Below are 72,089 nucleotides of genomic sequence, written 5' to 3' on the forward strand. Positions count from 1 at the left end.
AGGTGAGAGTAGGCTCAGCTGAGCAGCATAGGCTGACCTCTGAGTGCCTCTGTCTGTTAATAGTCTAGGAAAGTCAATGATTTGACATTTTTGAAGGATATGAGCCAAAATTTTAAGTTTCTCGCAGGTTATGTAAATGCAGTCTCCCCTTTTGGAGTGATAGCACTCAGGGTGACAGAGGCACAGAAGGCATTTGATGGGATGCAGGATGGAGCTGCTGGCATGCAGACTGTGGATTTCCCTTTCTGGAGGTACACATGTGACAAGAAATGGGAATTTATTAGGAAACTCCTCCTGCTTCTTGTGCAATAGATAGATGACATATAGTGAGGCAGGATGACAGGTTAATGAAAAACAAGACCTGGGAGATTTTAGCTGCTATGGTAAAGTAGGGAAGCCAGGCTGCAGTGTCTGTTTGTAGTATGAGCCTTCTATGGTTCTGAAATACTGTAGAGAGCAAAATCCAACTCTGTGCAAGTAGAAGCAATGTTATTTCACATTTCTATGGGCAATGCATTTGTTTAGTTGATGCTTCTACTCTGTTCCCTGAAATGTGCAGCAACCCCTAAGCTGTCCCATTCCCATGGTGGTAGGAATTGCTCAGGAGGTGCTTTACCCATTGCTAAATAAAAAAAAAAAAAATCCATTTAGATTGAACATCTGAACATTTTGTATTATTGAGTTGCTGCCTCTGCAGAACTGGGGTGTAGTGCAAGAAACAGCTCCCTCCAAAGACTATTTAATGTCCCAGCTCACAGCTGGGGGGATATCATCCCTGCTCCTTTCCCATCACAAGAAAACTTTTCAGTAACTGCTCTTTTTAGCCTCTGAATCAGCTGCCTAAACATTTAGATTGGGATGTTTGGATTTGTAACCAATCAGGAAAAATCTGGGTTTATATGTGGTAATTCTTCAGGAAAGGGTGATTTGTTGCCTGAGCTGAGACATGAGGTAGAAAAGAGGGCTCCAGCCTCCCTCTCTGAACCAGTCACATCACATAAGGTCCTTCCTCCTTCACAAACTCATCTAGGAAAATGCAAGCTGGTGAATATGGGTGGGACATATAGACTCATAGAATCATTTGGGTAAGAACAGACCTCTAAGATCACTGAGTCCAAACACTAAACCATCTTCCTAAGTGCCACACCTACACATCTTTTAAATGGTGATTTGGGCAGCCCGTTCCAGTGCTTGGCAGTCCTTTGTGACGATGTTTCCAAATATCCAATCTTAACCTCCCCTGAAACAGCTGAAACCATTTTGCATTGACCTATCACTTGTTACCTGGGAGAAGAAACCAAACCCCACCTGTCTGCAACCTTCTTTCAGGGAGTTGTAGAGGGTGATAAGGTCACACCTGAACCTCCTTTCTCCAGACTAAGCACCCACAGCTCTCTCAGCCACTCCTCCTCAGACTTGTGCTCCATATCCTTCACCACCTCCATAGCTCTTCTTTGGAAAGCAAGCATGTGGGATTTGCAATATTTAGTAGCAGCAAGGGATGGCTTTTTGCTCTCTTGATAGACATATTGACAGTACAGCTCTCCTCTGTGTCCTCCTGTGGCACAGGGGCCATCCTGTAGCCTACTGGCTTGTCACTGCTGACACCTGCAGCACCCCTGGGCTTTGGGAGGGTTTGCTGCTCTGCCTCCTGACCTCTGTGTGTGTGTGTGATCTGAGATGATCACAGCCTGCAGAAATACAGCCACAGGCAGAGACAGAGGATATCAGCAGCTCTGGCTGTTCTGAACTGAAGATGGGCAGATGATGAATCGATTCAGGCAGAGAGGCCCTGTGGGTGCAGCAGAACACTGAGTGCAGCAAGGGGCTGGGCTCTGTCTTGGCGTCTGATTTATGTCAGCAGCCTACAGCTGGGGTCAAAGTGCTGTTCACATGGATGGGAAAACAAGGATTATCAAAAGACATATCCAAAAGATACATTCTGGGAAAAAAAAAAAGCTGAAGGATAAGGAGCTTGCCTAGAGGTGGCCTGCAGCTTCTGACCTACCCTCCTCTCTGGGCCCCTGTCTGAACAGGGGAAGGGGAGAGGAGAAAAAGATCAGCTCCATCTCAGGGCCACAGCTCAGCTTGACCTCATGCTCTTAAGTTCACTGTAAATCCTTGTACCAGCTCTGCTGCTGACTCTCTGTGCCAAAACAGACAGGAGTAAATTTCACCAATAACCTGTTCCAGGCCAGAAGTCAAGGAAATTACATGCAGGCTGTCAGCAGAGCTGAGAAGCCACTGCTCATAGAGTCCAAACTTAGCACTGACCCACGCACCCAGGCTAGCAGAGAGTTAGAGAAGAGAGTGCTATGTGGACCTTTAAGGATCACCCTAAAGTAATTTAAAAAAAAAGGGTCATAATAGTCACCAGAATTTTGACCTGAAATGGGTGATGGCTATAGGGGTACAGGTGTTTTTCTCTCTTTTCATCAGACTTCAGGACATAATAAACTTTGAGGTTTTTTAATTTCCACATATCTGTTTTAGTTTTCCTACCAGCACAGTGTCTGGAACAGTAAGGAAAATAAATATATATTCTTTCATATAGTTAACAATTCATAAGAAAAATACTTCTTCCATCAAACACTGCCTCTTTTTTTCCCATGTTTTGAAATGATAAGAAAATAATCAAATTTGTTCATTTTAGGTACAAGAATTTTTTGTGTGTCCTGTTACCTAAAGCTGTGTCTGACACTAAAAGAGGGTTTAGGTGGGTGAACACCCTAAACTCTGCTGCTGCTATAACTGGGTGTTTTAATTTCTCCAGACAGCAAGGCACTATTACCACATGAACATTTTTGAGCACAGTTTTATCTGTCAGCCCAAGTTCATCTTTCCTTGAACCTCAAAGATAAGGTAAAAGAGCCAGGATTAGCCCAGGACCATTTAAAAGGCAAAAGTAAATGAGTCACTGCTGTTTCCTGCTTGGCTGTAGATGAAGTAGGCAGAGAACTGCTACTATGGGGAAGAAGAGGTAGGTATTTAGTGTGACTGGAGCTGATCCCAGCACAAATGGGAAAAGCTGGGGGAGGAGGAGGAAGAAGAGGAGGAGGAGAAAGACGAAGAAGAGCATTCAGTGCTCAACTCTGGGTATTACCAGGGAGATGCAAATGCTGGACTGAGAATTCATGCCAGAACAGATGATCATGTGAGAGGGCTGAAACAAGAAAACACACAGCTTGGAGCTCTGCAGTATTTTCAGATGTGAGTAGTTAATTATTGAATCTGGCCTTCTGTTCCCTCATGTGCTCAATATCAGGAGAATTTCCTCTGTTAGTGGGGAAAAGGGAGCATTTGATTCCACTTCCTGTGGGAGTGTTGTGTGGGAGCTTGGAGTTCTTGCAAACTTTGGGTTAACAGGTTATGATTTAAACACTCCAGCATAAAAGGCAGATGAGATTTTAGTTGCCAGATCACAGAAATAGTTCTGTATATGCACTACCATGTTCCAGGGTATGGTGAGTGCTGGGCACTTCCCAGATGCCTGGAAATCTCCCACTGCAGTTCTCCTATTGTGGTCCAGAAATGGAGTGCTGTTGTGTAGCCACCTGAGCAAATATGCTCTTTTTGTTGCCAAGAGACATCTCATTGCCTTGGTTAAAGGAACTCTTCACCCTCCATTTGAAGTTTCTTCAGAAATATGATATTACAGTAAATAGAGCTGATCCCATTTTGCCCATCACCTTACATATAGCAGTGTGAATTCTGGCAGGGGTTTGTTGGGTAATAACCAACCAGTTGAAAGCTTCAGTCTCTCCCAGTGCCTAACAACACTTCCTGCCAGGAAGTTTTTCCTAGTGCCTAGTGAACATTACTCTAACTTACCTCTCTGCATCAGCCTCTTAGGTGTATTTGAAGAATTAAATGCTTTCCTCAGTCTTCCCTACTGATCCCAGTTATTCCAGCCTTTCCTATATTTTAGATCTCTGATAAGCCCCCTTTTGTTTTCGTAGAGTTTCTCCAATTTTCCCTATTTTTTAAACTGTGGTGTTCAAAATTAGATATATTCCAGTTGTATTTTAACAACTACAGTGAAATGATACATACCTGTATCTCCACAGCTGAGCATGCTTCATGCATATTGATATTCATAGTTTAGATAAATCAAGTTTCTTTTCTGCAGAAGGATGCAAGTGTTCCTCATTTTGCAGCTTTTGCAGTTCATTATTCCTGTGCACGTCTCCCTCAATTTATTTTCCAAATCAGCTCATTTAAGATGACTTTCACATTCCTATTCTGATGCCCTGCTATACTCCCAGCTATAATTCCATCATTTAGGTTTTTAATTCAAGTGCAGATTTTAAAATAATAATTTGAAGGAAGAAGACATAGTGACATCTTGCAGGTGTTATGAGATTGTACTTTCCCTTCCAATGCCCCTTGTGCTGGGGGATAAAGTGATGTTTTTAAGATGTAATATCAAAAATCAGTTATCATAGATGAAAAGTGAGTCAAGCTTTTAGTGCTGAATAAGACTAGGTGGAGAGGAGCAGGTTGAGCCCTAACATGAGTGCATTTTGATGAGAGAAGGAACTGAAAAATACAGAGAAAAGATGTGATGGAAACAGCAACAGGCTACAGAAACATTCTGTAGCTGTGTTTTTTGGGAGCTTAAACTGGAGGAAATGACCTGTACAGGATGAGTGTGCACATGAAAGTGTAGCATGCTTACACTTGGATAGTTTATTTGCTGATTTTGGGTTTGAAATGGGATCACTGGGATGATTGAGTTGTGCTGATCCTGATGAGGTTCATGGCTGCACTGCTAAATTTAGGGAATTTTGTCACACTCAAAGAGTAGGATGTAATGTTAAGCAAGATTTGATGTGATGATCAAGGATAGAGTATTGATGACCATGTAAGACTAAAATCAGAAGTATGGAAGATGAGTAGTGCAGACTGAGAGGACAGATAATGTTCTCAGATCAAAACTTACCTCTTGCATTATCATGCCTTGAGTTTTAATTTTTTAAAGGGAATTAATATATCAGTCACACTCAAAACAGCTTTCTATGGTAAGCCAAATTGGCCTTTGCAAGCAAAGAAATCTTGATAATTCTGAGAAGTCTGACTGGAAAATATGTGGTCCACCTCCATCTGTGGGCATGTTCTCATCAGAGGAGGGGTTTGGTTCAACTTTTTTTACTAGCAGAATGTGTCTCACTTCAACTAATGGTTGCCTTTTTCTCTGTAAAGGGTGTGTGTGGGGTGGGATGCCTGGTAAATCATCCAGATTAATATCATAAACAGAATTATTCTGGTTTCACTGGGTTTACAAGGACTTTACACCATACTAGCCTCGTTTGTTGTCTCATGTGTTATTTTAGCATAAATAGGAAATGCACAAACAAGAGTAAATGACTGATGGATGTTGTAAGTTCCATCAGGATTGGACTTTGGAGTCAGCAAATTACAAACATCAGAGACTGCTTCTTGCATTTTATTTGCATCTGAGTATTGGACTGACACCAGTTCTTCCCAAACACTGCTTGGTTTTCCTCAGGGTGTTTTCCTTGCCTAAAACGTCCTGAAATACGGATTCTGAAGGGATAGTAAATGTGCAGATCTCCTCTTCCAGCACCTGTAAAAAGTTATGCTTAACTTTAGTACTTTTGTTTTCTCTCAGCTTCCCTTGAAAGAAGAACAACCTTTTCTGGTTTTTATACTGAATCCATTTTTTGAAATGATTGAAATGGATTTTTGAAATGGGTTCTCTGGGCAACCTGTGCCAGGGCCTCACCGCCCCCACAGGGAACTATTCCTTCCCAATATCCTATCTAACCCTTTTATGAAGCCATTCTTCCTTGCCTATCACTCCAGGCCCCTGTCCGAAGTCCCTCTCCAGCTCTCCTGGATCCCCTTCAGGTACTGAAAGGGGTTCCAAGGTCTTCCCAGAGCCTTTTGTTCTTCAGGCTGAACACCCCCATTGTGTGAAAACCATTACACTTCAGAACTTAAAAGGAAACTCAGCAAATCTGTGGTATTATGATAAGTATCTGGTCTGCTAAGGAGTTCTGCATATCATATCTCTTTTGGGTTCAGTTTCTTCCTTTGAAAACCAAAGGCATTTTGCTACTGATCTCTTTTATAAAGAGCTCAAGAACTGAAAATTATTAATACATAAAAATACCCCTATCTTTGGCTAAAAAAAAGGTATGAAGAGTTGAGCCTGTAGGTATTGTTCCAACTAGCAATTTACATCTCATTATCTTCTAGAATATTAACTTTCATCACATGGTGTATTCTCCTTACACTGTTTCCTTTCATACTTAGGTTGACTGTAATACAAAATCACAGGAAAAATCTCTCTTGTTCGGTTCAAGTTAATTGCGCTGTAGTTGAGGGATTTTGATAAATTGATACTTCACCCCCATAATCTTTGCACCTGAAGAGGATGGAAGAAAGAAAGATGAGATTTTATCCTAATAGTTTCCTTTGAAAATGAGAAAGTATATGTAATCATTTTCTTCTGCTAGATATGATTCTGTTAAGGCAAACCATACATGGCTGTGCTGCTGATGGTTAGGCTCACAGGGGTGACAGGGTCTTTAGCTCAGAATGTGTGAATTCCCCTTCAAATGAATCTGAATGGTATGTTTGGGGGAAAAGGACACAGGTTCTCATTCTCACCTCCTCTGGCAGTTCTCAGAGGCACAGCTATCATGGATCGTGTCTCTGTGTCTGGGTTATTTTCCTTGCACGGGCCTGGCCTTCATCATGGATCATGCTCTTCACTGGATCAGCAAGTCAGGAGGTGACTGCTTTTACCCCTTCCCCAAAAGAAGCATTTTAAGCAGCAGCAAAGATGTTGATCTTTTGAAGTGGATCATCCCGGTGCCTTTGCAGGGAACTCTGCCAAGTCTGATGTCCTATTTATAGGTTCAATCCAGTAAGAACCTAAGCCCAGCACTGAAGATGCTGAGGGCAGACTCACAGGAGCCAACTTTAGGCTCACTGACAAAGTGGGCTTTGTAAAAGGAAAAGACTGTCTCAATCCCACTTTCCTAATTTTAAGGACTAAATACACCTGCTGGAAATAAGAATAGTTCATCTGATTCAGAATAATCTTAGTGGTTTAGCACATCGTCCTTATGCTTCTTTGAAAGTTTTTTTTTAAGGAACAAGTCCCATCTCTCCTGTCTCTGTTTCTTTGTAATTCATTCATTTGGCTTGATGTAGATAGATGATTTACAAAGCTGCAAGCATTAGCATGATACCAACATATAAAGAGACTTCTGATATTAGTAGTCCTCCTGGCCACCTGAGCTATCTTTTGCAGATTCCTTTTCAACCTTTTCCCTTATACAAACGTGTGTACACATGTGTATGCATAGGTGTAGAAGATAGTCATGGTTTACTGAAGAGTTGTTTTGTAAAATGTTTTAATTTTCCCCTCAAAAATCCATTTTATATGCTAAATAATAGTGCAGAAGCTCACTATTATCCCCCCCTTTTCCCCTGGATTATTAAAGGCAGAGGCAGCATTTAATCAGAATGGACAACCAGAAGTTGCCTGTTTTCCCTGTTACATGGTTTCTGAATCCTTAAATAAACATAAATTAATCAATAGATGAAGCTAAAAAGAGGTTTGAAGTGCTTGGGTTTTTTTCCACAAAGCATGTGCAGTCTGTCCTTAGGTTTACAGATATAGTGATGCCTTTTCCTGGTCTTAAAGTCGAGAGTCAAACATGGTTAGAAGGAAAAAAGGGATTTTACCTTGGTATTTGTTTTAAGGATCCTTAGGTGCACTACGTCCAGGTAAAATGCACCAAAATGCACTCTGCAATGCCCACCCCCAACAGATCTGATATAATTACTAATTAGCATATCTATCAAGGATTCCCCAATGAGAGGCTTGAATGAGCCCCCCCCCCCCCCCCCCCCCGCCCTCCCCAAGGAGCCTTCCCCTGGATGGTTCTATCTCAGTTTACAGAATGTGTTCTGGAGAGGACCTTGGGGTCTGGGGCAAACTATCCTCTACCTCCGAAGCTTCTAAAATGTCTAGTCTTCTAGCTGAACAAACAAGTCCAAGAATGTAGGCAAAAACCACTAAGAATGCAGAAGTTGTAAATAGGTATAACAGGAGTATAAAAGAAAAGGCAAAAAAATCATCGTGGCATCAATAGTATGTCAGAGGTGTGCAGACTAGTCCTTTATTGCTGCAGATTAATTTGACACCAAGAATTGTGTGCCTTGTAAAAGACAGTCATGATTTCAGGAGATGCTGAAAACTCTTCATGTGCACTAGTGAACTAATCAGAGCCCCTCAGCAGCCTCTGATAAAAACACAATCATTATCACAGGATGAATTATGGCATAGGCAAACTGAGTTGTCGCTGTCTCACCCACACAACTGCAACACCCACCACATGCTATTTTATCCAATTTGTGTATTACCCACAGCATCAGTCAATAGCCCCATCTACCACACTTTCAACTTTCCATCTTCAGACCCCTTAATATTTTCTAGCAGAACAGTGATTGCAGAAGATCAGATTTAGCCTTAATGGTTTTCTTGGTCAGTTTTTGTTGGTTCCACTAAAGATGCAAAACAAGCTTAGTGGCAACAGAAAAAACGAAGGATCCCTCTGCCACCTAAGTGACACAGACCCTCCTGTTCCAGAGCAGGCTTTAGAGCAGAAATATTTATTTGTCTTTGAAATGGACCATGGTAATAAACTTCCAAAATCTCCTATGTTTAGTTGCAATTTGCAGCAATATCACTGCTGGGATAGCTCATTCCTTCTCTCCAGACAGGAATGGAGGGTACTGCTTTCATGGCCTCTAAGATAAATGAGTGTGTACAAATTCCTAGCTTCTATTCAGAATGGTATTTTCAAATGTAAAGTTTCCTGCTAAAAGGCTAGGCAGTTCATTTTGTCATCTCTGCTTCGACTTCAACAGAAGCAGAAAACTCATTTCTCTCTTTGAAAAAATGTAATTTAAAACAAGAAAAAGAGCAAACTTCCTTACAAAAAGAGGTATTTTGTTAAATCTGAATGTTAAAATGAAGCCCAAAGTTAGTTCAGGAGTGACTATGATTTCTTTCTATTATTTTTTTTCTGCATCATTTATATGCAGATTGGAGGCACTTTTCAGCAAGTGTCAATGGGGAGAGGACTAATGACACCTCAAGGGCATTAGGGGAAAAATTTGCACCAGGGAAAGAACACAGACATCACTGAACCAAACTGCTGTGGATTTTCAGTTCATGCAAAGTCTGTTTTCAACACCCTAGCTTCTCAGTGAGATCTCAAAATGGCATAAATCAGAACAGCTTCACTGAAGTTCATGGTGGTATCAATAAATTGGGGTGTACCTTAGTCTTTGGCATTTTCCTTGTAACAACAAAGCCTCTAGCCTGATGAGACAGCGCTGCAGTGGTCATTTCTGCAATGTCTTCAATAAGTACATAGGCAGTTATTTCCTCCATTATTTCCATTTTTTAAAAAATTTAATTGCCATTACTTTTACCTACAACAAATGTTTAATTTCCTACATAGAAACACAGAATGGTTAGGGTTGGAAGGGACCTTGAAGATCATCTAGTTCCAACCCTCCTGCCATTTTAATTTCTGTAACATACCAAAAATAAGTTTCCCAGTTAAGTAAAGTTACAAATATTTACTTCAGGTGACTGTTTATCTAATATGTTTTTCTACTCAACATGAAAATGAGAGGTGGAAAACAACAAACACAACTTTGCTAAATGAAAATATGGGCTTTCTTGATTCCGCACAATTGTGTTGCTGCTGCAACATGGATTTCTTTCTGCAACCTTTCATATTTTATTATGCTTTCTGAGTTGAAACTCCTTTTTTCTCTCACTTTCCCAAGTGTCTCACTTTTGGGGCACCTGAACTCTGTTTTTGCCTATTTGCCTCAATACATTTTTTTTTTTTTAACTAGTGGATAAAACTGAGGTGCTTTGCTTAGGTTTCTGTAAAACAAGCAGACACAAGCTTTCTATGTTAGACATTCAAAAAGAATGAGATGGAATAGTACTTCTATCCAGAAAGATATTCTCTATATATTTGTGATAGTGATGGACTGTATTTTCAGATTGACAGAATACTGGATAATGACCCAAAAGACTTGAATATAAGACCTGTTTTTCCAAGTGGCTCTGTCAAGACAGTCCACATGATAATCACTCTCTATCTTAATTTTCTTTCTTATACACCATCCCCACATGAATTTAGACTCAAAGCTGGTTGAAGTAGACATTGCCTCCTAATGCAACTACAGCACTGCACACAGAGACTTTAACTATATTGGAGCCTCCTCCTATTTACAGATAAAATATCTGTTATGATACTTCCATAACATCCAGATATACTGGATAGGGAAGTGAGGAAAGGAGGCTTCCAAAGGAAAGAAGGCCTTACAGCAAAGTGCACCAGAGATACAATGAAAGACTTTCTCTAGAGCTGATCACAGCTCATCGTGCTTTCTGTTTGCATTCTGGTTCCAAGTTCTGAATCATCACCATACCTATTCCACACAGCCATCTAGAAGAGTCAGTCGCAGATGGGAGCATGATTTAAAATAATGAGCCAATCACAGTTAATTTTCTTGGTATTTACTGTAATACCATTAATTTTGATGAACCCTCCATTATTAATGTGAATGTCACAAGTGCTTCTATAGCATTTTCACTTGGATTCCATATTAATTACCTGGGCTGTTAATCTAAAGTGCTACTACAGGAATATAATAGAACATAACCATGAGGGGAAAAAAAAGATTTCTTAGTCAATGGGAATGTAGGAGATAAAAAAAAAAAAACCCACCTTTTCTCATGGATTTCTCAGGCATAGCAAGGTCTCAGTGCCTTGGACAGAGTCACGGTCCCATAATGGATGCCATTTACTGTTCTGCAATGTGATGATACATGGCTGGATTGCCATTTGAACTCATCCCTCTTTACATGTAATGGACATAAATTGCATTTATGTTTTCTTTATAGCCCACTTTAGTGCCATCATGGAAAAAGCTTTAGAATAAATGAGAGTAGACCCACATTTCTTATCCAGTTTTCAAAACATGTACCAACTTGACTTTTTCTTATGGAGTTTGAAGCTTAGCAGAGTATCCAAGCAAAGGACAACATTTCCATCTGTGAGAAGCAGTATGTCAGGTTTCTATAGCATAAGAGCTGTAAAGCTAATCTCTCCTATGATTTCTGTCCAGTGCCCCTAATCACCCAGTTTATGAATTTTCTGTATTGCAAGGGAGCACTAAATAATTCACTGAGCCATATCTGTTATACTTTCCTTTTATGAGCCGTTCCATGCCCTGTTAATACAGATTATCCCAGAGAATTTAGGTTGCAGAAAAAAGCACTCTTCACCTCTTCTGTTTTATTTTTTTAAACCTGGGTTGAGTGGGAGAGAGATGGATTAAAAACATCATTGTTAATGTGAGCTATAATGTGTGCTTTTTCCTAGTACTCTGAGATACCCCTCTCTCTCAGACTTTGTTGCTATCAAACACTTTCATTTCCCTCTTATTCCATTGCTACACTCAAGGAGGCCCCCTTACCAGCCACTCCTTCAGACCCACATTTCCCATTCTCTGGATTCTCCTCTTGGTGCCCAGATGCAGTGCTGGAGGCTCCAAAGAACCCTTTGTGTGCGGCCATGACATCACTGTAAACTACTCAGCTGGAGTAGTTTGCTCCTCACTTTTCCAGCACCAGAAAAGCCTTTCTAGAACTTCAAAAATGGCCCATCCATGCCTCAAATCCCTGAGTCATTGTCCTTTATGGTCTATCTAACACACTCATGTGTTGTCTCCACTCATGTGCTTCTGTCTTCTTTTCTTGCCTGTCTCCAAGCTTCAGTCTGCTTCCTCCTTTCTTCCTCTGTGTGCATAGCTTACTATGGAAGAAAACAGAAACCCAGGTATGCACCCACATGCCTTCCTCTGGGTGACTGTCCTGGTGTGGCATTGGCACTCACAAACTCCTCACAACAGCTAGCTCTGATGGTCAGCATAGATCTGTGCCTCATATCAAGCAAATCCTATGCACAATTCCTCTGCTTCTGAAGGAGAAACTTCCACTTAGAGTATGATTTGAATGCAGTTTTTGATGACCTGCTTAACTATTCCTCACAAATAGAAGGTGGTTGTGTGCCATCTTTTCTAAGAGCTGTGCTCCATGAGTTGTCTGCCTGGAGAGGTTTGTGTCCTGCTTTCTCTTGAGTGATTGGAGATTCACTGGAAAGGCATGGTTTTAACTCCAGAAGAATCCATCACTGATTTTCTGTGTGGTTTCTTCTCAGGTTTGGGAAATATCAGCTTTCATCTGCTTTCATCAGACAATGCCCCATCTTATACAGAAAAATCTGACTGTGTTTAGTGTCTGTCAACACTGACTTCATCACAGCCCTGGTGAGAAAGAGTGATGAATAAGTGAGAGAATGATATGAAAGCATAATAAGTCTTATCTACCTCTCCTAACACATCAGTGTTGAGGAATTATGAAGAACCCTTTTCTCCGTCTCAGCCTCTAAGATCACAGACCTTGTCAGTCAAGCTTCTAAAACTCGGGGTTGCTGAACATGTTACAGTATTGTGATGATGTAACAGATGGCAGGGAGCAAGACACCAAAGGAATTTGATTATATCCTAAGGAAACTATTTTAAAATATGGCAAACATATCCAAATCGCATTTCACATATTCTTCCAGGCCTAACAGCAAAATAACAGCTCAGCAAGAACATTACTGAAGCTCAGAAAAATTAAATGTTAGAAACTGCTTTTCCCACCTCTGATAGAAGCTGCCACCTATCTGTAAAATAGTAAGAGCTTTATGTTACAGCTGTTATTTCTTAAAAGAGAAGCAAGAGTTGCCAAGCACATTAGTTATTAGGGAAAAGATTAATGATTACTTTAAATTTCTGTGAGATATAGGCTGTATCAATTGAACTGATGTGTTACTGCTTGAGAGGGGATTTTATTTTAAAGGAAACAACCTTTCTAGTCACTGTGGGCTGCCCTCATCACTTCTTATGATCCTTACAGAGTTTCACATGCCAGCTGAGGACATGGTTTAACTTGTGTATTTTCTGCAAAAGCAGAAGAGCTACATCAATATACAATATCCCAAAATCTGCCCCTTTTGCCAGGTTGTCTTTCACCATGATGTACCGCAGGCTTTTCAACATTACCAGCTCACAGTTTTATTATGAACCTTGTTTTCATGACTGTCTTCTGCATAGAATTTAATTATTTGATTTATTTTATTTTATGAGATCACCCTTTCAACAAATTATTCACCCTAACAGCAGGGAAAATTAGATTGCAAAAGGCTCCAAAATTAGCAGTCAAATTCATCCAGAGGCATACAGGTCTTAATCTTTGAGATAAAGAAATAGCAAATTTAAGCCTTTTTTGTGAATGCTTTTTATTTTTAGTCACCATTTGGTATTTCTACTTCCAGTGAGGTCTCTTGGGCTGACTGGGAAGCTGAGTCAAAGCAATTAGCCTAAAGGTTTCAAGTGTGTCAGTATACTCAGTACTGAGATGAGAAATCTGGGATTATCCAGAGACAGCAGCTGGACATTCCAATGGTAGCCCACTGCCTCAGTGTGTGACAGTCCCAAAGACACCAACATATTCCTGGAGGGGAGGAACAAGGTCTCCATGGAGAAATCCCCCAACAGAGTCAATCCCTTCACTGAGTAGCTGAGAATTGCCACCCAGAATAAGAAGTACATTTATTATACTCCTCCCTTTCAACTTTCTCATTTTGCTGCTCCTTTATCAGCTACCAGAAAATGCCCCTTCTATCTGCATATTACTGTGCAGACATTGTGTAAAGTGCTGGGGAACAGACTGAGCATAGCTGAGAGCTTATTAATGATGGACTTAACCAATTAATAAGCATGCTTTCTCTGCTCTCTGAAAGCCAGAATGGAAATATTTTGGGCTCCAATTCCTCTTGCTCATGATGTACTTCTTCTTTACTTTTGCTTTGTGGGGTCTCTGATTCATGGCTTCTTTATACAATGTTAGCATATACACTAATTAAAAAGGATTTATCAGGTTGAGCTCATGATGACTGAAGGATCCTTTCTCCCTTGGCAAGGTTTGAATATTTGACTAGCTCATTAATGCTTCTGCTTTTTCTCTTTGTAAGAGGAGACTGAAAAATGAAAGAAGGGATTTGCTCTGCAGCTTTAGATGAAAGGTTGGTTCATTTATTTTTAAAGCTGTCTAAAGGGGTTAAGCCCTACTCTGATTTACACCAAAGGGCAACTTATAACCCCTCAGCAAAATAATTACTCAGTTACATTGACAGGCACCATTTATTTGCAGGATTTCCTCAATGTAAACAAGAGAAAAATTTATATGAGGGTTTTTTTCTTTCATTTAGAGGGCATAAAATTGACAGAGCTCTTCTGAATCTGTGTGAATCAGGAGTTACCTTAGTTGACCTGTTTTTGATATTTCAGACCATCAGAGCCTTCAAATTACAGGAAAATACCCTTCTTTATGCCACCTGGGGATTTGACCCTTGAGTTAAAAGAAAATGTCCAGTACTTGACTCTTATTCTGCCACTATTCATACCCCTCCAAGCAGAATTACTCCAGATTTACCTTGGCATAGGTGAAATCCCTGCATCTTCAGAACTGGAGTGCCCACATAATAGTTACAAGTTTCAAAGTAATTTAATATATACAAAACTATACACACATATTATAAAAATGCCTCCTATCAGTGCTTGTCTTCGATGTTTGGCTGGATTATTATCTCATGAAGATTGTAACCCTGAGAGTTTTATGTGCCCACTATGTCTTCCTTTTTTATTCTTTCCAAAGTACTTGAAAGATCCCACTGAGTCAATTACACACAGTATCTCTTAATGATATCCTCTTCCTGGCACATCATTGTTTTCCTTTATGTTTATTTCAAAAGGTTGATTTAAACAGGAGAGTAGAGATAAATCCACATTATGAATTATAAAAAGTTACCACATGCTCCTGAGAATGCCCAGAATTTTGATGGGAAGGATTTCGTGAAGCAGTGCCCTGGGGAAGTCAGTGCCAGAGAAAGCCAAGTTTGGTTAAGACAGAGGAAAGCTGGGTGCATGAACTTTGTTGTTTACAAGTTTACTTTTTTCCTGCACTAGGAGTCTGGTGCCAAGCACCCTCTTGCTTGCTGACTCTGGCAGTTCCATTTGCTTGTAGATCCCTGCACCACACAGAAGGTGAACTGGGTGCCAAAGAAAGTGGAGAAAATCACAGTGACTGGGAATCTTCAGGAGATTATTTTGACACCATCCAGGACTGATTTAGGTGCTGTCCCTCCTTTCAGCAAGGTGATCCTTGGAAAACCCTCCAGCTCTGTGATTGAAATTTTGCTGCGGGATGGGGTTACATTGTGTGGGGGACAGAGTTGCTGCTTCTTGGGAATAACAACAGTGGGCACATGAGTGCTACAGCTGAATCCCATAACCAAACTTTCCTGGTGCTGCACCTCTTTGGAATGAAAACTTAGCAGGCATCCTCTTGACTGTGCAGGCCTGTAATGAAGACTGGATTTTTCAGGGCATCAATATTGCAAATTCCAAACTAATGCTTTCCTAAAATACTCAAGTGTGTAATTGCATGGTTCAATTTCCCTCCTCCTTCTAACCAACATATCAAATGCTTTGTCCTCTGACTTCAGCCTGCTTACATTACCTTGCTGTAGAAACTCAACCAGATCCAGAGGGTAAGCATTAATCAACACAGCCATCAATAGCCCTCCACCAATAGGTACTGGCACAGCTAAGGGACTGTTCCCTTTCACCTCTTATCTTGAGCTTTATCTTCATGGTGGACAATGAAACCCTGGCCACATCACTCACACCAGACTTGCATCTTATAATGAGTGAAATATTATTCATATTGCCTTTGAGTGAGTACATAAAGCACCTTATGAGCCTTTCAAATATAAAAGGTGATATAAAAGGAAATAATAATATGCCCACATAAATATAAAGGGAAAACTACACTTCCCTTTTATAAAAGCAATATCCATTCCTGACTTAATATTTTCTAGAATATACTGAAAGATAAAATCTGCATGTCCACATTTTATGGCTATGTTTTTGTCTACAGAATTCACCTGCAGTTTGCTCCCCCTCCTCATTTCCTCCTCTCCTCCCCAGTAAGTCTTTAAAAGCAATATGGCTTGTAAACCTGTTGAGTACAGGACTCCCTGAAATTCTTGTCAAAAAAGGTCAGGAAGGAGAGATTTGTTCTGAGAAGCAAGTGATGAGAAATGAAAGGAAAACTTCAGCTTTTTATACTGCAAAAAGAAGAACACAGTGCTGAATCTTAGAAGCAGGCAGCAACAATAAATGTCAAGCATAGGGGGTAATAAACTGTATCTCCAAGAGTATGAGGAGTAGCCAGTGTGTTACGCAGGTCATCATTCCTTCATTGTCCTATTTTCAGCTTTCCCATTGTGCATGGCCACCTGAAACCGATGCAGTCTGTGGCAAAAAAACCCAAAGAAAGTCCAAAGCAGGGCTTTCCCTGTGATAGTGATAAAGCCTATTTGCCATCTGCTGTAAACTGTTGTATTGCCTAATATAAATGGGTTTTGCCTGTCACTTTAGAAGTCTCTACTGAAATTGCAACAAAATGGTTCTCTGGCCCCACTTTCATCCTCAGTGACACTTCATTTCAATTACCAGCACTTCTATTTCTGGCTTCCTTTTTTGTCAGTACAATATCATGAGGAAGATACCTATAATATGGAATGGGATAGGGGGTTATGACACTTACTTGTACTCATTTGCACCAACTGGTTGTGATTTCCACGTCTGAACCAGGGTTTAATTCAAATAATCTAGTTTAAAGGCTTGTGGAGGATGAAGAACCAGTCAAGGCAGTGATGGATTATCTGAATCTGCCATTTTTCAAGACCGTACCGTTCCCGAGTGTCATATCCACTGTAGCAGAGATGCACAGAATGAAGCTGCCCCTGTCCCTGCTGATTCTGGAAAAGGCAGCTGGCAAAAGCAGCAGAGGAAGCAGACTCCCAGCCATCTCCAGCTGAGCTGCTGCATGGCTGCACTGTCATTGCTGTATAAGCCACTACTTTGCAACAGCGACAGCGCAGGTTCAGGGGTTGAGTACTGAGCTGTACCGCGTGGATGGAGTAGCTCACTCTAGCTTTGTTACTTCTGTGTCACCCTCTGCTGAGGATGGGTGAGAGGCCCTGAGAGAGGAATGTTACATCCAGCTCTGGAAGCAGAAATGGCGTGGGAAGCAGCTACTAAAATTAAACATGCAGGAGCTCCTGTCTCAGTGTTTCTTGAAAACTTAGCCAAAACCTCACTTGTGGGAATGAGAAAGCCAGGGCTGGACTGCTTCTGCCACAAGGCAGGAGTGAGAAACTGAAGACACTTGCTGCTAACTGCATCCATGAGAATGACCACTTATATTTAGAAGGAGAAATGCCTGTCTTTTCCTGTGCTTCTTTCTCAGAAGGGCAGGCTACCAGCACCACCCAACTTTTCCCTTGGCACCTCTAACCTTGGCTGCACGGTTTTAATGTATGCAGAAGGGTGAACAGACATTTTTTTTAATCTCAGTTTTCTGCTACACCAGGCCACTACCTGCTTTGCTTGAGGCTGGAGCTGTCTCTGGAACAGTCCCTCCAGTGATACCAATAAAGCAGAATGTCACAGTTCCTGTGGCTTTGCATATTAACAAGGCTATTATGCCTCCTAAATGACCTAGTATGACCCTCTTCTTCTCATCCCCTGGGAACTCCTCCTTTGCAAAGAGATCAAATTCTTTTATTTACATGTGCACTGAAAGTCAGGTCAGGTAGTAATTTCAGAAAACCTTGTGAATTTGCTGCATTTTTCAAAGCCAGCCTGAGTTTAGAAACTTTTCTCCCTTGGAGTCAATTATTTTTTAGGTTGGAGTTTTTTTTGTTTTAATTTTTTTGTTAAATGGCATCCTGCTTCTTTAAATGAATCCTAAATCCTCCAGGCCTTTAATGCTAAGTTGTGTAACTATTGGCTTCTGTAGAATAACTCATCACAGAGTACATATATTCAATCCATCTGCTTTACATTACATTACTTCTTGCCTCACCGGTGCTATTCTCTCATTTGTTTTCTGTGCTGACTGATTATTATTTATGTCAGGCTAAGAATTTCCTGCAATGACTATTACCCTTTAAAAATCCCCATTTTTCAGTTCCCTAATTGCCCTTTAAAAAAAGCTATTATTAAGCAGCAAAATGGTTGTAAAAAGACTTGGCAATCCTAACAAAATCTGATCTATATAAACTCTAATAGAAAGTCATGATAATTTCACACAATTCCATTCAAATATTTCTGGATTGGAACATTTTGATTTTAAAATTACTTAATTGATGTATTTTAATTTTATTGCGTGTTATAGATTTTTAAAGAAATCATTTGGAACATAAAATTTAATGTTTAACTAGATTTTTTTGTCAGACCTTTACTTAAAAAGACGCTGGTGCTTTTTTCTTTCAGTGTGCGTGTGTGTGTGTTTGTGTGTCTGGTTTCTTTGGTCCTGTTATGCTCTCCTCCCACAAAAGACCCATCATAAAGGAATTATGGCAAAAATGTTATTTACATCTCTGACTAGTTACAAAGAAACTAGTAATAAGAACAGATTCTGTAAATGGTTTGAATTTTATATGTAATTCCAATTCTGCATGACTGCCCCACCTCTTCTTTCTCTCCAACAAAAAAAGCTATATTGATCCTTAAGAAAAACCAAAACATGCATAGTAAATTATACCAAACACCCTCAAAGACAGAATCTTTTCTAGTGCCTTGTAGTGATTCCTTTTCTCTTCCTATAGTCCTAATATTAATTTAGTGGCTTCTTGAGTTCCTAAAATTGTGTTGATCTTTCTAAACTTGGCCAATCTCAGGAAGATGTCCTGAGTGAGAGAAGACTTGAACCAGAACAGTCCTGATACACTTCTTCCATATGTTAATAAAATCCCTCAGACTTTTCTCAGGTTTCATGAAAACTAAGCAATTCCTGACTAAGGTCCAATATTTGAAGGATCCTGGGAAGCTGCTGTCCACTCTTTTCTGCACTTTAACTACATTGCTTCCCCTGCTCTACCTGAAGCAATGGATTCATCTGCAAAGTTCAAATGAAGCTGAAGTCAGACTTCTCAAATATTTCTTCAGACAGGATGAAAGCCCAGTTAAGGTGACTTTCCCCATCCTCAATTCAATTAAGCTATTCTCATGGGGCTTGTCCTCTGAGATTTGGAAGAAGAAACTCAAAGAGAACGAAGAACTGATCCTTTCAGAATTTCCTAATATTCACAACTTACTGACAGTGAATTAATGTTAACCATGAGTAAAAGCTTGAAAATTAACTTTAAAAGCTGCAAATTTCCCCTGTTTATGGCTTATGATCATTTTCAAACAGGTGGCTGATTGAGATCTTCAGCTGTCTTAAAAGGTGATAAATTATGCTAGTTCTTCTCCAGGTATTGTTGAATTCCCATATTAACCTCAAAAACCATGTTTTTTTTCCTGTTAGCTAATATTTAATGGGATGTCAGAACATTTATAAAACTGTCATATGCTGAGTGGCAAATACCTGAGAATGACAAAAACCATTAACAGTGAAAGACGATGGCCTCTTAAATGATTAAATTAAAAGATCAAGTAAATAATTGTTTACCAAAATTCCCAGAGAACAGAACCAGAGTGTTATTTTTCCCAATTCAATTTGTCTTTTTGCACACACTATTTCTCCATTTCCATTTTTCTTCTAAGTGATTCTCCCCAGTTCATCACTCTACAAATGAAGTCCTCTTCTTCTGAGTCATTTTGCGCTGCTGCTTTATAAAAATAAAGACAAACCTCTAACCAAACCTTTACGAATCATTGCCTTTCCTGATTTAAAATTCTTCCAAATTCTTCTTCAAGGAGGCCTACGAGAGGAAATTACATAGAGACCATTATATGAAATGATTGGGGAAGATGTAAGATCAGTGAGTCTCAGAAAGATACTATACAGGGATTATTCAAGGAAACAAGCATCTACCAGGAAACAAATAAATGCCTGACAATTGGTGATGTGAGAGAAAAACACTGTCACTTTACAGTTCAGAAGAAATCTGAAGTCATTGATTCTACTCATTTTGCACTTCATAGAAATATTACAGCTTGTTGGGATCAATAGTAACAACTCATATACTACCAGTCACAAGTGCTATTCCAAGAAGCCATCCATCAAAGGCAATCATGTTTTTCCTTCAGAAGTCCATGCATTAAGCAGAAAAACACCTGAAGTAGAAGTAAAACCCTGTGCCAAAGTCAGCATGGTGCAAAAATGTCAGTCATTTGCAAGAGATCCCAACTTTAAAATAAAAACAAAAACAAAGCAAAAAAAGACTAACAGGACAGAACATAGACATGAGGCATGTTTAGAAATCTCAGAAATATCCCTTCCAAAAATATTAGAATAGATTATGCTATGGTTCCCTGACTGTGGCCAAATGGCAGATAGATTTTTTTCATGATGTGACTATATGTAGGTAGCTCTCTGTCCTGGCTTTCATTAGCAGTAACAAAGATGATTTCAAAGGTCTTTGTTACATCACAGTTCATGTTTGTTTTAGAAGGTGGTAAAGCAACCCAAATCACCTATACAGACTAGAATTCCAAAAGCACTGTTAATGAATGAAATCATTGTGTTCATTTCTTACTGGGGAAAAGGTGTTGGGGGGGACCAAAACCACATTCAGAAAATCTATTTTCGCTTTTTTTTGCCTCTCAGCCACAGGTGAATGACAGCTGGAGTCATCTTTAGAAGGAATTTATCCAATAGCTAATTTTTACTCCTCTGTGGTAACAACATCCCACAGATGTGTTGGTCTATAAGGACAGATTCCTCAGATGTGGTGTCTGGCCAACACCAAAGCTAAAAAAGGTGCTAATGTCCCAAAAGAGGACACCCCGAAGTCTATTTGCTGCTAAACAGTAGAAATCTCACAGAGCCATTAGAGCATTTCTAAGCAAAGATCTTTTCTTTCTTCACGTAAAATACTTTTATCTAAAATTTGCCAACTACTGGAATAGTTGTGACTGACTGCACAATGAGGACACATTGGGCCTTTCTACAAGAAAGGTGTCACATTTCTTAATTCTCTGAGGCCTGTCCTCTAGTTCCTGTCTTATCTCATCTGAGCATTTCTCCAATTCCACCCCTCTTGATTTCTTCTGGAATAAGCTGCTGTTTACTCTAAAGACAAAAGATGTATTATATTAAAATCATAAAAAATATTTATAAGATTTTCAAGATATCCCATAATTACAGAATATGATTGGCAGGGATCACTGGAGATCAACTAGTCCAGGCTCCCTGCTCAAGCAGGGGCCCCCAGATCAGGTTGTGACCAGATGGCTTCTGAATCTCTCCAGAGAAGAAGACTTCACAGCCTCTCTGGGCAGCCTGTTCCAGTGCTCTGTCACTATCAAAATGTAGATTCTTTTTTTTTAAAATAGCCAATTAGAATGTTATTAGAATATGTTATTCTATCCCAGTAGTTTTCACAAACCTATTGAATTATATCTTTTACACTTTTCTGGATAATTCAGCTGGAAGTTCAAGTGGCTACAGTAGGAGAGGCTATTAGACCACCACAGCCACAGACATGAAAATTAATAGGAGTTGTTCCCGTACTGAACCCACTAACCAGCTCTCAGTTAAGATAATTTTTCCTGGAAAGGTAGGTCCTCAAAGGACTTCCAGATCTACAGAATCCATCACCTTCATAATTTCTACAAATTGTTACCCAGTTTCAGTGTTCAAAATCTTTATCTTGCTTCTCATTTAGACATGCCCAACTTTAAACTTCCAGCTCTCAGTTCTGATTAGACTCTTTTGGCTGGGTTAAAGAGCCCTTTAGGAACTGGTATATTCTCCCCACAAAAGTACTTACACAGACAATCAACAGAGTGACCTCCCAATTTGGGGTGCACATTTAAAAGTTTTACTGCTTAATTATTGGAGACAAGTAGCCAGGGATTTCATTGACTCAGGCGACCTTGTCATGGATCAGAGGCAGTGGTAGCACAGCTGAAAATAGAAGCAATCCTTCTGGGCTCTGCTTATGTGCACTGATCATAAGCTATCTGCCAGATAATATTCACACTTTTCTGGAGTACACAATCATGAGTGTATTGCTCGAGACATAATATGTTGTGCCACTAATGGAAGGTAGTTCCAGTGGGATGGGGAATGCAACCAAGAAGAAAGTTAGAAGGAAATTTGGCAGTTCTGCACTGAACTCCTCCACTGCAACAGACTTCTGCTCTGATCTCAGGCGTGTCACTTAAATTTGCCATGTTCCACCTAAAAATACAGCCCTGACAATACAGTGTGGGGAGAAGAGTGTGAGACACTGATTCACCCTGCTGTAACAGGAATACATGGCAACCTTCAGTGCAAGCGACATGAAATAACCTTTATGATCCAAATTTGTGTTACCTGGCTGCACCTAACACCACCCACTCTGAACATATGCATCACAAAATCTGTGTTTCTGAAAGTGCAGAAAGATGAGATTCCACGTTAAATTAAAAATAAGCATTTCAACGCTTGTATCAAGAAGATGTGAAGCATAACAGCTTAAAACACAAAGAAATATTAATAAGTAAAATTTTATAGTTTCATTTGCTTTTTTGCCTTTGAATCAATTTTTGGTGGATATGGCTGATTATAGCAAATCCCCAAGGTAAACACAAAAGCCACAATTGGTTTCAATCTCCTGTTGCTGCTGAGGGTTTGCTCTGAGTAAGGACATGTAATGGCACATCAAATTAGAGGGTTTCAGGTTTCTTTTCTGTGTAGTGTTAATATTTAAATATTTCTTCTTTACTCAAAGTCCATAGATTTCTGGTCTTTATTTTCAGACTGGGTTTCTTTCATTCATCATCTCTGAGCCTGGATAGCGTTACCTTCGTATTCATGCCTCTACACACAGGGCAGTTGATTCTGAAAATGCAAATTAATAAATATATAAGAAGAAGACCCTGTGTTTTAAAAGAAAACATATCCTAATTAAACAGAGAAGTATCTATTTTGAGGAGCTCAGTCTGAGGCAAGGGTTTTGTATAGTTTGTTTGCTTTTTTAAAGAGTATTCAATAGTGAAAAATAAACTTCTAAGGCACTAAAGCTTGGATTAGAAAAAAAAAAGATTTTTAAGATACATAAGTGCTTCATTTAAATTTATATATTTATTTCTCTATCCAGATTAGGCTCTTGAATATCATATGCTTTTCTAGTTTAACAAACCCAATGCTGTATTATGTAACTACTCAAATGTGTCTCTTCAATGGGCAAGGTTTATTTCAAATAATGACTTCCTGGAGAAAAACACCTTTAAACAAACCCTGATGCAACAGCTGCTTCTAAATTCCAGCTGAACTGTGCCTCACACTCCCCAGCGCTGCGTGGCCAGGCGTGAAGGAGTGACTGCCTTCTCCAGCCAGAGCTGGGCACTTTATCTACTGCCTTCACAGACATTTGTACATCCAAGAGTATGTTAAAGGAAAAAATACCAAGTAACAGCTTCCCCATCCCTTGCCTGGGTCATGGTTATGCCTTTCCCACCCTTAGGCACAACAGTGACACATTTTTAGGAGGATTTTATTACTCCCCAGGTACCATTTCTGGCCATGGCCACAGATCCACTGTGGCTCCAGCCCTCCGGACATGTTCCTATTAGAGCTGTGCATGCACACAAGTATGTGCCCTTGCAAATTGGTCATGTTAGATAAGAATTAGGAAGCACACTAGGTAACAGATCAGCTAATTATCTTAAAATAACCATGAGGAAATCTCGTTGGAGCAGGGTATCCCACCAGCTGTGTCCCAGCACGGACCAATAGCTCTCTGCTGGGGAGCATCAAGGCCTTTTCTTCTGAGGACTGGAAAGCACTTTAAAAATGATAATTAGATGCAGATCAAAGATATCCCTAGGAGCAGTCAGATATTAAAATCCCTGTTTTTAGCTCCTGTTCTGAGTAAGAGGAACCAAGTGTCTCTGTAAACTTGAAATTGGTCATATAGAAGGCGGAAACAAGAACGGCCCCATGGCAGGATACTCCAACTTGGGAAGATGATTTCTCATTATAAACTGGTGGCTCTGAAGATGTTTGATGTTCTCAAAGTGAAATGCACACACCCTGAAACAGTTAGGAACTGACCCCTCTTTGTAGAAGAAGGAGACTCATCTGCACTTTCTGAGGAGCACAGCCTGAGTGTCACACGCCTGTGCAAAGCCTCTGAGGTAGCACCTTGTCATTTCCATCTGTGGCAAGAAGGAAAAGCATTCTCCATCTACCAACATTCTCCACTGGGTATCTGATAATTCAGAAAGCTGTAGGAGTCTAAACATATGTATTGAATACAAAAAAAAGAGGTTTTGTGCCATGGGGGCAAGTGGACAGTCATTACCTTTGCCTGCAGAGACACAACCATCAGGCAGCACAGCTGGGAGCAGGAGTTGTTGTTTCCTACAGCAGTGCTCTAAGGAAAGCCATGTGCTGTTTGCAAGTACACAGTACAGTAAGGATTTACAACAATAGAGTCTGAGGTGGTCATTAGGTCAAACAGGTAACAGCAAATTCCGTTTCCCTCGTAATGATTTGTCTCCTGTTGAGTCTCAGGGCACTTGTAGGTGTTTGTAAAAGGATCATTCATCTTAGAGATTTTTGTATACACATTATTTTCCTGGTTCAGAAATGGAAAATATTTGCATTTTTGATTTAAAAGCACTTGCTCTCACACTGGTCCTGACAGTCTTGTTAGGTGTAACTGAACTCTGAGATTTCAGGGCTAGAGCAGACCATGGGTGAACCTCCCCTGTGCTGCAAACACTGACATTCATTAGAGCTGAACAACAGCTGACCTGAAATACAGCATTGTGTTGTGATACCCTTCCTCTGATCTCATTTCCCTTCAGCGTCTGATCAAACAGACGAAGACACCTTGTTTGTTTTTAGAGAAACACATAAAAAAGAGAAAAAAAATTTTGGTTTTTTGCTGTGGTCAGAAAATTGTGATAAGTTGTAACTTTGTAACTCTAGTTGCCTCCATATCTTCTTCCATAAGCATTTATGTTTTTTCAAAGCACTCCTAATAGGGGAGATTGAAAAACAGTGACTTTTTTTACACAGAGTGCTTGTCATTTTGAATGATGTTCCAGTATGAAAAATGGGAAATATATTAGCCATGATTTCATTCAGATATTCTCTTGATTATTTCCTTTTGAAAGTAAAATTTTTTCTTTTCTTATGGCAGTAAGGAGAAGGAAGAGAGATATGGTATGCATTTTTTCTCCCAAAATTCTTCCACTTTCTCTGTCATCTTTCATCTTGCTATTGAAAGCAGAAGAAAAGGGATAGAGAATATGCAAAGAATGCACTCAGGAAAAAAAGGAAGACTTCTTTGAAAGTTTTCAGTCTAGGGAGAAAGGCTACTTTGGGGGGGCAAGAAGCTCTAAAAATGTTAAGTGAGTACTTCACAATTTGACATTTCAGACTTTGATGTCTATTGCTGTAGGGTAAACATTCGATAATGCATTGGAAGTTTTGTCAAGCATAAATCTTAGATTAGTAAGATAGAAAGGTCATATATAGATTTAAATAGAAGCATTAGAGACTATTGAAATGGTGATTATTTGAATTTTCGGTTTTAATAGTACCATGACCTACACATGGGAAAGTAGGCCCAGAGATTTATTATCAGTTTTTAACTGTAAAAATGTTATAACTTGCTTAGTGAAGGTGGAGGTCAGAGTTAAGGCAGATCATAGGATATTAAATTAAGAAAACAATCACTGTGGGGTCAATAGGACAGAAAGATCTTTTCAGACTGAAATTGTATAAAAAGAGGCAGAATGAGAAACTAAGTAAATTAAAAATAAATGAAAAAAGAGTTTATGGAATCCAGTGGGAAAAATCTGAGGGAAATAATTTTGAGCATGGACAGGGATGTCAGCACTTCTGCTCCTCAGTTCAGCCATTGCTTTTCTTGGTGACCACATTCTGCATGTTCTCAAAATATTGAGTTTGCAGCTGGTTAGCCTCAGAAATGTGATTATCAGCAATTGGAAAGCATTAAGAAAGGACTACATGTAATGAATAGAAGGAAACACTTCCAGATGGTGAAATTAATTAGAAAGTGAAGCGTGAACATGGGGAATTTCTAAGAGCCTCACAGCAAAGGTCACTGAACATAGGACTGAACCAAGCATGGCAGATATCTGCTCAGGGACTTTTCATGGCCAGCTGTAGTTTGCTCTGTTACTCATGAAGAACCATTTTTTCTTTGGGGGGTGAAAAATCTTCATAGAGTTTATATCAATAGTCTATTTCTACCAACATTAATCAGGTTCCCTGAGGGACCCATATTCTTTAAGTAACATGTAGGAAGTTTAAATCATTTATTCACCACACACAGCCCATACAAAAAACATAGGCTAAATGCAAAACAGCAGAAAGGACTTGACTACTTGACAAGTATGGCATGATTTCAATTGCCAGTCACAAGTTTCCTGAAACATGGGGAGACTTCAGATGTTGGTCTCCTGAAGATCAGCAAGACTCTTCTTTGAATTACCCTGTTGCAGAGTCTGTGGCTTTATTGCAGTCTCACCTGGGGTGTGAGCACAGAACATGATTTATCCATAAATTTTGCCTGGAACACACACATGTAGTGTGTGAGAAGCACCTGAGCAAGGCATGGTGTCATAACGTCAACAAAATTCTTTTCTCATGCTGCAATTAAGCTCACAATAAGCCCCAGGCAAACTCTGCCTCAAGTCAGAAGGATATCCAAAGTCTTCTTATAGCAAATGACACTGCACTAATGCACTGCATAATTTACTTTCCAAGGGGTGGAAGGGGGATTTACAACAGCTAAAGATGTTCACGGATTAAGAAGATATCCATCCCTTTAAGTGTTCTGTGTTTGCAGGGACTTCTGGGAATGCTTCTGAAGTACAGTGATTTCCAGCATTTGTTCCCTGCACAAGTAATGTCTTACTCCCCACAAAATAAATGAACTACACCATGAACTTAAAGTGAAGAGTAAATATTTCTCCACAACCAGAAACAAAGATTTTGGGGGAGAATCTAATGATCCTGGGAGAAAAAAATCAATCATTTCAATTTAGTTTCAACATGCACCACCTTTATTGTATATTGATTTTCTAGCTTCACAATCAGCTTCACACCAGAAAGTGAGATAGGATGGTGACCCACCTCCCTGCTTTACCACTATCAGCTTTTACAAAAATCCATGCTCTGCCACATCACTGGAGCAAATGTTACATATACATGGTTGCTAAAGAAACTTTAAAAGTAAAAAAAAAACCAAAAAAACCCCAAAGTTCATGGTCAATGTTTTATGACCAGACACCACGAAGGGAAGCCAGTAACAAACAGCCAGTAAAAATGTAAGGCAGAAATGAGTTTTAAGCAAGGAGGTGGCCAGCAATGCCACCAGGATGCCAAGGTACTCTTTGAAAGCCAATCTGACTGCTATTGATCTGTGTCTAGAACTGAGAAGTCAAAGCTAAGATGTGATAATAGGAATTGTGCAGGGTGCCTGTAGTTACATGGAAAAACTAAAATTTGCTTCTAATGCCCTTAGCGAAAGCCAAAGGATAACAACTCTCCTGGTTTTAACCAAGTTCTAGCAAAAACATGAACCAGTTCATGGAAGTTGGTTCTGCTACCAGCTATCAATAAATTCCCTTCAGCTGCAGCGCATAGATATAAGATTGGATCACATTTTCTTTATATTTTCATCTTTTATGCACCTTTTTTTTTTTTCATGAACTAACCTATGAGTTTCTCTGGTTGAGTAGAGTAAAAGTGGTAGGAATCAGCTGGGGCAAATTGGTCTGCTGACATAGGCCCCGAATACATAATTCCTAAGATGCTAATCAACCTGAATTCATATCAGCTTGCCAGATTTTAATGGTATTTTTGAGGAGTAACTTCAGGACAAAAAAACCCCAACGAAAACCCAGTAAATCTGTGCTGCATCTCTGCAGGATTTGACTACAAAATTTGTTCATGTCACACTGAAGATCAGATAATCCATTCAATATTTATTGCTATTTAATAGAGGGAAAGGTTTCCATCAGCCATTTAATAAAACTGCCAAAGTAATGGTCCCATGCAAGACTTTGGCAAAGATTTACTTGCTTTATGCTCTTAGTAAACTTTCTCACAGTATACCTAAGATCAATGCTTTCTACCTATATGAACCTGACAGAGTTTACCCTAATTTTTAAGAGATTTGTGTCGTGTGAATCACTTACAAAAGAGTCTGCTCAAAATCTCTAACAAAATTTTCTTAGCCATAACAGCAACACTGGCAGGTTAGTTTTCTGCTATTATTTCTGTCTTTTACAACACCCTTAGAGCAGAGAAAGTCACATGAAGAAGAAAAAGAAAACCTATCTAAACTTAATGTTTTTTTGAGATATTTGTAATTAAGGGGCCAACGGCATGATTTTTGAAAGCTGATGTTGGCAATATTAGCCCCTTCAAAAGTGGATGATTAAAGTAAATGTTTTTATAAATAATCTCCATAAGAGAGCATTCCAGGATTAGGAAAAGAATAAGAATCAAGTGTGCAGATATGTAATGTAACTAATGTCCTAATGCAAGGTAATATTGATATTTCTGCTCTGCTTTCTCAGGATATGAAAGTGAAAAATATTCAAGTATAATAAAATATTGTGAATCTTAAAGCATAAAAAATTTTAAAAATATAGTTGATGATATTTATTATGTGAACTTTATATGTTTGTATACATATTTATTTACACAAATATGTACATAGGAGCACACATTAACTTTGGAAAAGTTGGATGAAGCACTAGAGAGACAATAGGAAGACAAATTTCATGGCTGATGGGAAGACTTTTCCCTGTAGCTCTGAATCAGTTGGAGTTTGTAAGAGCATAAACACCCAATCTATTTTCAGTGTGAGAATGAAAATTGGAGGGTGGAAAGAAAACTTGCAAACGAAAAAATGACATGAAGTTGACCAAAAGAGAATAAAAGTCTGGGGTAAACTTCAAACTTTCTGTCCCATCAAGCATACAGGACACACTTTCCCCAGGCCTCTGTATCTGTTGCTGCAGATTTTGGAAGCGTTACAGCCTGGGGTAAAATCTTTTAGTAGGATGAACAGCCACTGAGTAATTCTCTTTCAGGTTTGCCAGCCAGCCAGATTTGCTTTCAGCAATGTGTACAGGGATCTCTAGCTTACCTGTGATTGTTTCTAGCTCTTCAGCTTCACAGTTTTCCTTTTAGCAGCTGGACCTCTCTCATTTGAATTTCAGCCTAATTATGCTACAAGATTTTGGCAAGCTGTGTCCATTCCTATTATTGCAAATGGGCGTCAGTGTCTTGCAGAAGCCTGTCCAAGTCAAAGAAAAGAGTATTTGCTGTATTTTCTTTACTGAAAATTTTATAGGCTTCTACATGCTCTTAAGCTTGGCTCAGCTAGTACATTGCCCCAAGTCTCTTAGCCTGAAATCTGCTGGTCAGCTTTATGCTTCTGGAAGCCTTGTTGAACATCTGGGCAGGAGACGAGCTTGATAATTTTAAAATATTCACTTTCCAGAGAAAAAATAAAATCTGAATGGCTTTAGAGACATTCAGGGTAGCTGAAAATTGGAATCCAGGTGGTGATGGATGATCCATAATATTGACCTAGCTGCATCAGCAGCACCTCCTGGAGACTTTGGATCAAGTTTGTGCCAAAATTGTCTTTGGACACTGCACAATACTGAAGGTGGTTAAATGCACAGTGTAGCAACAAAATGGCATCAGAAAACAGTTAGAATGTGTCTGTGATAACTTACTGGAGAAGGTTCTTTCTCGAGGAAAAGTCTGTGTATCAAAACAAAGGAACATTAGTCCATCAAATGAACATCTAAACACTGTTATGTGGCCTTTGATAAAACATTTCATTACAATGTATTCAAAACAAGATGCTGAGATTTACCCAAAGGAAAATCAACTAAAAAATAATGGCTTTGAGATTTACACTAATAGATTTGGATATTATTCATAATTAAAGAATGAGACCGAGATCCTTTTCAACGTGACTGCAACTGTTAGCAAAAGAAATAAAACACCTTTTGCATAATTTATTACCTTCTACTATTAGTCTTTAATATTAGTCTGCTTTTTTTAAAACAATCGCCTTGCATTTGCACAAGCAAGAGTATAATGCAGCAAGTGTATAATATCACAGAGGGTATGCCTTTCCTTAGAAAAGCTTTTATTTTTTTTTTCCAAATACTGTGAGTTAACCATAGTAATATAATCAGTCTGGTGGCCACTTTATCCTATCCAAGATTCTAACAGTCCTGTCCCTTAAAACCCTGCCTCATTAACCTGCCACATTTGCATATAAGGGAGCCCATCAATTAATGCAGCTCAAAAGAAGAATCACATTTTCATGACAGATCATTCAGAGCAAGTATTTCTGTACAGTAAGTGGGAATACAGACAAACAACCTCAGAGAACCCAGGAGGGAGAGCTGTTTGGAACAGCTGTAACTTGATTATTAAAAAAAAAAATTAATGGGTATAGAAACATAAAACCCACAAAAGCTAGAGTTTCTTTATGCATAAACAAACATTGGCAGCCTTGATGATAATGAATAGCCTTCCATGCCTAATCTGTTCTGTTTAACAGGTGGCATTTCATACTCAGGCTTCATCAATGGGATAATTTTCTTGTTAAAGAAAACAGATATTATCTTAGCAAATAACTGCTGCTTCCATGCATAACTGCCTTAGTAGGCTGAGAGGCAGGAGGGAAATATTGGCACTATCAGTGCAATGCACATTTACTTGCATGGTGTCTGAGAAATGCTGTCACGGGCTGCATAAAGAAAAGTTTCCGAGGGGGAAGCTTCTTATGTTTTCAGGTAGGTGGTCAGCAGCAGCCTAATCTTGTGATGCAGATGGCCAAGTCTTCATCCAAGAACAATGTCTTTTAACTGGATGGGATTAGATAAAATACAGAACAAATTTTAAAGTCATTTGCAGTATAGCACCATTTGTAAATCCAAACTAAAAGTCAGAAATGTTTTGTTGACAAAGATACTGGAAAAGAGTCAGTCTCTTTCCCAGAAAGTTGACTGTCTGAATTAGCAGGAAAAAGGATAAGAAAAAATATTTGGTGCACTTTGCAGGTGCAAGAAATAGGTGCACAGCTGAAGCCAAATCTACTGAATGCTCATCTTGCCTTTTAACAGCAGAACACTTTTCTTCCCAACTATACTAGGTGCTGTATTTTGATGGAAATGATTGTATACTATGCAGATTTAGACTCAAAAGCTTCACAGAACTGTCCTTAGAGTTCAAATAGTAAGCAGTTTAACCAAAAGAATCACCCATCTACTTGTTTCCAAGTTTCAGGTGTCTCAAAACATTTTTCTGAGAGGTCTACTCTTGTGACTACTGATTTACATAAATATTCACAACTTCTGAAAAATACTATCAGGAGGAAATATTCTTTTCATTTCATGTTTCTTTGCTGTCTGCTCTCTGACAAGCAATAACATTATGCTTGGAAAGCTCAGTGATCCCCCAAATACCCAGGTGATCCCATGAACTGGTTGAAATTGGCCACGTGATCCTCCCACAGTGGTAGCTGACATTCATAAAGGTGTTGGAAGTCCATCAGCTGGCACTCAGACAGCTCCTGATGCCAGAGTCCCTTCCCCTTTAACACTTCCCTGTCACAACACCACCCACCCACCCAGCTCTGTTTACAAGATCTTTTGCTACAGAAAAATTGGAGTGGGCAATCCCAACAGTTGCTAATAAAGATACTTGGAGGGACTTGCCAGAACAACCAGTTGCTTCTGTTATCCATCACTGAGCTCATTGGCATTAGCTAATCTTCTGCATTAGAACTGCTGATGAAAACCCAGCAGTTGCCAGGGAATAAACATTAGGAGGAAAGATGAGTAGTTTTATGCCATGTGTTTAAAAATAAGGAGAAACTTGGACAGAACCATGCATTTGTAACAGAAAGCCCCAGACTGCAGAGATGGCACACGAGTGCATCATGCATGTGCCACAGGGCAGTTTTGTCAGAAACTGCATTAATTCTCAGAAGAGGAAGATGAAGAAACACCTTTTTCCAAGGGCATTAGGAGAAGTGGTGATTCAACTTGACATAAATAGGTAGAATAAAATCAGAGATTGTTCATTAGTAAAGTGACCATTAGCAGAAATCAATTGCTGCCCAGTCTGCATTTTCGATGCAAACTTGTCTGATTCTAGTAATGGGAAGGAGGCTGAAAATTTAAGTGCTCCTGCTGATTTGAAACCCAGAAGTCTAAAGTAATAGAAAATAAACAAATACTGTCATTAGCTGATTGTTTGGGATTTTTTTCCTACTTCAAACCTGAAACATTGGTTTTCTAATTTGGCTGGAACTTCAGTGGGAAATTAGGAGGAAAAAGAAAAAAATGAAATCAGAAGATAACACAAGGCTCTTCTTAGTGGAAGTCATTCATGATTTAAGATATCACCAATGTACCAGTCATAGTCTTCCTTCATAATAAAATTAGATCCAGTTTCCTTGTATTCTACTCAACATAGGAGCTATACGGTATTTCAGCAGATCTCTTTTAGCTTTTGGACTTGCCCAGAAAAGGGTGGAGAAAAAAAGTGTGTGGGGAATTTTTAATATTCATAATGAATAAGTGCTAACTTCTAAAGAGAAGCTATTACTTTTACATTCCTTACTATTGGTGGAGTAAGTGGTTTTTGCTGTATCTTTTACGTTACCTGTGGGAAACAGAAAAAGATGGAAAGGCTCTTAAGTGTGAGAAAAAAAACAGGTTTTAGAAATAAAAGAATTTAGGAATCAGCTCTGGCTGTGAAAGCTTGAAGATAGAAGAAGATAAAATTATATAGCAAGCAAGGAAATTAAAACAATGGTTAGAGTTTTTAGGTTTGGCTGAGATAGGTTTTGAAGTTGTAAAAAATATGCTTAGCAAGATAAGTTTAAGCCTAATAATGGAATATTGTGCATTATTACATAAGGCATAACGAGCAGGTGTTGTGTACAACAGATGTACTTGTGTTACTGAAGATTGGTTAAAGCAGTTGTCTGTAACTTTTAGAAGCATGCTATTGGCTAAAAAGCTTTTAAGAATGCTCTGTAACAAGGAAGTCTTTGGATATCTGTGACAGCGTGAGCTTTGTACCATCTCTGTCTCAACTTGGTATGTGAGACTGATAACGGAATAAAATAATAAAAAGGCTCCTGGAACGCCTGTCTGGGCTCCCCGTCCCATTTGCTCACCAAAAAGGCTGACATTACCCTTCCAGATCAAACAATTCATAGGAGAAAAAAGGGTTCTATTAAGAAAAACTCCCTCTTGCTTCTAAGAAATGCACAAAGACTGTAGAAGGAAAGCTAGATTTTACCTTTTCTTCTCCTCTTCACATTGTCAGAAATGAAATTTTGATTAACATGAAAATGACAAACTTTCATACCAGAAGAAGTCTAACTGTGTGCTTTTGTATTTTGGTAGAAAAGAAAACATAATAGGTTTTTGCACCCACTTTCTTTTCAAACCTCCACACACACACGCATGTGAACACAGACAGATTTTTCCTGTTTTTTCCCTCAGTCAGATAAAGGGATGTAGTTTCTGCCTCTCACCCAGTTTTTCACATGATCCACTGTGACCTGTACTTTAAGGATGGAGAAAGCCACAACTTCATCTCTTGCTTTACCAATGCTGTGAAAGCAGCTGATACACGACAGTCCCAAAGGCACAGAGGGCACTTCAGCACTTCTCAACAGAGCAGTTCATAACAGCCAATACTCCCCCAGCTCCCTTCACTTTCAGGAGAATACAGATAATCTCCCTGAGCCATCAAATCAGTATCTCCTGCTCCTCAGTGCCAGTTCCACGCCAAACAGAGTTTGTATGCCCGGCATGGGTCTAGGATGTTATTGCCAATATCAAGCTAGAAAAGTCTAATTAATTCATCTCTGAGACCACAATGTAAATTAGGGACTGGCTCTGTTTGACTCTACAGGATGTTCTCACAGCTGTCTCCCCCTTCCCAATCTGTTTCACCTCAGAACAAGAGAACTGCAAGGCTAGCCAGTGTACCTGCTGAATTATGCATTCAAATTCCTTGTGTTTAAAACTCTAAAATAACCTTAAAGTCCTAATTAATCCAGAAACTGCACAATGCATCTCCCCAAATCTCAACTTCCAGATTGCTCTCTCTTTGAATGAACCAGCAGTGTGACAGTAAGCATAACTAAGATGGCAAGAAACTTGGTGATATGATAACTTCTAACCCATTTGAATAATCTCATTAGATATTGGTCAGGGAAATATCTTGGCATAGCAGACCATAGGAAGCATCCACTAGGATAAAAGAAATACCAATGTGTATTCCCCATGTGTGTCTGTGGTAGGAAAACAGACTTTAGCTGAATTCTGTGGTGCCCCATCGATCTTATTGTATACAGAGAAATGCAGTCGTGCTCTTTAGAGAGGTAACAGCCCCCTGCAAAAAAAGATATATGACATCTTTTTTTCAGAACAAAGTTGAAAGCTAGAAATCCAAGACAGGAAAATTCCCTGGATTTTTCTCCTGTTTTTTCACACAAAATTATGAAGTTTTTTTTTTTTAAAAATAACAATGTTTTATTTATTATTTTGTTGATTTCTACTAGACATAAGAATGCCTGTCATACGTCAGAGCATGTTCTGAAACTGAAAAGATCATTCCAAAAGGAGAAACATATTTTTGTTTTTTTATAAAAACTTAAATAATATATTTATGTAAAGATTTTCTCTCTACAACAGATCTTCTATATGCTGTGTTACTTTGGCTGTTCAAATTTGGTGAAGATTGGAGATGGAAGGAAAACTGTTCCAACTGAAATAAATAAAATTCTATCCAAGATTCTCACTTTATGTGCATCACTCCCTCTTTCCTAACATCTCTCTATACTAGGATAAAAGGATAAAAAAACAACCCAAAATTCAACAGTTTTCTGTCATTTATATCATGCATTGCACACTTATGTGTGTTTGACACACGTAATACGAGCTGGAAAGTGTGATGATGGCATCTGTAAGTAGGATGAGTGTGAGCTCCATCTCAGAACGCTCAGCAGCTGTAATGAACCAGTCCTAACATATCCCTGTCTGTCCTGGCATCAGATCTGAAGGCGGCCTCATTCCCAGCAAGTCCAAGGGAAGAAGGTGACACCACGCGTTGCACCCTGCAAGGCAGCCCTTCGCACTCGCAGGAGGGGCGTTTGCGCAGTCCCGCTTTGCTCAGATCCAGCTCTTCCTCCACACATCAGGCCTGTCCTGAGAACCACAGCCTCAAACGGGCCCTCACAGAGGCACTAATCTTTTTCTCTTCCAGGATTTCTGCTGCCAGCTACCCAACCCTTTCGGAAGGTTCCTGGAAAAAAAGACTTTGATATTTTGTTATTGCAAGCTGAATACACTGTTAGAAGGCACCTTCCCCAAACACAGCTGTCTCTGGAGCTCTCTGCCATGAGATCTTTGCCAGCTGGGTGCTTGGCTTGGCTGTCATGAAATCCCCCACATGACAGTGTAGCAGCCACCACATGACTGCCCATTAAAGGTATTTGTTACATTTATTTTCCTGACTATTTCTTAATAATATATATTACATGGCATAATAATTGAGTTTCATGTGCCAAATTTCTGGGTATCTGATGAAATGACACTGCTTCCAAAAGAGCAGCTTGTAGAGGAAAGAGACTAGAATCAGACTGAACTTCTTGGCTGAATCTAATCCTGAACTGCCTCTGGGTCCCCAACACATGCCTGAGTTACAGAAACCATTTTCTCACTCTCCTTTCTTAGCTTTTGTAATATCTTTCAAGGTTGTTTGCTCACAAGAGGACAAAAATCTGAGTTATGCTAGAGAACATAAAGGTGGGGATGCTTTGTTATCTGTGGGAGCTGGCATAATGGGAGACAGAATGGGAAATTAGCAGTGAATGCAAAAAAACAGAAGAAAAATATACAGTCCACAATGAAGACAAGAAATCACGACAGTTAAGTCCTGAAATTCAACATTTATCTAGTGTCACTGCTGATTTTTTTTGTTTCTTTTTTTAAACTTGGATTTCTTTTTAACCATTGTTTCAAACTCAAAGTAGTGTATTAGAGAACTGCAAACATGCTCTTGGCTTTCCAGCCTGTCTGTAGCAATTAACTTGGACAGCAGAACCAGGGCCAGGACAGGAGTCCCTGGTGACCACCTGAACCCGTCTCTCTTATCCCATTCAGATGTTAATGGGGTGCACAGGAAGCTAGTCTGCACTTTGATATCATGTTAGCAAATCAAAATGCCTTGTGACAACAGGAATACCCCATGGTATTAGTGACTTTCTGAAATGTCTCATTAGGTCTTCGTAGCTGTGTAAATTAAACAGGGTCAGGTTTGGCAGAAGCAGACATGGCTCCCCTGAATGCTGATTGCCTTCAGCTGCAGAAGCAAGGCTGGAATGGAGCATCTTTGCAACCATTTTTCTGGTTCCAGAGATGTCTTACCCAGGTCAGAGAGGTACATGCATGCACTGAACGTGTGTGAAGGGGCTGGAGCACAAACTGAGGAGCAGGTGAGGGAATTGTTTAGGAGTAAACAAGAGGTGGGGTTGTTTAGCCTGAAGTTCTTTAGGAGTAAAGGAGGCTCAAGGGTGATCTTATCACCCTCTACAACTCCCTAAAAGGAGGGTGTAGCCAGGTGGAGGTCAGTCTCTTCCCCCAGGTAACAAGTGGTAGGACCAGATGAAACAGCCTAAAGTTGCACCAGGGGCCATTTAGAATGGATATTAGGAAAAATATTCTTCACTAAAAGGGTGGCCAGGCTTTGCAGCAGGCTGCCCAGGGAAGTCGTAGAATCACCACCCCTGGAAGTGTTCAAAAGGAATCTGGATGTGGCACTTGGGGACATGGTTTAGTGGTGAACATGGTGGTGCTGCCTTAATGGTTGGACTTGATGATTTTATAAGGCTTTCTCCAATCTTAGTGATTCTATTTGATTTTATGGTGGAAGAAACTTAGGGAAGAAGTGAAACAGTAAGAAGGTCTCCCAGATGAAAGGCTAGGCCCCTAACACTATTCCCCCATCCTTTGCAGAGATCTGCCATGACCCTTTAAACCAGTCACCTCTTGTTTTCCTAATTTCCTCCCGTCAGATTTGTCTTTCTAAAAGTCTTGATAACTCATTTTTCAATGCACATCCCCTCATATTTTATTTACCCTTCTAGTTAATTATCTAGTTAAGTAAATTTTGACAGTTAAATATTCTCTCCTTGTCAGAGCAATATTAATGTATTCTGGGAGAGACCAGGTTGATTTCAGTATTCTGAGCTTATCCTGGAAGACTAACCTAATCTTGATGTGCATCAAAAAGTGCTTCCAGTTCTAGGACCATGAAAGGGGTGAGGGACCAGCTGGAATTGCAAGGACTAAGTCAGAACCATCCTGAATAGATTTCAACCTGAATCTCTTGCAGAATTGAAAAGCAAGAGAAATACATCGGAGGTTGGGTTACAGGTAGGAAAAAGGTCTGAGTTAGCCCAGGGAATGGTTTAAAGAATCTATCAGAGAGAGTCCAAAAGCAAAGAGAGGATGAATTCAGTCACAGGGTGGAGACTGGGAGTCAAAAGAAAGGGTAGGTAGAAAGGATGGTGCAAACTCCTGTGTGATCCCGTCACCCTCTCCTCCTCTTTCTTGTGACTTAAAAATGAGCTAAGAACAGCCATAAACAGGAACAGCTTATGAACACTTGTATATTACTTCAACTCAGGTAAGCATGTGTCTCTTATCTTAAAGACACAAGTTCAGTCCCCTGATAATACTCCATTATCGTGATATGGGAAAATGACATGGTTTTATTGCCTACATAGGCTTCTGCAGCAGGGAGGGTATTCTAACAGGAGTATCTACAGCAGTTCCCATAAGCACTTATTTCACACTGTCACAGTGTTTCCACTTCTTTGATTGCATAGGTTCTCCCGTGGCAAGGGCCTGGCATGAGGAGCGTGGTGAATTGCATGGTGTCAGTAGGTAGACATTTTTCATAATTGTCCATTTAGTAACCGAGGACTCAGCAAGGTGGGAGATAAAAAATTTCCAGGGCTGGTCAATTACTGATGTCGTCCTACCAAGAAGGAAAGCAGCTCAGCAAGGTAAATGGTCCTGGGCCTTGGCTACACTGCTAAAGATTGAAGAGAAACATCTAAAGAAAAATGGGAGTGTCCTGCTGAAAATGGCTACCACAGCAGCAAGTCATCAAGAGAGATGAGCCTTTTCCTCTTGTCAACAAAATGAATGGTGCAGATGGCTCTGTTTAAAAGGGAGTTTGCACCATAGGATGAAAGATTGTCCAGCCGAGAGCCTCAATTAACAGAGGTGACCAAATCATTTAATATACTTTAAACATGGATCCTCTGCTTCCCTTTCAAAAGAGTTGACAGGTAATTAACTAAAATACCACTCATCATTTTCTATCAATGTAGATTGTGACATGGTAAAGTTCGTGTTTTAAACTAGGGAATAGATTTAGACAGTGAGGTCATGAATTGCAGATCTACAGACCTACACATTCAGTTCACCAGCTCAGGCGGGAATTTGGCTTGAAGGCTGAATCTGAATTTTGGTATCTTCTTTTAAATGTAGAGTAAAGCTGTGAAATTCAAGTCAGTAGCAGAACTTTTACAGAGCTCTGTAGGTGTATGGATCCATCTGCCAGAGGAGGACCAGCTTTATTTCAAGCTCAGAATAAAGCTAGGTATATTAATATATGAAAACAGTAACAACTCTGAAATTTGCTTTACTGAACACATTGCCAGAGTTTTGCATGTTCAGATCTAATTTGTATAAGACTGGATATTTTTACTAAAAGCAACTTGAGTTTGTCTTTAAGAATGTTCCTCAGAAGTTCCCAGGCCTGAAGACTTGTCTGGCAATTCAAGCAAGATTTTCACATCTCCATGCATAGGGCAGGAAATTTGTGGAAAGACCAGCATAGGAGCCTCCTGGCCAGAGCTCTGAAGCTGCTGTGAAAGCTAGGAGATATTTGAGACAAGCATGGAAAACATTTCCTAAAATAAAAGATAATTTCAGAATTTGGGAAGAGTCTGTACTGGCTTTTTAGTTTTGGGGTTTTTGTTTTGTAAAGTTAGAGCAGAATAGCTCATATATCTGTCAAGACTAAACAATGAGGATAATGTCTCAACTGAATACTACATATTATGTATCTGTCAGAAGCTTTGATTCCTTGAAACAAGTGAGCTCTCTCAGTGTTTTGATTTGCCAAATTTATCTGTCTCTTTCTGATAGAGACATGGGAATCTCGGCAACTTCAGTTGACTCAGAAAAGGGCATTTAATATGTTAAAGCAATGGCTTTCTTGGCAGGGGTTTCTTTTTTTTTTTTAATTTTTTTTAATCAGAGAAGTAATTCAAGAAAGAGCTTAGGTGTAAAAGCAAGTACATCCATTGCACTTATGACTGTATGAAACAAAGGAAAAAATCCTACTCATCTCCTGGACCTGGCACTTGCAAAATGCCACCTAGGAAACTTGATACAGCATCAGTTCAATGAAAGTGTCCCTGTTCCTGGGACCTTTAACCTTCCGAGCAGCACAACTGTGACATGAGATATGGTCTTTCACACGTGCATGGATGAGAAGTTCCAGTACCCAAAGAATCTAGAGCAGACCCATCTATTGCAGAAATGCACAATGAGATCCATTTGGTAGATCCAGATTGCAGAAGTCTAGACTAGGATTAAATTACTAATTTTTACAGTGAGGGTGGTTAATAGTTAGATCAATTGTCAGAGGAAATACAGCAGCTTTTCCAGTGCTGAGAGTCTCTAAATCAAAACTGAGTGCTGAGAAAATGATACCATCGTAAGAACTAGAATCAGCAAAATGTTTCCCACATAAAATTAAAATGCATGTTTTGCATATAGTAGTTATAGCAGTCCTTTATGGTTTTAAAACACACAAATATTTAACTGCAGGCCCTTATTCAGCAGAGGGAATATTTGAACTACACATTTCAACATTTGAATAGCCCATGTAGAGCTCTCATTTGCCTCAGCTAATGTGCTGCTCTTCCTTAATCCGAAACAGTCATTCTGTGGGCTCTGGCCCAGACAAACTGCAAGGTATTTAGAAAACCTGCTCCCCTGATGTTCAGTTGGGTTTCAGTGTTCAGTTTCCTAAAGCCTATTAAAAGCTTGATGGCTAAATTAACTTGCTGCCTATAATGGAGGAAAATAATGGAATAAATGCTTCCAAATAAACAGTCCACATCACCAGCTTCTGATCTCTCTCACAATTTTTTCCTTTGCTGTTCAATCAAAAATTAGAATCTGGCCTGAGAGGTCTGCAGCAACAAACCTTGGAGCAGAAAATTCCTGAAAACAAGAAAGGACATCCCTGCTTGGTAGTGGTATTTCTCATCCCTATCAATGTAGTTTAAAGGCATCTTGATCTTTTTCACTCAGCCCGTGGCCATTTAACTGCTATGAATTGTTACAAGTTGCTTCAGCAAGCCAAGTCTTCTAGAGGACTGTGTGTTGGCAAACGTTTAAAGAAACTGCAGCATATTCTGAAAGGCACTAGGCAGAAATAAAGGCAGCGGGAGGTCTGTGTTCAACTCCCCAGTTTGGAAATCTGTTGGTGCACAAACTTACAATCAGCTCCCTGTAAGTTTTCATTCAGACTGAAATCTGTCCAAAGTCGATCATGCAGAAGGATATTTGGCATAAACAAAGGGGTTTCTGTCCACTTGTGAGGCGTTTATTGTGCATAGAAATGAATAAAAAATTCTACCAAAAAAATTTTGCTACCAATGCATTAACTAGAAATATAATAAAACTGAGGGTAGAAAACAATGGCAGTCTATTTATGTCAATGCTTCCAGATGATCAGGTCCTGAAATGAAAATTACTCCTGAACTACGTGCCTCTGCCTTGCACCAAAGCAAAATGTTGGATCTGAACCTTTCTGAACTCAGTGTCTCCCCAAAATTTCAGATAGGTTAGGGTTAGGGTGGTAGATGAAGAAAACCTTTCTGCGGTAGGAGATGATCCATGAATGCAGTCACCATTTCCTGACACTGCAGGTAAAAGGACTCTTCCAGTAAAACATTTTTCCTCTTCATCTGGCTACTATTCTGGTCCCAGCTGTGCTATTGCAGCTGCTGTAATAAAAAGTGAATATATTGGGGGAAGATTTTTATTCCATAATGTTGTATTCCAGCTCTAGCCTTGAACATCAGTATTTAAAGTGGTACCTAACTGCAGCCCTGATGTTCATTTTATGACAGCACAGCAAGTTACCACCCGTCAGCTGCCTGCAGATACCTTAACATACCCCTAGGGCCTTATAAAAGGCAGTACTTTCTTGAAGGTTGCTTATACTTTTAAGAATTTAACCATGCTATAATAAGTACAAATGTTTATTTGATGTTGATCAACTGATGATAACATGAATGTAAGACATTGTGTCACAACAACTAAACTTAGGCACAGTACACTTTCCTTCAGGTTCCACTTTTGACCACTGACAGGAGCAGGATACTGAGCTGGAGGCACCGTTGGTTGGAATATGATATGGAGTGGCTAAATCACAGGCATACACCCTAACAAAGAAAGGAACTAAGACCACTTGTGAAAGGGAGTATTAACTAGGAAAGGGGAAAAAGTAAATATAAATTATTCTAAAGTTGCTAACTATCCATCTGCTGATCCATCTTGTCATTTCCAGTTCTCTCTGCTGCAGGTCAGCTCTGAGCTAGAGATCTCACTTAGTGCTTCACACTTGTGATGCTTCTGCAGACAGACTGTACTGCTCTCTCCATCCTGCTGGTCAGGGCAGGGGGTTTGCTCTGTGTAAACAGATGGATTAGAGATTTGTTGGGCTTCAGTGAGACTGCTATTGCCGTTCTCTAACAGCATCTGTTAAAGAAGCATTAAGGCAAATGGCTGTGTTCTAGAGAGGAAAATGGGGAAGGCAGTCATATAACACTTGTTAAGAAAAAATTTCCTCCCCTCCATGCTGCACCTCTCTATATTCTAGCTGCTAAAGCTAGCACAAAAATCCTAAGAAAGTGTTTTGGCTCAAGGGGAGCCTCAATGCCCTACATACAAAGTAAATCTATGATTTGAAATTCAGCTATGGAAGGTGCCAGGTCTACTGTCTCCAGCTCCCTCTCCTCTCATCTTTCTGAGCTCTGACCACCTCAAATATTTAGCTTAAATGGTCAAGGCACTCATTACACAAATATTAGATTTATTCTACACAGGATCAGTATGGAAATAAAGACAGTTTACCCTCTGCATGATACAGCTATACAAAGTAGTGGTCCAGGTTAGCAAGAGAATTTTTCCCATATTTTCTAATGGTCAGCCATGGTTGGTGTTCATAAAGCTTCCAATTTGTGTTTTCAGATGCTTCAACTTTTGCATTTTGGCTAGATGCTCTAGGACTCCCAGGCTGATAAGTCTGGCTGAGATACCTAACCTGGCTCCATCCCCTTATGCTTAAATTCATTCCTCATTATTCTAAAAATACACCTACATTCATCTAAAGAGTAGAAAAGAATAAAATCGTCCTCTATCAGCTTAGTGGAGAGAAAATCCTTTCTATCAGCTAAAAAGACCACACTATCTGGGCATTTGTCACCATCAGCACAGCACACTTTGGGAATTCATAAAATATTGTTTCCCCCTTAATTTCTAATTAGATCAGCTTTCAAAAGATTTGTATTAAACAAGCAAGAGGAATTGTCAGTGCTAGGGGCTGTATGCATGCAAACTGCCATCATGGAAAATGTACAAGTGAGGTATACCACAAAAAAAACAGCTGGAGAGAGTTTCAGATCTTTCATACTCTAGTCACTGGTGGAGTAAATTCACCTTCTTCATTCCTGTCAGTGAAGTGGCAGCACCCATGGATTTAGGGCAAATTCAGTTTGAAAATTGCTTTTTAACTCATTTGTATTCTCAAGCTAGATAGATGTGGTTTTTAAACCAGGTAGAAGAGCTCACTTTTAGGGGAAATTCCTAGCATGTATTTGAGGAGTACAAGCTCATTTTAGCCAGGGGAAAAAACTGGGGAGAAGCAGGCAGATGATGTCTGAGAGTCATGGCTATTCATGGAGTGATCTAGCAGACATCTCCAAGGGGGTGTCAGGGACAGGATTTGCCATTCTATTTAAAGATGAGAGAGGGAAATAGAGAATTATAGGTCGTATGTTATGTATTAGATTTAGAAATTTTATAATCAGAGTAAACAATTATCAAAATTGGCTGAAGACAGCCCAGAAAACCTGCTTTTCTTAGTCAGAAATTAATACAAAAATCCCTTGCTGTACCTGTCTGTCCCATATTCTGCCATAAAAACTGTTGGCATGTCTTATGTAGCAACAAGGAGAATGTCAATCTAATTCTTACTCCAGCTTTAAAAAGTCTTGTGTTTTAATAAAAACCTTTGCTGACAGCTCTCTGGCTGAACTCAGCTTCTTTTTTTGTACAGTGAAGTCTCATACAGATACTGGCATTTCAGAGGAAATTTAGCTTGCTGGGGGTGCATTTCATCTTTCTATTATTTAATTTCACCCTCTGCTTAACGGATTCCATCTGCCATACTCTCCTCACCATGGACATTTTTTATTCCATTTTTCATCCACACACTGATCATTATATGATTTTGCTTTTGCTTAGCCAAAAAACCCAATTGCAATGACCCCAACATCCCAGAAGTCAAGACATCAATATAAGTTTGGAATGAAAGCAATATTGACTGCCAACACTTCTATAATTCCTAGCAATCAACTCCAATCTCTTCTCTCTTAATGATAGATAGATAAAACATTTGATTTCACTTTTCCAATCTATAGAGGCCTTCACCATCCTTTATAACCCTCAAATTCAAGACAATTAGGACTTGATTAAATCCTCTCATCTCTCAGGTCTCTTAAGCCAACTAATGTCTTCTTGGAGAAGCCAAGTAATTTTGCAGCTTCTCCCATTACCTCCCCCTGTTCTGGTTCATGAGCATTTCTGGCTCTAAGCATGAGTTTAATTAAATGTACTTGACATCCAATATAATTGAAGAGATGATTCTAGACCTTTAAAATAGAAGCTTTATGTTTTTATTAGCAATTTGGCTAGAAAAAAGCCCCAACATACTTATACATATTTTATATATACATTCATATTGGCATTTATATTTGTATCTTTACTTACTTATACACTGTATACATGTGGACATATATATATATGTATATGTATATGTAATACAAATTCACAGGTCTGCACTTTGTCTTGATTCATATCTCTACACTGGCTCCATGCATCCAAACTGATTTCCCCAAGAAAAGAGCTAAATAGAAAGTCTGATCCAAATATGTTTCATACATACTAATGTATGCCCCAAACTATGTGGCAGTCACACCATAAATACCTGACACACATTCACCTTCATAAGTATTGGTTGGGATTTCCCACACCCTCAGGACACATACTTTATAAAAGACTGAGTCCCTAAACAGTCAGCTCCTTACCAACACTTCATTCTGCTTCTGTGACCGCCCAGCCATGTATCCTCAGCCTTCCTTTCTTTCCAGTTTTAATCCATTTTTACTTTTTAGTCATCCTATATTATTTTGGCAACACCTTTAATAGACAACTTCAATATTTTCTCTCTTTACACTATTATTTCTGTAATTCTTTTAGCTTTGTATTCCATGTTAACACTTGCACCTTACATTCAGCACCAATATAAGGGTGGTATGAGCTGAGATCCTCAGGTAATAGCCTTAGGTGAGGGTTACACTGGGATGCAAAGGGTCTGTTTCTGCATCACAACAAATTTTCATGTCCTAAAAGAAGAGCAATATCTGCTTAAGATCTTCAAAACCTTTGACAATGGCCATCAATGGCTGTTGATGGTCCTGGCCAGGCCAAGGGGCAAAATCTGCTTAGGTAAGAGACTCTGAGTTCTGAAAATGTGCTGAAAAAGGTTTGCATGGGAGGGGAAAGTTGGCCACAGGCAGTCCCCAAGGTCTCAAATAGATGGTGCACATGAGTGCCCTGATCCTTTTGGCTCATATGGCAAGAGGACAATTTTGAGGAGACAGAAAGGAGCCACCAAGCAAAACAAAAATATGATCTTATTTCTGTTGCATGCAAATGAAGAGAGAAAGACAGAATTTTGTCTGTCAAGTTGTGCCCACACAAGAAGTGAACTTGCTCCCTGCAAATCCCAGAACCTTTGGTAAGAAGAGCTTGAAGAGCCCAGCTGTGTCTTGTGTTTTCCCTGTAAAATATCTATGAGCTTTTCTTCCCTGCTCTGCTCCTGAGAGCTCCTCGTTGTCCAAATGTGGTCATACAGGGCTAAGCCTGCAGAAAGAAAACGTGGGATTGGGGCTATTTTTAGTGATCAAACATAGGCTATCAGTCTGCAAGGTAGAGGAATCCACCTAGAAGTCAGAGGAGCAGTATTATCGGACATGAGAGAGGTCAGTTTGCAGTCAGGATCCATTTATAAATTGTTCGTAAAGAGCTGACAATTGACTGAGCAAGGTTTCAGTAAGTGATTGCACTTCATTAATAAGGTTAAGCAATTATGACATGGAAACATTAGTAACAAATACTAATTGAATTTCTAATATGCTCATAACAGTATGTATTATAAATGGCATAGACTTATAGAGAATCAGCATTAAATAACACCTGTTAAACTCCATGTGGCTCCTCACTCTTCTGATAGCCTCACTGATGTTACTGTTTTATCCTATCAAGAGGACACAGCAAGGTAAGAGAGAGGATTGTCTGTCCTGTACTGCAAAGGAGAAAATGTTTCTGGCTTATGTGCACCTTGAGGCACACTGCTTTTCCAATAGCAATCATCTCAGAGGCAAAGCATGGTCCAACAGTCAAATGTGCCCTCTCGGTCCTTGGAAACATAGGTCCAATTTCCTGCTCCACTACAGAACACTTGTAAGATCTTAAGAAGGTTGTGCTCTTTCTGTAACACCTAAGATACCATTTCTCCAAGGTGAATCTGTGCCAATGTTTTGAACTGGGGACCAAAGCAAGGATCTTGCTTGGATACAGCAAAGAAAGCACTTCCGGAAAAAAATTGAAAATCTTAATTTCAAGGGAAACTGTCATGCTGTTCTTATCTCAGTAAAAATCAGCATGACATATTGAAACCTACGTTATATTTCTTTTAACTTTGTTAAGAAATGACAGAAATATAGGAATAAGAAGTGAAAGAAAGTCAAGCTCGCTTTCCAGCATGTCAGAAGACTGTGTGATGATTCTTTAAATAAAAGGTCAATTGAAACCAACCTGGGTAGGAACTATAGGCAAGTCTGTTGTCTAAAACAATTGTGCATTGCCTCTAGCTGTGCACTGGGTCCAGATTATGTATTTGTTCTTTTCCATCCCAGGTTACTGTGATGTTATACAGAGTCCTGAGACAAAACTCTGAAGAGCTTGATGCAAAGCCAAATTGCTCTGGGGTAAAAAATTGCCTTTCCCTTTGACACAAAACAGATGTCTCTGAGCAGACAGGAAAGGATGAAAACATCGGTGATTGTGACTTTGCAAAGGAAGGCTCCAAGGCCAGCTGACTTAATTATGCTAATCACCCTATCATTCTCAATGGAAGAGAGATTGTAATCCTAAAAATACAGTCAGTGAGTGAGGCACCAAGAAAATTCCCAGTTTTCTTGCCTTTACTAAGGCCACTGATCACATGGCATCATTATAAAGGTATCACCTTGCTTCAGATCCATTCAAATGCCCAGGTGGAGATGGCTGGCACTGACTGCCGCAGGAGATAATGAGGTGGCTCCTAAGGCTTGTTATGCAAAAATCTCACTGAGGAGAATAGAGACAGAGAAAAACTTTTGTTAAACTTTAAAAAAGGCTGTGAAAAAACACCGCTCTTTGCTTATATTCTGCGCCTTTCTGGCTCCCTTGTGAAGTTCTTCCCACTTTTGCGTAATATCAGGTAGTAATGTAATTCAGACCATGGAAAGAATATGAAGCCTGAGCCCCTTGAGGAATGGTGCTTTAACTCAAATTTCAAACCAAGAGCTGTTATTAATAATGGAGGTGAATTTTTCTGAAGAGGCACACATATATCTCAGTTCTCTGTAAGTTCTAAATGAGGGAAACACCTGTGAGCATGGAGGGGTTAAAGGCTGCTATTCCTACCTGGTAATGAAGGAGGAATGGGAATTTGATTTGACACATGATCAAGCTTGTTCCTACTATCTCAGAGGGATATACTGTGACTGACATATATTAATTCTCCAAAGGGATCACTCACGTTTACTAAAAATGCTTACATAGGACAATATCTGCCCATATATACAGCAGGGAAAGAATCCCCTCCACTCTTTGAAAAGTGTATTTCCATCTCCGTTCTCCTCTTCAGCTGCCTGATGAATGTAGATGTTGCATGCAGTTTTGGCTCCCATCTAATTTGTTCCTTTATGTCTCACCTTTCAGAAAAAGTCCTACCACTTCTCATCAGCTCTGATTTGGTCATGTTACAGACTACAGCACAAATTTAGCAAAAACTGAGTTGTGTTCCTAGCTTTATAGTCTGTTTTACAGAATCACAGAATATGCTGAGTTGGAAGGGACCCACAAGTATCTTTGAGTCCTTTGTGAAGAAGTACAAGTGAGTTAAAATAGAAGGTCACCAGAGACCATGTGGATGAAGGGATAAATGATAGGACATGCTTATTCTTCTCTCAGCTTGTTTCAGATTGGATGTTGAACAAAAGATCCCTAGATCTTTTTTGCCTGGAAATCATTTTCCCAGATCTGTTTTCAATGTTTTGTCTATCTTTCCCAAAACAAAATCCCCCAACAGCTTTGATTTGAAACTTTAGCATCATCAAATTTCAACTCACACTTGGGTGGGTGACATTTAAGCTAAAGAGCTGGAGCATGTGTAGGAAGACTCCATGTTTAGAAAATGTATCTCCATTTCCTACCACAGTGGTATAATATCATGTGAACTGTTCACAAATAAAAATAATTAAAATTTAATATAGAGTTTTCTGATCACTTAGTAGCCTTTTTACTGTCTTGCTCCACCTAGATGAATCAATTTTGTGCTAATTTAAAACTAAGATAAAGACCTTGGGGTGTTTAACAACCATGTTCATTATTTATGTCTAATAAACTCTGCTGGGCAGTTCATTATTTATGTCTAATAAACTCTACTGGGCACATTCTAATTTAATTAGGGAATGACGATGCTTTCAAAAATGCATGGCAATTTTTAAACAAAGATAAATTTCAAAGAAATTTATTTTTTATTTTAAAAACAATGAAAATATGAATGATAAATATACTAACATGGACTGAAACTGTTCTAAATTCTGCACAAATTATTGAATAGTTTTTGATGTCTTGAAATGGATCATACTGAATATTCAGTTTTTAAAAGAAATAAAAGAGGATGGATGGTATTTCAGAAAAGCACAGTTTCTGCATCTTAAGATATTAAATAAATACGTTATTTTAAATTGTGCATTATTGCATGGATCTCAGGAGAAGATGTAAATCATAAACACATACTTGGTTTTACTTTCAGTGGTTTATACCATTTGTTAACTTTTTTCAAGTAGATATTAAATTGCTGAATTTGAACTACTTGACACAGTCCAATCAGATCATCCTACCCTGTTATGTAGCATGTGCCAGGGCAATAGGCAGCAATCTCCATCACAGGAAAAACTCTTTCCTCACTGCTAATGCTGATGTAACATCCCGAAGGTTGATAATCAGGTTATTTGATCTAAGGTACAGAGAAAGCACAATGATTTCATGAAACTGTTCAGCACTTCAATAAATCCAGCCATACCTTTTGGATTAGATGGTAATCTAACATCTTGAGAGCTACAGACATTTCTATACTGTTTTAAGTAATATATAAATCTTCTATTCATTCTTAGCTAGTTTGGTTTTTTTGGTAGTAGATCAATTGCTATTATTGCAATATGTGACACCTTACATATGTCACAAGACAGCGTGAAAAATAGAGAGCGCCTGACTTCTACATTCTTTGTGAGGCAGAGCACTTAAATCTCTACTTCCAAATATCCACTTTGATTGACACATTGAAGACTGGAGCGAGAAACCAATGTAGTTACTGGAGTTTATTATACATAAATGAAGAACATTTTTATTAAAAAAACAAGGCATTTACACCGAACTACAATATTGCTCTGGGTTTAACAATTTTATGAAATTCTATGCTCTTCAGGCACAGCATCAGCAGCCAGGTAAAGGAGGGGATTGTCCTGCTCTGCTCTGCTCTGCTCTGCCCTTCGGTGGCCTCACCTCAAGTCCTAGGGGCAGTTTTGGGGGCCAGAATATAAGAAAAACATTAAACTATCAGAGAGAGTCCAAAGGAGGACAACAAACATGGTGAAGGTCCTTGAGGGGAAGCCATGTGTGGCGTAGCTGAGGTCATTTAGTCTGTTCAGCCTGGAGAAGAGCAGACTGAGGGGAGACCTGATTGCAGCTTCTCTTCTCTGTGCTGACCAGCAACAGGACAGGAGGGAATGACCTGAAGTTGTGTCAGGGGAGGTTTAGGTTGGATATTAGACAAAGGTTCTTCACCCAGAGGGTGGTTGGGCACTGGAACTCCCCAGGGCAGTGGCACAGCACCAAGCTTGACATAGTTCAAGAAGAATTTGGACAATGCTCCCAGGCACAGGGTGTGACTCTTGGGGATGGTCCTGTGCAGGGCCAGGTGTTGGACTCAATGATCCTTGTGGGTCCCTTCCAACTCAGCATATTCTGGGATCCTGGGATTCTATGAGGAGAGGTGAACAGCCAGGGAGAGGAGATATTTGGCAAACAGAGCTGCCTCAATTCCCAGGAATCAATGCCCTAGTGCTGTTCAGGAGGAGAAGCTTCTGGGCTCAGCCTGTAAAACACCTTAGGAATCAACTGTGATTACATCAAACCAGGCTTTTAAGACCATGGCTACTGAGCTGTGCAGTGGCCCTATGCAAGGCACTGGGAGGGCAGGAGGGGAGCAGAGCAGGGAGGTTCTGCCACCTCAGGTTCCAGGGGCTGGGTGCAGGTGGAGTTTTCCAGCTGGGCTCCACAGAGGTGTCTCTCTCTGTACCATACACGAAAGACTAGCACGGGAAATGGAAGTCAGTGAAGCTGAGGGTGCAGATCTCTTTTGGCTTTATGCAGCTGTATGCAGCTTAAAATGAAGTGTGAAAACTCTTCAACTTTCATACATGCCAGCAAGTAGAATGATATTAAAGCAACATTTATTAAATCTTGGCTTTCAAGTCTTAGGAATGGCATGTCCTGATCATTCCTGTCCTCTTTGGATCCTTTTCATCTGGCCACCTGCACATAAAGCAGGCCGAAGAAAAACTTTGCTGTGATTCACCACAACTTTTTGAGCAACAAAGAAATACACTGTGTTCTCTTCTATTGAGTACTCTGAGCCTAGTTAAGCTACATCTGCAGCACACATAGTTCTATACAGGATATATAGAGAGCAGAAACATCTTTGTTTCCTGTGGTGCGATTGCAATGAGTTCAAGGAATGTTTTACTTAAAAAGGGAGAATATTTTCAGAAGGCACCAGCTCTAAGAGAGCACTCTCAGCAGAATCCACTTTTCATGTGTAGCTGTAAGCTGTGCTGATGTGCTGACCCAAACACCCTCATAAATTTAGACTATATGGAAGGCACTGAATGTAATTATCTGAAGCAGCTAGAACATTTATTATGATAATTAAAGTCAATTACTTTTATGACAGGATCAAAAAATAAACACCACCTTTAACACTTCCCTCATTTTCCTATCTCTTGCACAATATAATATTGCCACAGTAATTACTGTGTCTCACCATCCTCCTAGAAAATTCCAGAGGCATGGACATCTTAATTCACTTGGCTAGTCTCCTTCCACATGACTGCTTCACTTAGCAGTAGTAGATGGATATCTTCCTTAAAATGCTGATAGCAATCCTGACTTGGTTTGCTTTAAAAAATGAGTAGTTTATTGTTGTCAGAACACCTCTAGATAATGAAGGATGTGGTTTGAATTATTGCTAGGAAATTATTAGCTCATAAGCAATGCTAGGCACATCCTAATGAAATGGGATATCATTATTACTATGGGAACAATATGAGACTTAGAATATCCAATACCATCCATTTCTATGTAAATGTCTGCTCTGTTTGGAGATGGAGCAGAATAACAGTCTACTAAAAAAATCCCAATCTACTCTTCCTCTTGGGATTTATTCAGGGCCCAATTAACATATTAACCAACTTACTGACAGTGTTTAGAAAGTTTGATTTGCAAACTCCTACTGAAATGTACTTCAGTTTTAAGGCAGAGGATGCTCCATTTAAGTCAAACGAGGTCCCGTAGGGAAATAAAATGATGCATTTTTTTACCAGCTATTCTGTTCAACATCAGCTGTTGATTCTCTGTTCTTCTCTTGGCTCCACTTTGCAATAGAAACAGTAGGTGTCTATATCACAACAAAGTCTTTTCCAGGCCTTGTGTCCGAAATCACAAATCTTTAGTGCCGTGTGCTGAACCTAGACTTTCTGAGAATTCCCTCTTCAATATTTTGTGTGGTTTAAACAAAGACATATGCAAAAAAACCCCAAACCCAAACAAAAAAAACCAAACCAATAAACAAACCTCAGTACAGTGAAGCTTAATCAGGGTCAGCTGGTTGCTGCTTTTCACAAGTGGTAATGTCTCCTACTATGAGGGCCATATCCCAAAAACTTTTATGAAAAACCCTTGATGGACTCAAAGATTCAGCAGCACCTGAAGAAATAGAGAGACCTCACTGTATTGATATCCCAGAACCTTATTTTAAAAGATAAATGGACACAAAGGGTTGCATTGTCAATATAGGATAATGCTTCCTGTAAGAGTGTAGATCACATCGTGGCACTGATGTCATGGACAGAGGATGACCAGGAGCTGGAGATACCTGTGGGGAGCTGCGTTCTCTCTCGTGTTCTTACAGGAGACTCACGCTGGGACAGTTAATAGGCCTACCAGGCACCTGGGATGTGAGAGACTGGTCTACTGTAGGTAGGGTTTGATTGCCAGCAATTTAATACCAGCCCTGGGAGCACTGGCTCACTGCTGGAAAGAAAGGTGTGCTTTTATAAAAGCTCAGCATAGGAAGAAGAGGATGCACAGCCTGCCTTGCTGTAGATGCTCTTTATTGGGGCATAGAGATGCAAGGCTTTCAGAGGGCTGTGGTGATGGGAGGCTGGAGAAGGAAGCCTCAGCTTTCTGTCCCTGCAATGCCACAGGCCATGAAGAGGAGCTTGAACTGAGATGGATTTATTGAGCGTGTGGAAAAATTTTCCCTCAGGCTGTGCTTCAAAAATACGTGTGTGAAATAATATTGAGAAGACCTGGGATCCAGCAATATGCAATTACTCTAAGGCCCCATGATTTGCCTGCCTGTTACAAAGCAAAACTTGGAGTCTTGGGGTCTTCATGTACCTGAGCTAGTATCCAAAGTTAATTAGCAGATCCTGCTACAGGTTAGTCTACAGCATTACAGATGTCTTAATGCTCTCCACCTTGTGGGCCATTTCAAAGACAGGAATGAACATGCTATGATGGATAGTGACCCTTAAAATTCTCTCTGATCCAGGCCATGTGCCATTCTATGAGTATCCATGCAAGCTAAGCTGAAGATAAAAATAATTGGGTAAAAGTCAGTGTGAAGTGCAATAATTGACATTAGATGATGTAAGTTTCTTTTCTCCCCTTGACCAGTTTTTCTCCTGCTCATACCCTGCTAGTCTTTTGGTCCCATTATATTCCATACTGGGGTGTCTTAATTTGAATCTGTTCTTCCCTGAAACTCCCCAGCCTTTCTTAGGAAGAACTTCTTGGTGAATTAAGCTATTCTCTGCTTACAGATCAATCATTTTTTAAAAAATAATAGGACATTAACTAAATGTATCTATGGCTCTATTAGTAATGCGAGTGTGTTGAAAAAAAGTGTTTAAAATCTGATTAATGAATTTAATCATTTCCATAGAAAATGTCAGAAAGAATGAAAATATCTCATTAGAAAAGAGTTTGTGAAAGCAAATATTTAGCCTGGTAAAGTTTCCTGGGGTAACTCAAGATCTTAAAGAGCAAAAAAAGTAATAAAATAGACTTAAATCCAATTACAGTGTTGTGTTTGTTGCTGTTGCTTCTACTACTACAAAGCTGTGTTATCCAAATGAACTCATACAGGAGAAGTTACAGATAGAAAGTGTTACTTATTTCATAATTTTAAACTTGTAAAACATTAGGAACAAACCCAGTTTTGGCTCCCAGCATTCAAATATTTTCAATCAGACACAGCAAAACAATGAAAACCACTCTCTATACTGACCCATTTCCTAAATTTTACACTGCCCACGGGGACCACGAGCTCAGGTTCAACACTTCCAGCAGTCAGCTATGACTACAAAGCAACCACTATAAGACATACACCTACCTATGTGGGGAAGTCTCCTTTATATTTGTGTGTTTTATTCCAGGGGAAGTGAAAGATTAAGCAAACTAATTATGATAAAAAATCAAAACAAAACGCAAATTAACCTTCCTATATCAAGGTGTCACTTGCTGCACAGCAACAAGATAACAAATTGTACCCCAAGGAGAAGAAAAATCTGAGTTTTTCATCCTCAGCCACAGAGTAACCTGGGAGTATTTCCTGATTTCAGTGAGCTGAGCCAAAGGGAATGTATGAACTGGCCAGTACCTGCATTTCAAAAAACCTTCTAGGTGACAAGATTATGGAGACATAAGCAAGGGAAGTTTTTTAGCCTACTGTGTTGGTTTAACACCACCAGGAAATTTAACTTGTTAATGCCAGGTCAAAATGCAGTTATTAGAACAATTAGCTCCTTCCAGAAGTTGCCAGAGCACATCAAAGTCACCATTTACAGTAGCAGCTTGATGGAAAATGTATTGTGAGCTCAGGCATTTGGCCAACAGCCTTGCTGACACTGTAGCCCAACAGAAAATGGCATCTGACACATCCCGGCTCTTACTGCCTTTAGACTCTATTCCAAGGTACTTACAGGCCCATAGCAGTGGTTCCAAATGAAACCTTTCCCTGATACTATTGTGAAGACCTTTAATGAGATCGTAGGACAATTTAAATTCTTAATGGATTTTAAAGATACTTTAGCCCCTCTCCATTTACAGGGTCAATACTTGAACTGAGGCAGGTTCCTTTTGGCAAAAGAAAATAAATTTAGTAAGTAGAGGGCTGGCAGTAAGAGGCCTTTGAATTGCATGGAGGCTTTACCCACATTCCTAGTGAGCTTAATCCTTGGTCTTTAGAACTGTCTTGTCCTTCAGAACAGTAGTGGTTGTAGTGGTTCAATAAAGTAAAAAAAAGGAAATCCCACTGAAGGTTGATCACTCAGTACTATACATCAAAACTGGGAGAAAGAGACTGCAGATGGCACTTGGTAGCTTGCTGTGATTCTGGTCCTGTAATAACATCAGGAACCTACTTCTCTACTTAACTGGTTTTTGTCTTCACAGGCATTTTCAGATAGAGTGGTTCACTTTGTTATTCCCTCCAGTGGAAGATAAACATGATGAAGGAAATCTAATTCAGATCTTTACGTTTAATGGTAAGGGTGGGAAGATGTTTTCAGGTAGTGGGGAAACAATGGTGTTTAGGGGATTTGTAATTAGAGGAACTGACATGTTTTGAAGGCTTTTATCCCTCTTCACACAGAGTGTACACCCGCAGTGCAAAGACAAACATTTCCCCTCAAACATTCATCTAGTCTGGATTGAGGGTCAAGCTGCTCTTCACTGAAGAACAAGACTTGTGGAACAGCCTAAAATCTGATTAGTGAATTGTCTGAACTGGCAAAAGGTTTTTTTCTGGTCAAAACCTGAATGAATCAAATCAAACTAAAAAGAAAGAACAGTTGAAAGAGAGGTAAAACTTCACCCACCAAAACTTGAGGGAAAAAAAAAAATCAAACTGCAGGGAAGCCAGGCAGGGAACATTCAATTAACTGGTTGGCATTTATACAGGATCCTGGGATAAATGTCCTTTGCAGGCTCTCTGCCAGTAGTGTACAGGCTATTTCTCTTTGAAGGGCTTCAGGTTCACAGAGGCTGAGGGTTCAGTGGGGTTTTTTACCATTTTCATGCAGTCAAATAATGATGACAGAAATGTCAAGAAATGAGATCAAATGTATCGAGGGTCACTACTGCTCTTTCACCAAAGTGCTTCTGGTGTTTGGCACCCAGACCAGCTCAACAACACATATCAGAGGTTAAAGAAAATAATAGCCTGGGCACTGTAGAAAATGATAAGAAACAAGTAGCAGGACGGCAGATAGTACTGTCTGAACCCAGTGTTATTTCCAAAGGTTAGGAGAGAATGACTATTTCTCCTTTTTTTAAATGTCAATTTAATCTGAAAGACACTGAACCTCAAATAACATTTGAAACTAATGTAGAACTTCTGAAAACAAAGTAATTGCTGATCGAGCAGACAGGGATTTCATCTTGAACTGACTGTAAGTTTCAACACCCTTGTTGTGTTGTAATGTAAACATCAGCAAAAAAGGTGTGGCAAGGGAAAGGGGAAAAAGATTCAAGGACAGCTGCTGAGTCCTTAGCAAAGGTGAGCTGCAGGAATCAATGTGCTGAGATTTAAAGGATTAAATAGTATCTGTCTGAATATTTTGTGATCTTCCCTCGCTAAACAGAGCGGCTGCTACAGTAAAAGCTTTGTGCCTTTTTGATAAGAAATCAGACACTTTAAAGGTGAAGGGCCTTGCCCAAGGCTACACAGGAAATCAACAGTACATCTGAGGAATCCAAATTCAGGGCTTTAGTGCTGGATGTTTCTTCTAAATGTTCTTCTTACACCATGATCAACAACCACATAACCTCTTAAATACCTTTAAACATACTCTGCACCTGGTTTGAGACATGGTAATACACTTCACTTTTGCTATACGAAACAGAAGATGAGGAGTTACAGGAATTTTTACAATCAGTTGATGGAGCCAGAGAGTTCAGCTTAAACATTACAAATAAGTTGGCTAAAGTACTGCTGTAGTTCAGGGATGGGCCATGCACGGGGACTGTGGGGTCCCCCTCTGGAAGATTTTTCACACAGGTAGACAAATATCTCTGTAAATATACCCAGTTACTCCTGCTCTGGGAATAGAGATGTGGACAGGGTACAGCAATGGATCAACTGATGGCTCTTTCAAGTAATAACAGCACACTGTGAGCAGAGTTCAAAGTGCTCACTCTCACTCCATGTTCTAGACACCTATCCAGGCTTTAAGGGCTCTAGCTGAAAAGCTTTCCTGGCAGAACCACCATCTGATTAAGCCAATAATTTATTTTTAAGGTCCACATCCTTACAGTCAGGGTAACATTTAATAATTAAGCCTGTCTGTAACTTAATTGCTGAAAAAGCTTTGTTATTGCAGCACAAATTTAGTATAAAAACAATTTTTTTTAAAAATAAACTGGCTGACACATGTAGTGCTATGGCTACTGCAGGTTCATGCTTATTTTGGATATGATCTACAAATTAATGGCTTGCAGTATAGAATCCAGGATTCAGAGCAGTCTATGTGTGGTGACCTTTTCCTTTTCCACAAAGAAAAATGGCCTTTATACAGAAATTAATATAACAGTTTTGCCAATATTAGTCCTGCTCCTATTTATGCCAATAGGATGATGAAAGGAGCTATGTCTGTTTAGGAGTATGGGGGAAGGCATGTAAGGAAGATTCAAAAGACTAGAGAGATGCATGATGCATTGGTAGAACTTTGATGCATAACTGTGCTGCACACTCATCTGAATTTATTTTTTTATTTCTGTATTAATTTAAGTTCTCTGGAAGTGTTGATTTTCATCTTTAATAGGAAAAAAAAGGGCCCTGCCTTCATCCCCTAAATCAATGCTTTAGGAAGAGTAGCAGTGCAAGGTTCTGCACAAACCATTATCATTCAACATGGTCTAAGTCCTACACATCCCATGAGGCAGAAATCATCTACTGCCATATTTCAAGAGAATGATCTTCATAATAAAAGTGGTAAGTGGTGATGGCATTTTGTGATGTATGCAGTTCCTCAACAGGAAATATGCTAGGATTCCAGATCCAAAACTTCACATGAATTTTTAAATAGCCCTCACTCCTTCAGGGACCCTGTGTTGGATTTTGAATGAAAATTTAAAATGTAAATGCACCTTCTCTTCCATCTCCTTTAGGGCTTTGAAGGTGAATTTTATTGTGTTCACATGCTTGTGAGTATTGGTTTAGAACTGTGCATCCACTGATAAGAAATTTTAATAATCCCCCTTGATCAGAAATGGAAGTGATAAACTAAAACTCTTTGAGAAGTAGAATAAGATCATCCAAGCACTCACCCTTCTCTCTTTTCTCCCTCCTAGAAGGTAAATAGTATGAGAAAGGAAGTCATTGTCTTTCTATTACTTGGTAAGATTAAGGACACTCCTGTATGCTGTGCTGTGAAAATGCTTTTTTTTTTTTCCTGAAGGCATTTTCTAATAAAGACTATATGTTATGTACCTTTTCAAAGTAACTGGTGGTACTCCAGGAATCATTTTGGGGGCTCTTTGCACAAAAAAAAAAAAAAAAAAAAAATCAGGAAAATGATCAAAGGATGAATCTTCCTCTTGTCTTCCACTGAAGTTTAGAAGTTGTCCTAAGCCCATCTTCAAGGCATGACATGCTACCTAATAAAGTTTATGGGAGCATATCTAGGTTCATTCAAAGTTAATAGCCTTTTTATTTTATTGAATAAGGGGTGATTGATTCTTTTACACTTGGAATAGTCTTTACTCCCAACAGTGTGAGCAGGAAAAATGGTGATCCGATTTTGCACATAGGTAGCCAGTTCTGAAATAAGCCTTCAATGAACCACAAAACATAGATTGCCCAAACAAAATAGGAAAAGTCTAAGGTGACAAAAAATTCAGATTTTCCAATGTCTTGTAAACGCAATCTGACTTACCTGATCTAGAATTCAGCATTATAAAACAGAGCTTGTGATAAAAGTAAATCCACAAGTGAGTCATGACCCAGGTGCCTTCAGACAAACTATGCAGAAGTACACAATCAGACACAATCAGCTCTCAGCAAGGGGATCCCATGATGAGATTTTAACCAAAAAAGGCACCTATAGAGTGGATGATGGAACACATTATGTAACACATGCTGCAGTTCTCTGTAGAAGTCAGGGAGATATTTCTGAAGGGGTAGGAAGTGTCTCCTCTGGATCCTGCGGTTCGAAGAGCTGACATCTGATTGTACATGAGTAGCTCAGACTTTGATCAGATCATTAACTGTGTTTCTGTTTTGTCTTCCACGAGAGGCATGTTTGCTAAGTGCTTTATTTACACTGTACAGCAGGAGATAATGCAGAAAAAGATTTGGATATACTTGGCACACACTGATTTGTGAACATGCTGTCTGTGCAGAATATAGCTACAAAGTCTGCACTGTTGTATTTATACCAAAGAAAGAGCCAGCTTCTATTTATTACTTAGGCTGAATACAGAGAGCTTCCCATGTTAGATCCACTCAGCTGTAAATTCTGAAAGGTACAATGGGAATGAGTTAAAACATTGTGCCACCATTGCAAAAAAACTTATTGGGAGTGAGTTATCGATATGTCATCCATACACAGTTTACTAGATATGTATCAATGACAAATGTGTACTGCTGATAGACTTATAAATTAATCCACCCTGCAAATTCTTTCTTATCTCTTTTGAGATTAGCATCTCATCAATACTTTATCCATGTACATGTACATACTCATTAATAACTGCCAGAAAAAGAATAAGATTACAGTGTCTTTTTGTACACAGAGAATATTCCCAGAATTTGTCAGGTTTGTACCAAGCATTGGTCAAGCATTTTCTGCTCCTCTCCCTGTAGAAAAAAATTCAGTGGCTGAAGGGACATTAGACTTTCAGAAAGAAAGGTTGTTGATAGCTTTCTTCCTATGTGAGAATGCTTGGTGAAGGGAGAAGCTTTTTGCCCCTCTTTTTTTTTTTATGAACACACCCCTTTGATACCACAGGTGTTATTTTTTAAAATCAGACTTCCTCTCAAAATATCTGTTTTCTGGTTAAATAATGCACAACTCTCTTTAAAGATTAGGCCAAGAACCTGGGATTTCAAAGCATTCACATTTCTAATATTTTAATAGGCTAGGTTTACAAGGGATACTCCAATCACAGTGCGTGAGTTTTGGTAAGTCCAGAAAAAGTTTTACCTCTGTATATAATTTTTGGATGCATTTCCAACAGAGGCTCAGAAGTTGCTCTTGGTAATTGCGTTATCCAAGACCTGAACTGGGACTCAAGAAATGTCAGCCAGTTCTTGTCTCTAAATCCTACATGTAATGGACAAATGAATGAGAAAGAAATGCTTAATCCCCAGGCAAAGCTCTAGTCCTCCATGAAAGTTAGTTAGAAGTGTTTTATGGAATCAGTAAATGACAATTTCTCCCCTTTGGAGTTTCTCTTATTAGAAAGAAGTCTTTGGAGTAATGTTCTGGTTTTCATCAGTGCCCCAAAGCGTAAACCTTCAGCCAAGGTGACTGGATACAAAGCTTTTGGGAAAAGAGTTTCCTTTGGTTTTCATCAGGAATAGCATTGAAAACATTCTTTGCTTCCTGGTGACTTGTACATGGGGTTTTTTCTTTGTTTATTTTGAGGTTTGGGATTTTTGGTTTTTTTTCTCTTTCTTGGGACAGCTTTACCTCTGTCTTAGCACTATTTCTGACTTCTAAGTGTTTATCAAACTCTTAATAAGGAAAATTCTCAAAAAATCTCAAAATCTTAATAAGGGCAGTATGTGCTATGTCAGAGGGAAAAAACGTTTCTTGAATGCTACATCTTAGTGCAACTCTTGAATGTGGTACCAGTTCCGTCTTCCAACATCTCCTAATAGCGCTATTCCAAATCCCAGTCACCTCCTAAGACACAGGGATGACCACAAGTTATGCCTTCATTCTACAACTGTTTTGAAGAATATATGATTTTAAAAAGTAATGTTTATTTGGACTGTTCACTTTTCAACTTTAAAATTTTTTTACCCAGACTGAAAGCAGGACACTACTGAGCCACCCATGAGAAAATTTCATTTCTGTTTATTCCTAGGAAGTATAAATATTTATGCAAAAAAAATACCTAGAGGTGGTGACAGCCACAAGTCCACAGGTTGTGCTGTGTCCCTACATGTGGAATGGAATTTTGGCTACAGCACCTCCTAAGGAGCAGCAGTGAGGTGATTTACAGGACAAGTAATTTTTTGCATTTATTGTTGGTATTTCTGTGACAGCTTTATGGCCATTCTAGAATAATGTGCTTGATTTGTCTCCTAAATGCAAATATAGTCCCAGTCCTCTTCAATACTTGGATGGTAGAATTTTTGGGTAGATTTTTGTTCCTGTACTCTGCATAAAGCTGAGAAGTCTTAGCTGAATGCAAGAAAATACTACATCTGAATGTTAAATTAACTGAAAAAATGAGAGTTTAACATACTGTCACATGGTAGGAAGGTGAGCATGTGTCAGCCTCTTATTTTAAGTGTTGTTGCATTCCTGTTGAACAGAGAAAATCTGTGCTCCAATTGGGTTACAAAGGCCAGGGACTGGCAAATGAAATAGCAAATTCTTTAACTTCTTTAAGTGACAAAGAGGGCACTTGCTGAGAAAAGACAAACTCATGTTTACACACCTTGTCGAAACACAGACAGTGTTATCTGAAACTCTAGAGAATGACTTTAGGAATTGAAATTCAGCACATAGCAGACTTCCTTTAGAAACTCACAATACCAATTCTAATATCACAGCTATAAACCCATTCAAAAATCGTAGAAATGGCAACCTGCTTCTATGTGAAAAAAGATCTGACTTTGGATCTTAACACTTGCACATCTTCATCTGTTTATAACACTGCCAAAAGATTTCCCTGGTATCTCATTAGTCCTTTCATCATTATCACAGCATACATTCTCTGCTACTCTCTTTAGATCAGAAGACCAAATAAGCTACTTAGAACTTGAAGAAAAAAAGATTTAGTAAAATTGGTGCTTAGAGTTGCCCTCTGCCACAACATAAAGAACACACAAACATATGTTCATTGCTGTTGTAGTAAACACAATCATAGGTAGTTAATTTAATGTTTGCAGTAGATCCTGGATCCAAGTACCAAAAAGAATGAGATGCAAATAGCAATGTAAATAAAGCCTGAAGGCCAACTGGTTGTCTCACTGTAGGAAGTTATATGATTTCCAAATAAGGAAAATAAGTTATTCTCAAGCTCAAGGATGCTCAAAGGCATCCAGAATTTTCCTCTCTGCTACAAAAACCCATAACCAGTTCAGAGGGTAGATCCCACAATGATAATTAGGAGAATGAAAAATTTCCAGATTTGCTCAAATTGTGTCAGAGATATGAAAAGCAACCCTATGAATTTAATAGAACTATACAATACTCAGAGGATGATCCTTTTTTGGCAGTTTGTATGGTGCCTTTTCATCATGGTGGCTCTCCACTACTCTCTCCCTTAAGCAAGGAAAGCTGTGGCATTCAATCCATTTCCAGCTGTAAGTCTGGTTTCTTGAAAGGGTTGTGGTTTTACCCTGTTCATCAAACACTGCCAGCACCTTAATTTCCCTGGAGTATGACAAGAGTAGCAGTAGGCAGGCAATGAAAGTTTTGATTCATTAAACTCATTAGCATTTTTTTGAGTTTCTGTTGAGCTTGAGCAATTACTAATAAAAGCAGAAAGACTGTCCTTGAGAAAAATTCCTCTGAAATACTGATGCAACAAACCAATGGCTTGGATTCTACAATGGCAATAGTCTATTCTGCCCACTTATTGTAATTCTTCCCATAATGATCATTGTGGAAATAGTCTTGTGTAATACATATTTTTGGAGGTCGGCTAAAAACCACAGATCTAGATTAAAAAATCTCACAGTAAAGAATCAAATTCAGACAACCAAAGAAGATGTTTCATTTGAATATAAATTTAAGAAAGTCAGAGTTCTGTGGGATTAAAACATGTAAACCAATCCTTCACATTCATATAGAAAATGGAAGATATTTTATGGAATCAGGTTTTTCATGGACAAGACAAATAGTTTTGGATTTTGATAGGGAAAAATCTGAAATTTACATGCTTTGCAATTTGTGTAAATAATTACTACCTGTGAATTTGCTTCCTTGGAAAGGGGCTGGGACATCCCACCAACCATTAAAAATTCATTAAGGCGTAAGGCACCATATAGGTAACTCTTAATCAAGCAAAAACTTCAGGTTTTATGTGGATTGCCCTCCTACATGAAGGTTTGCAGGACCAAGGCCTTTTACTTCTGGTAGGCTTTAAGGTACATCAAGATCCATTATACCAGCCTGATGTTTAGCCTTACACTTGAACAGGTTCAGTGCTGGAAATCCAACCCAACTCCACTTGAGAGCATCATACATTGTCCTGATTGTTCTTCTACTCAAAGTATTTCCTAATTTATAACTGACATTTTCCAGCAACATCCTAAATCTATTAGCCTTGTTCTGTCCTTGATGACTTGAGAGAATAATTGGTCTCTCATCTCTGTAATATCCCTTTATGTATGTACAGACAGTTATATCTCCTAAGTGCTAGATGTTCCATCCTCTTTATCACCCTTGCAATTTCCATTTTCCAAGTCCTCTATCATTTTACTGCTATTGCCCTCTGGACTACACTCCATTTGTCTGCAAGGTCCTCGGTAACCCGGCATGTGGAGAAGAACAGCCCTGACACCTTGTTCACTTACCAAGTGACTGCTACAGGAACATGCCATCTTTCACTTGCAAGATGGAAACCACCTCAAGTGGCTCCTTTATCCACATTCTTTTTAGAAGTCATAAAGATGTTCCTGGGCAAAAGAGAAGAAACATCTCTTCCCAAAACAAAAAAAGCTTGTTGAACAGATTTCCTGACTTTTTCTCTTGCCAAACAGAGGTACTATATTGAAGTCCAGGCAAGGCAGCTCAGACTCACCAGCCCTCCTGTTGCAAAATATCTAAAATGAAGATTTTCCAGCGAGCAGGAAAAGAACAGAAATGTCACTCTCTCACTGAAAGTAGAAACATTGAAAACAAATATGCTGTATTAAGGAATCAATTATCTTCTGTTCGTAGGTTGTTAACTATGAGTTTTAGTGCCACTCTTTTCCAGTTCTGAAGGTCAAAGTCTTTGGCTGATGTTGTCACAGCTGAGAAGTGCAAGCAAATGCATTAACTCACATAAAGGAGTTAAACTGCTCACATCATATTTCATGACCATACCATAATACAAAGCAGCAGGTTTTCAATTTTTATGTATTACTTCTCTTGCATTACTCCCACCATTTTCTCTAAAATAGCTCTAACCCTAGGAAGTCATTAACACCTAATTCTTCCCCAGTGTGAAACATAAGTATTTATCTACCACACAATCAACAAAAGACTTCTTTTCTCAACTGACAGTGGTTTAATTTTTGAACAAAATATGTAGAATTATGCATGTTTAGAAGCTATTCTTTAATTTCAGTGGACCATGCACTAACAAGCCGTTCAAAGGATTAGTAACAACTCCCTATTTGTGACAAAGTTATTCCAGCATGAAAATATACCATTTTATTCCTTGCATTCTTATACCAGATCTCAGAACACACTTCATATTTTCCAAGTCATGTTTCAGTTCAAATGTCAAGGTATCTACACTACTCCATTACTTCCTTTGGTTATTTTATACAATGACCTTGAGCAAGTCTCTTCTGAAGAATCATTGTATTAGTCATGTGTAGCATCCAAAATACTTCATGAACAGCCAGCCAGGACGGAGAAACGTATTTGAAAACATAAAGACATTTTGTTCATGGGGTTTGCAGATTCCCAGAGACTCTGGAAAGCAGTGTTTTACCACGAGAGGAGTGACTGCCTTAGCCTCCTGTTCAGCTCCAGTGACCCTTGCTACTGCAGTACATAGCCAAACAACACAATGGGGGGACTGAAACATGAAAGATGAACAGCACTTGCCAAAATGAACTGTTTCTCTGGTCCCTCTTGGACAGTGAATTCAATAACCACACAAGGAATGATCTGCAAAACTATTTTTTAATAGAATATGATGTCCATCATATTCTATTAAAAGTGAGATATTTGCCTTGAAGACCCAAGGAAATACCGGAGGTTGTCTGTAGGATTTGCCTTGTGTTTTATAAAAGGCTTTTGATGATATAAATAATATTTTTGCAGTATTTTGAAACTGGCCACTATTCACAGTTATTGCAATAGGCTTGAGCAGGACATTAAACACGGCAAACTAGAGGACAGGAGTGCACTGGGATGTAGCATTAAGAAACTTGGTCCCTAGCTAGTTTTATTCACCATATTTCTATTAACATCAGTGGAACTGCTGTTTTTTAAGTTGCTTTGGCAGAAGGAAAAAAGAATTAAAATAACAGCAGAACTTAAGAACCTTATTCCTTGAGGGAGAGTTTGTTTCTTTGGAAACATGACCATAAATCATTTTCAATAGAATTCATTTAGACATTTGTGAAATAGCTCATTAACAAGACACTTTATCAGAGGGAATTAAATTAATACTTTTAGCATGTTAGACTGATAATATCACTCCACATTTGTAATAGCCCCTTTCCTACCAGAATCTTCAATCATCTTACAATTATTTATTAAGCCTTACACTATGTGTGGGAGGCAGGTACAGTATTTTATATTCCTTCAGGCCAATCCTCCACAGACAATTCCTGTCCCCAAAGAGTGTTTGCTAAGGATGTTCAAACTTATTGCTAGCAAGGTACAAGTATAGTTTATCCTTCTGTCTGTACAGAGTCACTCCAGTTACATTAGGCTGTGGTTTCCTGTTTGTTGGCCTACCCTCCCATGCCTCCAAATAACCTGGTCATAAGTGATCCATCCCTACTCAGAGGCACATACGTGACAAAAATTGTGGTTGCTTGGCTCATTATGTTTCTCTTTTACATTAAGCTTTTGCTGTGAAGAAGTAATGAAAATGGAGAATTATGGACATCTACCAAACCTAAACACACAAGATGAGCTGTAGAAAGTCTTGGGTTCAAACCCAGAGAAAATGTATTATCCTGTCTCTCTCTTCCAGCATATGTCATCACACCCTTGAAGCTAAATAATACATGAAGATTCCCAAGGTTCTGCCAGGTGCAAGAGTAAAAGGGTTCTGCAAAGCATTTTGCTTCATGTACTAAAAATGTACCTGCTAGGGCTTGAAAACCAGCCCTCCACAGGGAGCAATATTCCTGACAAAGACCCCTGGGACTCCTTTTGCAAACAGAAACTGCAGGAAGAGAACAAACCTAATAAGAAGTACCAGTAGAAATAAGTTGTGATGAACATTTTGATTCCTTAAACACAGAGACTCCTTTCTAAACTATAAATACCAATTCTTAAACAATCACAGGTGCACCCTCACTACAAATATTGACACTCTCTTTATAGGAGAACTGTGAGAAGTCCACCCTCTCTCTTGCAGCAATATATTAGAACCTTAGAGGAGAGTAGGCAGCATAGGGAGTCTTTAAAGATAAGAGGCTAGATTACACTGGTGCTAGGAAAGACCTCCCAGTATTAACCAGTATATAGGCAGGTTCTAGCTCAAACCACGAGATTCTCAAAGTAAGTTGATACCTATTTTTAAAACCACTTGTTACCCTAAAATCAAAGTCAAGCTTTTAATCTCTTAACATCTTACAGGTGAACTAAAGAGCTACTTGTCCTTTTGCTTTCCACCATCCCTTGGCTCACTCCCTTCTCACTATTCTGAAGTGCTGAATTTTGAAAGAACCTATGAGACTTACTGTAATCTTAGCTCCTGAGTAGCATATATCTTTCCCTTAAAAAACAACTTTATTACTAAAAATGAAAAAGCACTTAAGAAAGCAAACTTACATAGGTTCCATGCCTCGTGTTCTAGTGTTTTATGGGAATTGGGAGGGTATAAGTTTCAGGAGTTGCTAGTTAAGGCTTTTTGTGTTCTGTTGCAGCCATAGGAGGAAAGGAAGAAAGGAGCAAGTGAGTAAGTAAGCGTGATAGGTACCAAGATAACTGCTTGTAAATTTATATTGTGAGAAAGATTTATGTCTGTTAGAAAGCTGAGGTTCTAAAGAAGATAGGTCAGGGTAAGCAAGTGGGTTTGATAGGTAAGAAATATTCCTGAAAAAGAACATATGTGTTTTTGTGCAGTGTCAAGGGACTGTCTAATCACTTATTGTTGTTTGTAAGCTTGTGTTTCAATTTATTCTGGGATTTATAAACAGTATTACCAATACTACTCAGTACCACTAAATCTTTAAAAAAAGATAAATTATCTTGAGAATCAGGGCTGTGAAAGAAATGCATAGTGATGCCACTTATACATTCTCAGTCATAGCTCAAAGAAGCTAGAATAATTTCCCCCTCAAAAGAGATTTTATTATAATGAATGATGAGGAAGCAATCTTAAGGAGTGTTATTCTATTTGCCTTACTCTAAGCTGAAGGTAGAGGTTGAGTTTGGCTCTCCAATTTCTCGTCTGTACACTTTGTACCTTAACCTCCCTGCCTATACAAGTAGGAAATGATACATTTCTCTCTGAGGACCAGCTCACAGGCACCTGGCCACTGCTGCATCCTAAGCATATGTTTTGGGGTGCTGCATTTTAAGCAGGAAGAAAATCTCTGGCAAAGCAGTCTGTGTTGCCCAGACTGTTTGCTTTCTGTGGATTAGTGGTTGTGCACAGCTGCTTAAGACATGGGTGTGCTTTCCCCATCTCAGCTTGAAATGGGAGCCTTTCTTTCCTGTGTGGAAATAGCTGCTGATATTTTAATAAGACATATTTAATGAGAGGTGTATCTGGAAAGCTGATTTGATCAGGCTATCTGTAAATTCACCTTTGACAACCTTTTCATCAGGTAAACATAAAAAATATTTGGGAAGATGAGTTGAAAGGAAAAAGGCAAATCCTCCACTTGAGGGCTCAGAGAAAAAAAGTTCACTATATTCCTGGCAGAGCAATTGATGGGGATGTGTTAAAAGGCAGCAAGAAAAGGCCATAAGAACATGGCTTTAATATACAATCCTCCGTATTTTCTCCAAGAAAATTGCACTTGATGCTACATCCATTGCACTTAAAGCATGATTTCCTGTTCCACAGTCCTTGATCAATACCTTTTCCAATGCAAGAATCAACATTCCATAAAATGCTCCTTTATGCTGTCATGCAAGTCCCTGTAATTTCTGCCCTGACTTAACGAGCAATCCTGAACCCAAACGTCCCGTGACCACTACCTGCTTAGTGACAGGAACTGGGCTTGGAGGGAACAGCAGGATGATGGGGGCTGAGATTGGAAGGGGAGCCTGATGTGATGGCAAGAACCTGCCAATTTATAAGTGGTGGTGGGCATTTCCAGCCCTGAAGCAATGCTTTTCTGTAGCAGTTTATTACTACCTGTATCTGTACAACCATTCCATTATCGCAGTTCCCAGGTGGTTATCCTCAGGAAAGGTGAACAATGATGTTTTGCAGGAAAGAGCCACCTCCTTGTGTCTTGAGAAGGAGCGATTTAATTTTGTTCCCAGAAGCCACATGCTGCTCAGAAAATGTTTGATAGACACATTTTCTATGGCTTAAGGAAGCCTTTCTGGGGTGCACATATACTTTCCACTATATTTCCCACCTGCTGTCTCCCCTCTGGCATTTAGATTGCAAACGCTTGGGGGACAAGAACACACTCTGGTTTTGGGTGTTTGCACCAGATAGGGCAAGGGAGGGGTCCAGTCTTTGATTAAGAGTCACAGAGGCTGCAGAAGCATAGGTACATAAATACTGGCCTGTTTTCTTTTTGGGTATGTGACTAAATTCTGAGTTAGTAGTACTACCTGATTTTTTGATTGGAAAAATAATTATGTGTAAATATATTAAATTTCAGATAGGAGAAATGGTGAATGACCTGTAGTGTGAATGGAAGACCTGAGCTGCTCTTCCTGGAAGTACAATGAAAGGGAAGGATGGATGTGTCCCAAACTTGCTCTCTTAGTAAGCAAAGATCAGGAACACCAGAGCTTTCTTCAATCAGATTTTTCTTCCTTTTTTTTGTGAAGTATCTAGCTCCTCTTTTCTCATCCACTTCTGTTAAAACAAGGACATGTGATTTGTCTATTGCCTTTCAACTATTTTTAGAATAAACACATTATTATATAAGCTCTAAACTTAGGAGCTGTTTCTTTAAAAGTTTAAAATGCTATATATTCCCTTTCTTTGAAAATCAAGCTTCAGGTATTGAGTTAGGATGTGCAGAGTTTATTGTGGGCGGGGAAATGAAATTTTAAGGGGTTTAGGCCATAGAAAAGAATCAGTTTGTCTTTGGAAATCTAGTTTGGTTTTAGACCAGAGAGTGTAGGGGAAAAGTGAAAATAAAACCCCACCAAAAAAAAAAGCTTCTGGCTTTGTTCTGAGGATAAAAAGCAAGGTTATCAAAGTGACTGACTGAAGAGATGCATTTTATGACTCCATCTGCCCTAATCATGAAGCAAAATCATTACTTCCCCTAGAAGCTCTTGCATTTAGACATTTTTCTTTAAGACCTGTGTCTCTGGACATCAGTTCCAGAATACAGAGCTTCCTGGGGTCACTTGGTGGAAGAACAAGATTGGTTTCTAATGCAGATTTCCACATCTACAGTTAAAAAGCATTTTTAAAATCCCAGAATGTGAATCTTTACTCTCTAGCTTGACAGACAAAGTCAAATGCTCTTACCCAAAAACATAAGTTCAACACTAAAAGGCTTAACAGAAATGTCAGTGCAGGAGATCAGAATAGCAGGACAATACTGGAGGGGTGTGCTGGTGCTACAGGTCTGAGAGTAGCCCTCAGGAGTAATTTCTGTAACATCAAATAATTGTTGTGAAGTATCTTCCTGTAGCATCCCCAGGGTGTATCTACAATAGCAATCCATTTAGCACAACAAGAGCTGTTGTAGTGCAAAGCAGTACAGTTCAAGGACCTGTCATCCCTAGTGATCATTTGTGCCATCTAGGGCTAGGCTGGTAATCTTATTTCAAAGTCTGATTTTGCAAACTGGGATATTGCAGTCATGGTCTTTGCTTGACTATTAGGTTTGCTGGTGTGTAGCTTCCACACGGATTTCTCTGGGGAAGCTCCAGCTGGGGTCAGACAAAGCACAAACTAAAGCACTTCAAAAGCAGACGGGAACGAGGTTTACGTGACAAAAGTATTGACACTACAAAATAAATTGCTGAGGAAGGTGCACCCTCATTCTGATAGTTGTTTCAGTTCTTTTCCTGGCACACTGTAAGAAAAGTATTTTATTTCATGTGTTTTAGGGCTGCATAGGGGGCTATTCAGTTGATGTGGTAGCTGAAACTGCAGCTATTTGCTCAAAAGCCTTTTAAATGTTACTTGCTGCATGCAGTATTCTGGCTGCTTTGACTGAGCCTCTGGAGCTGTCTCAGCTTCTTTTATGCTGCTGCTGGTTCTCCCACTCAGGCTTTCTCGGTCTCAGGAAAAACCTGTCCCTTGCTTCCATGTGTGTGAAAGGGTAAAGCCCTTGCCAGGTCTTGACAGCCTCCCAGCTTGTGTCACATGGATTGAACAGCCTGTGAGGGCTTACAGGTACAATTCTGCTCTGCAGGCTGAGGTGCAATTACAGGATGAGTGGAAGTGATAACCTAAAGGCTGTGGTCATAAATTGCTCTGGAAACATGGTTGTACCACTATGGTGGAAAAAGCTTATTTGGAGAAAGCCCACAGTATCTATTAATGCTTCTTTAGGAACTGCACATTGAGTAGTTATGCAGTTGGCTATAGCACCTTGCTGAATTTGGACATTATTTAGCATTACCAGGGGATATTTCATTACTTTGATGTTTAATTCACTCATCAGTGTCATTTAGAAAATAACATGGACTAAGCAGAAAAGACTGATTTTTGTTTCCAAAGGGTTATCTATGCAGTGATGAGCTGTGTCTCTTCAGTTACTCAGATGTTTGCTGGGTGATACTGACATGCCAGCCTCCTGCCCTGCTTAGGGGTGTGGATCTGTATCGCCACGTTATGCTCAAATGAGCAAATGCTGCCATTGTATCACAGGATTAGTCAAAGGAAATATTCACAACTGCTTATTACTTTGTAGAATTGCAAGCTGCTATTTATGCAGGGATGGGCTACTGCCAGGGCAGGGACATGGCTGCCCTTAGAAACTTCTCCTAATTGCCTGCTTGGTCTGATTCCTGACCCGACTTGTTAACTCTCAAGTAAGATGTTCACTGGTCTGTTATTTTGTCATGGTGTTTACTGACTGCAGTACAAGGATGCCAAAAGAAATAGCCCATGCCTCAAACAATTTATGGACTACATGTAAAACAGAATGTCCCTTGGCTCTCTGTATAATATGAAAATGCAATTGCAAGTTTACAGGTTGGAGATGAAAAAGAATAGATTGTCTTGTACAACAATTCCATGTGTAACATTTCCACAAAAAGAAATGATGTGACTTGAAAGTGCAATTTATTCTAGTAATACAAGTTTTTTACTAGGTGTCCTTTCATAAGCACCAATTACTTTCATGTCCTGTGCTTGGCACTGGAAAATCTTACTTTGTAAAATTAATGATTGTTCCACAAGACTTAACTGAATTCTGGTTGTAGAAGATGAAGGAAATAGGATGGATGAGAAGAGGCAAATATAGAGTATTTCTCAAGGAATTACCTTTTAGATTTATCCACTTGTTCCCTCACTGGTCCTCCTTCCTTCTCTCTCTACCCTGTATTGCCTATGTTCCACTGAGCTCACCAGGAAAATGCATGTGATCAAAAGGCAGATTTTGCTGAAGCACAGGGAGACGATCAGAGGGAGTTCTTGCTGAATGGGCTTGAAAACATTCAAGAGTGATCTGAAGCTGAAACAGAAAACACTTGCTTTGGTCTACCTGTGCTTCACTGTGGCTTGGCTGCTGCAAAATCCCCCAGCTGGACTGAGTATGGTGACCCTGCTGCTTTGGACTAAAGCCATTGCACTAATGAAGTCAGTGGGGCTCTGATGGGCTGTCTTCCTTCCAGCAGTTCCCTCTTACCTGCCTGTATAAAAAGATGCAGCAGTGACTTTCTGGTATTTTTAGGGAAGAAGGGGCAGTCTGTATTTTACATTGCCTACTGCAGTGCTGTGCGTTTGCATTTCAGAAGTGGTTTGCAACTTGTTTAAATGAAACTATGCCACAAAGTTTTGCCTCCATAGCTGCAAGCTTTGCCAAGAAACCAGACTTTATCTCTGGAGTTTGACAGCACTGGTTCTTGTTTGTCTGATTAGGCAGGGAGGAAAAGAGGGAGATTGAAGTCACTTTAAAAAAACCCTACTGTTTGAAATTCCAAAACAGGATGCTTTTAATGGCATTCCTTGCCAGGGCTAAGCAGACTCCAAGATCAAAGTTATCTACCCACTCATGTCCTCTTAATAGCAAACTATAACCACTTTAATTCCCACCTGAACATTGATTAGATATGGTATAAAGTGAAGTGACAGCCTCCTGACTTGTAAACACTGGCAGAATGTGCAGTCACAACATTCATGTAGGATTTGTCTCTGGGCCTCTTCAAGATGAACTGGAGGGAGTGGCTTTCCACACACTCGGCAATGTGCAAACACTGACTTTGCGAGTCGACGCAGCTGTTTTTAAGCAGAAATACAGAACAAATGTCAAAACCATCTTAATATCCAGATCTCAGTATCCCAAGTGACTCCCAATTAGGCCTGGAAATAGGTGACCAGATGTGGCATTTGCA

Source organism: Coloeus monedula (genome assembly GCF_965178545.1).
Source record: "Coloeus monedula genome assembly, chromosome: 8".
In the NCBI taxonomy this organism is placed as follows: Eukaryota; Metazoa; Chordata; class Aves; order Passeriformes; family Corvidae; genus Coloeus; species Coloeus monedula.